Source organism: Mixophyes fleayi, chromosome 7 (assembly GCF_038048845.1).
Source record: "Mixophyes fleayi isolate aMixFle1 chromosome 7, aMixFle1.hap1, whole genome shotgun sequence".
NCBI lineage: Eukaryota > Metazoa > Chordata > Amphibia > Anura > Limnodynastidae > Mixophyes > Mixophyes fleayi.
In genome coordinates, this window is record NC_134408.1 from 73,077,956 (window position 1) to 73,150,044 (window position 72,089).

The 72,089-nt window shown below is 44.3% G+C and overlaps 1 protein-coding gene across 1 annotated transcript; it reads left to right on the top strand.

The window, feature by feature from the left end:
- The first annotated feature begins 19,795 nt into the window (after positions 1-19,795).
- LOC142098509 (uncharacterized) lies at positions 19,796-53,617 on the top strand. Its single transcript, XM_075181349.1, has 4 exons — positions 19,796-20,627; positions 20,935-21,018; positions 21,497-21,846; positions 53,600-53,617. Exons 1-4 carry the CDS (start codon positions 20,123-20,125, stop codon positions 53,615-53,617), a joined length of 957 nt encoding a protein of 318 aa, XP_075037450.1. The 5' UTR covers positions 19,796-20,122.
- The last annotated feature ends 18,472 nt before the right edge of the window (positions 53,618-72,089 follow it).

Genomic DNA, 72,089 nt, shown 5'->3' on the forward strand with positions numbered 1-72,089 from the left:
TTCGAAGTGTGTTCGATGAACCAGGTCGTGTGACCTCCGCCGCTTCCAGCATCCTCCGTCTGCGACAAGGATCTCATACAGTAGGACAGTACGTCATTCAATTTAGGATCTTAGCCTCTGAACTTCAGTGGAACACTGAAGCTCTAGTTGCCGCCTTCTGGCAGGGGCTCTCCGATAAAATTAAAGATGCACTGACTACCCAGGAGCTTCCTTCGTCACTTGAAGATCTGATCTCTCTTTGCCATCGTGTTGATATGAGATTTCGTGAAAGAGAGGCTGAGAAAACAACTTCTGCTAAAGCACCTCTTCGTTCTAACCCTCAATTTCGTCCAGTTTCACCCTCTGTGATTCCCATGGAGATAGGACGTTCCAAATTATCTTCAGAGGAGAGGAAACGAAGAGTAAAGAATAGACTCTGTATCTATTGTGCTGATTCCACTCATATGCTCAGCTCTTGCCCTAAGAGATCGGGAAATGCCAGGCCCTAACTAGTTCTGGAGAGGTGAAGTTAGGGTCCCTGGAGTCCTCTCCATCTTCCATGAAATCTAAAGTCTGCGCCTTTGATGTTACGATTTCCTGTGCTACCAAAACCTTTGAGTCACAGGCATTGATTGATTCCGGAGCAGCAGGAAATTTTATTTCCAAATCATTAGTAAATCAATGGTCTCTACCAGTGATTACCTTAAAAACACCCATTACTGTGACGGCTATAGATGGATCACGTCTCATCAACGGTCTCATCACTCAGAGTACGTCTCCAGTAACCCTTCAGATTGGTGCCCTGCATCATGAAGAAATATCGTTTTTAATCCTTCCTGTTACGACAAGTCCAATTGTCTTAGGCCTTCCATGGCTTCAGTGTCACTCTCCCCAGATTGACTGGCGTACCCCTCAAGTCACGTCTTGGGGGTCTGAATGTCACCATCGTTGCCTTTCCCAAGTCATTCCTCTCAAAGTACAGCAATCTTCCATCTCATCTACCTCACCGGGACTCCCTCCTCAATATGCTTCATTTACTGATGTTTTTGATAAAGCTCAGTCTGAACGTCTCCCTCCTCATCGTTCTTGGGATTGTCCGATCGACCTTCTACCTGGCAAGACTCCCCCCAGGGGCCGGGTCTATCCACTCTCGTTACCTGAAACTCAAGCTACATCTGAGTATATACAGGAGAACCTCCAGCGTGGGTTTATTCGACCTTCCACCTCTCCCGCTGGAGCTGGGTTCTTCTTCGTTAAAAAGAAGGATGGATCTTTACGCCCTTGCATAGATTTTCGTGGACTCAATGCCATTACTATCAAGAATCGGTACCCCATTCCGCTGATCACTGAGCTATTCGATCGCATCAAGGGAGCCCGTATCTTTACTAAGTTGGATCTTCGGGGTGCCTACAATTTAATCAGAATCCGTTCCGGTGACGAATGGAAGACAGCGTTTAACACCAGAGACGGGCATTACGAATATCTGGTAATGCCTTTCGGGCTGTGTAATGCCCCCGCTGTTTTTCAAGGTTTCATTAATGAGATCTTCCGGGACTTATTATATGTATGTGTCGTCGTCTACCTGGACGACATATTGATCTTTTCACAGGACCTGCCTTCTCACCACCAACATGTGGCAGAAGTCCTTTCCAGGCTACGGAAAAATTCATTGTTCTGTAAATTAGAAAAATGTTCATTCGAATTACCCCAGATTCCATTCTTGGGGTATATAGTTTCCGGAGTTGGCCTGAAGATGGATCCCGACAAGGTGAATGCTGTACTACATTGGCCCCAGCCAACTACTCTTCGTGCTATCCAGCGTTTTTTAGGTTTTGCCAATTACTATAGACGCTTCATTCAAGACTTTTCTTCCATTGCATCTCCTATTGTGGCCCTGACTAGGAAGGGGGCTAATCCTAAGCAATGGTCACCTGAGGCTCTTCAAGCCTTTCAAACACTAAAAGAGTCCTTCTCTTCGGCTCCAATCCTTCGACAGCCTGATGTGACACTCCCCTTCTTCCTGGAAGTAGATGCCTCTAATGTGGGCTTAGGAGCTATTCTTTCCCAACGCTCGGAACAGCAAAAATTTCATCCTTGTGCCTTCTATTCTCGGGGTCTCCTGCCCGCAGAGAAGAATTATACTATCGGGGACAAGGAGTTACTGGCTATCAAAGCTGCATTAGAGGAATGGAGCTCGCCATCCGGTGACGATCTTCACAGATCATAAGAACTTGTCATATCTCCAGTCTGCCCAATGCTTGAACCCTCGTCAAGCAAGATGGTCTCTTTTCTTTTCCCGTTTTGAATTAATAATAACCTTCAAACCAGCTGCCAAGAACAAAAAAGCTGACGCTTTATCTAGAGCTTTTATGACGTCCTCTGATATAGAAGAGGTTTCCAACCATACCATTCTAGACCCCAAATGTATCTCACTGGCTGCTTCATCCACCAAAACGCTACCATTTGGGAAGACCCTCGTGCCTCCTACTCTAAGGAGGAAAATCCTTTCGTGGTTCCATGCCTCTCGTTTTTCTGGACACGCCGGTGAACACAAGACCTTTGAGATTCTCTCTCGAAGTTACTGGTGGCCTTCAATGAGGAGAGACGTCAAAGAGTTCATTGCTTCCTGTGAGCTATGTTCCCAGTTTAAATCCTCCCGCAGAACTCCAGCAGGGTTGCTGCGACCACTACCCATTCCGTCCAAACCGTGGACCCATATTAGTATGGATTTCGTTACTGACTTACCACCTAGTAAGAATCATAACACTATTTGGGTGGTGGTGGACAGATTTTCGAAGATGGCTCATTTCATTCCTCTGGCTGGTTTGCCTTCCTCGTCCATTCTGGCTGAACATTTCATTAAAGAGATCTTCCGTATCCATGGATGTCCGTCTGAGATTGTGTCGGATAGAGGAGTACAGTTCGTTTCCAGATTCTGGCGAGCCCTTTGTAAAACCTTGGGCATACGATTGGCACTCTCATCTTCTTACCATCCGCAATCTAACGGACAAACTGAACGTGTCAATCAAGATCTTGAGACTTTTATAAGGATGTTCTCATCAGCCAATCAAGACAACTGGGTAGAGTTGCTCCCTTGGGCTGAATTCGCCCATAACAACATGTATCACGAGTCATCATCCAAAACTCCATTTTTTGTGGTCTACGGTCACCATCCGTCTTTTCCGGAATTTCCTGCCCTCCCGCCCACCCAAGTTCCTGCGGTGGAGATTGCTTGTCAGACCTTTAAAAATATCTGGTCCCAGGTCAAAACCTGTTTAAAGAAGACATCTATCAAATATAAATCTTTCGCAGATAAGAAGAGGCGGGCTATTCCACCACTAAAAATTGGAGATCGTGTCTGGTTATCTACTAAAAACATTCGTTTGAAGGTTCCATCTATGAAATTCGCCCCTCGTTTTATTGGTCCATATAGGATCATTCAAGTAATCAATCCAGTATGTGTGAAACTTCTTCTTCCTAAGAATCTTCGGATTTCTAATGCCTTCCATGTGTCTTTACTCAAACCTCTTATTATCAACCGTTTCTCTAATCCTCCCTCAGCTCCGCAGCCAGTTCAAGTTCATCAGGAGGAGGATTTTGAGATTACTGAGGTACTAGACGCAAAAATTTCGCGAGGAGTCCTCCGTTTCCTCGTTCATTGGAAGGGCTTTGGTCCTGAGGAGCGCTCTTGGATCAAAGCTGAAGATCTTAATGCTCCTGCCCTTTTGAAGAAGTTCTCCTCCAAAAATCCGGACAAGCCCGGTTCCAGGCGTTCTGTGCCCACCTTTAAAAGGGGGGGTACTGTCACTCACCGGACCGTGAGTGCCTCTTCCCGGACATTTAGGAACCGTGGCCGTCCTCTATCCTGAGGGTCTGCGCATGCGCAGCCCTTTCCTATACTTCTGTGTATGTCCCTTTAACTTAATTGGCAGATCAGGCAACCTCCCTATATTAAGCACCTGTGGTCAACACCACGTTGCCTGATCTTGGAGTCTCATTCCCTATGAGTCTCTGAAGGTGTTCCTGTATTCCTCGTGTTTTCAGCGCTGCTGATTCCTGTGGTTTCCAAACCACTTCTACCTCTGTGGTTTCCAAACCACTTCTACTACTGTGGTTCCCATACCACTTCTACCATCAACTATATCATCGTGACTGTTAGCTGATTCCTATCCGCTGCCTCCGTGCACTACAGTCTTCCAAACCACTTCAACGCTACTACTTATTATTGTGACTGTTTGCTGATTCCTATCCGCTGCCTCCGTGCACTTCAGTCCTCTAATCCACATCATCGCTATTATATTTCACTGTGACTGTTTGCTGGTTCCTACCCGCTGCCTCTGTGCACTCCAACCGTTACTTTACATCCACTCACCTGTTCCTCATCAAGTCAGTGAGCTGATTCCTATCCGCTGCCTCCGTGCACTACAAGCCTTCAGCCTGCAACTCGCCTGTGTTCATTATCGTGACTGTTAGCTGTTGTCTATCCGCTGCTTCCGTGCACTACAGCCTCCAGCCTACAACTCGCCTGTGTTCATCATCGGGATTGTTAGCTGATGTCTACCCGCTGCTTCCGTGCACTACAGCCTCCAGCCTACAACTCGCCTGTGTTCATCATCGTGACAAGTTAGCTGATTCCTATCCGCTGCTCCTGTGCACTGCAGTCTCTTCTCAGCTCTCCTGTGTTTCCTCGAGACTGCTGCTCTCATTGCCATTTGCTACTCTCCGTGATCAACAGCTCCTGGTCTACTCTGCTATCCCGTGTTCCATCGCTACTGACAACTATTGGTTGCTACTGGTTACCTCCGTGTACCGCAGAGCCCTGCTGCTGCTGACCGCGCTATCATCCATCTACTGCTGATCCGCTCTCCACGACTTCACGGGTCCCGCAGGTCTACCCTCCTGTCTGCATTGGATTTATATTTCATCTACTACTCCTCTGCTGGATCATCTCCACTCTCCTGGGTTCTGCGTGAGTCCAGTTCCACGTGTTATTGATTCCTGTGGATTCGTGTCCCTGTTGGTCTACTTATCTGTGCGCTGCACCTACTGACCGCTGCCTCAGGTATCCTGGGACTTCTCATCCAGTCGGCCTCCTGCCGCTCAGGTATCCCTGCACTCCTATCTGACTACCTGCTTCTGAACCACGGTATGCATACTTCTCATTGACTGTGCTGGTGTATTGCATATCTTGCTGGACTGTGTTGGTTCTCCTCTGGAGTCTGCTATCCACGGAGTTTATTGCCATCATTGACTGTGTTAACTTGTGCTGGACTACTTCAAGAGACTTCCTATATTTGCAGACCTGTTCAGTCATTTATATATATATTGTGCATGTTACTGTGGATCGTATATAAGGTGCCTGTGTATATCCTGTGTTGCAGTCTCTTCCCGTGCACCTCCTCACATATATATTCAGTGGTACAACTTGCTAGTAGCAGACCACTGATCCCTGTTTCCAGTATCACCTGTTCCAGTATCCTCTCACATAGCAGTGGTACAACTTGCTATCGCAGACCACTGACTCCCCGGATACCTCCACTTGGATTCCATTCCTTCACTCAGACAGCGGTACAACTTGCTATCCGCAGACCGCTGACTCTCATCACCTCCTCGTTTCTGTTGGACATTCCTCCTCACTATAGCAGTGGTACAACTTGCTATCGCAGACCACTGACTACCTTCACGTGTCCTTGTCCTACAGTTCCTCGTGTACTATTACCTCCATATTACCAGTGCTGCTAGTCATAGACTTTCCTGAGCATCTCATCATCTGCTGTTTCCTGTTCCGTGATCACCCAGCTACCAGAGTACCCTATTACCATCTACATTGCTCTGGTAAGCCTACCACCTGGTGATCCCTGGGTAAAGACTCCTAGTGCCCGTGACACTGCTACCCTTGAAGCCGTGATGCTGGTAGCCTACACCTGGTACCTGTCTGTCAAATAACCTGAGCCTAAGAAATTACTGTTCCACAACTTACTCTCCCGATCCAACATCCTGACAGTTAGTGTGACTTTTCAGGAAACAGTGTTTTGGACGTTCTCGGTTGCTGTCTCACTATTTACCTTCTCTCAAGGTCTAACCTAGCCTCTCAGTTACAATCTCATCTCAAGGGGGGTCAATAACATTCCAAAATCGTGAAGTTAAGAGGCTACCCAGGAGTGATCTTTTGGTAGCGGGGAAGGACTAGTGGCCGAAGCTATCAGTCACTTCAATCAAGTTCCAACTCTTATTCTATTCAATTCGTTTTACCTAGTACCACTACTTTATGTTCACACTGGTTAGTGGCTAATTGAAAGTATGTGATTTGTTACCACTACTCATACATTATACATCTGTTATTAATAACATGAATACCCCTATCATCTATTATAACTCTAGGACTATCACATTGAATAACAAAAGCTTTGAGTATGACACAGTAATACATTAGACACATTTCAATATACCTTTACCCAGACATATGTCATTGGTACACCAGTGTATACTTGAGGATCCTGCATGGTGGTAATTGGATGACGTGTATTTGTTTTACCTGGAGGAAAACCCATCAGAAGGAGGGATATGGGATGGCTCTATTGGTATAATTTTCCTGACATTCTCTTAATCAAGATAGGACGTTGCCGTCCTACTAGCTTGATACGAAATATCTGGTGCACCCCAATATACTCTTACCAGCTTGCACATACCTTCTGTACCCAGCTAAGCCAGACCATTTGCTGCCTCCTCTGGGACTGGGAGATACACTCTGGGAGCTTCTGGTCTACCTTGTCCATCTTTCCAGAGTCCACCAGACTCCTCACCACATCTCTTCACCTTCCAGACAGTTTATCCCTTAGGTAACACAAATTTTCCTATATTAACCAATATGTGTATGCGTGCATGTGTGTGTGTGTGTTCACATTTTAAAACTAAAACAATACAACGAAAAACAAAACAAAACATAGATTTGTTAGCTGTCACATAAAACCCTGCTGTCTATTTGACAGCTGTGTTCGCCCTGGTGTGACAGCCCTGTATGGTCGTGTGTGTAAGTGTGGACTTTACTAGCAGCTACTTCAGTTGGTAACTGTGTCACTGTATAAAGTCCTCTATGTAGTGTCCTACTCATGTGCTGGTATTGCTATAACAGAGTTTTCAGTCACCTCAACATCGCCCCCTAGACTAGAAAAATGCTGAAGACCAATGTATATCAATCGATTTCCCCTCTGCCAACTCACATGCCATTCTCAGTAGCTCACATTCAGCTACTTGACTAAGTGGGAAAGGCAAAGGGGTCTACTTCTATAACACTTTCTTCAAATATAACAGTATCCAGTACATGTCTGTCTAACAGTGAAAAAATATAAAACATGAAAATTGTACATTTTCTAGGGTTTCCCATTATGTCGTATCTTGTGGTAAAAATCCTACTCCAATGTTCTATACAGAGATGCATATCTGTATGCCTATCCTCTAGCAATCTCCTGTCTCCACCCTTTGTGCATCCATATAAAGGCACATTTTTTTACAGGAGGCACGAACCAAAACAAAAACAAAAAAAACAAAACAGATATGCAATCTATAAAACATGAATCGTATTTCCACAACAGAACCTTTCTGCTTAAAATCAGCAGTTTCTATACTCATGAAAACAAAACCCCTGACTGTTTCTGTGACTCATGTTAATCTAGTGTGTGTATCCCTGAACTTGTCTTATGTAAAAAAAAAAAATATATGTCTTAGCCCCATTGATGAGACTGTGTCTGGTTTTTTTTTTATCTCTACCAGAGCAGAGAGAGAGAGGGGTAGGGGTACTAGCATAGATGTAAAGAATGAGAAATAAGAAAGCAATGAATAATGGGAATACAAAGATTTGAATACAAACATACATGTAGAAAGGGAGATTTTACAGCAAAAATGACAGCTGGATTGGACTCTATGGGGAAATGGCTGAATTCATTCCACTGCTCCCCTTAGCTATTTGCTAACTATGACCCTTCCCCATACTTGACTAGGGGGTCTTAACCGTGCAATCCAGTGTCGTCCGTCATTTGTTCATTAAGAACTCAGTATCACATTGTCTACATACCTTTTCAACAGACTTTCCTAACTTATGATAGAGAAATGTAAAAATTAACTGTTGATGACTCATCTGAGACACATAAAACGATATTTTTGGAGAAAAGTATGTACATACTTCATTTTTGGATAATGATTCTCAGCCAAACAAATTATCATGAGTCACTGCAGCCTGAAACAAAGAGTGTTCCAATTGTCTATTGTTAATTTGTCTTTTAAGAGTGATTTTTTTTCTATTTCTCTATCCCACCCTTGTAAACACTAAGTCTATATTTCTTTCGTGTACCCTTTATCTGTAAGAGGGAAACAAGATAGTTATCTCAAAACAGCAAACAAAACAAACATTTCCATTCTTTACCATCGGCCAGCGATTAGGAAAACAAGCATTTGACAACATAAAACAAACAAACAAAATCAATAAAGATTACCTTTTAAAGCAGTTTTTTTTCTTTCTAAACCTGCTCACTGATACCTACCACAGATTAAACCCCACCTGGTTGTAGGACTACAGGTCTGACCTAACCTCTAGGGTTGGCTATGGTTCTCCCCCAAGGCATTGGTTGCTATGAGGTGCACAGGAAACTGTTGAGAAGTTTCTGAGACTTGTGTGCGCCGTCTCTGTGGGTGTCTGTGTGATTCCCCTTTAGATGGGCCAAGTCTCTTTGCTTCCGCTCTTGTCATTGTACAGTCCTTTGCTTGGTGTCCCGTTTTAGTGCATCTAAAACACTTCCTCAACTCATGTTGTTTCTTTTCCTTAAACCAGGTGTTATTATGCTGTGGTTGTGTGTGCCGTCCCTCTAGTGCTTGGATACTCACCATCATTAACCTATCACTTAGTGTCTCTTTCTGTTTATTTATATTCTTATCATGTTCTATAGCTTATTCCCTGAGAGCATCTACAGTGATCCCTCTCCAGTTCGGTAATGAAGTTTGCACCCTCGTTTTCAAATTTTCTCTGAGGCCATCTATTAGAACTGAAACAGCAACCTCCCTGTAGTGTACATTATCCTTTATGTCTGACAACCCAGTGTATTTGGCCATCGCTATCAGAGCTCTAGATAAATAGTCCACTGCATTTTCACTATCCTGTTGTTTGATAGTGAAAATTTTACTCCAGTCCACTACCACAGGAAAGTATATGGCCAACTAAGAGATTATGCGTTTAATATTTTCCTGATTATCATCATCTGTTAAGGACTTCTCTTCCTCCAACATACAATCCTTAATAAACTTTTGTATATCAGTACCGGGTGGAAGACACGCCTTAAACACCACTCGCCAATCTTTATTAGTTGGCTCATGTGCATAACCTAAATCGCCAACAAATTTCTGACATCTAAATCTTTCCTAGGGTCTGGGAACCTAGATATAATTGCATGCAGTTCAGATCTAGTCCATGGACAATGCATTTCTACATGTCTTATGGGAACTACGCCATCTCTGTCTGCCTTCCCATTGGGAACTGCTATTGTGCGGACAGGTTGCAAACCTACTAAATCACTACATTCTGAACTAGTTGCTGGAATTGCTGTTGCAGTATAATGGATGTCTCCCCTTCTATTAATCTCTACATTATTCTCACCGATTTCAGCCGCTGCCCCTGCTGGTGGAACCGCTCCCTTTCCTTGTCCATGTGGTGCCTCTTGCATGTAACTAGCATGGGCAGTGGCCGAAATGACGGTGGGTTCACCTTCTTCCCTTGATAACTTATCCTTAACGTAAATTATAGGATACAAGTTACTGGTTACATTCTTAACATTTTTGGTATTGGCTGTACTTATCACATCAATCGCATTTGGCTGCGAGGGCGCACGTGCGCTCAGTTCTCCATGTTTCTCAACGCTCACTTTCGCTGTGCGCGCGTTTTTCGCCACGCCTAAGTCCGCTGTGCACTCGCTGCTCTGTCACGTGTTGCCTTCCATTTGCCACAATTTTAAACAATCCTCATGTTTAATTCTCGTTTTTGTTGATTTAATCAACCGCATTTTATTTCTAACAATATTTAACACCTCTGACTCAAAACTACCCATGTTTGGGAAAGGTCTTTCACAATCCTTGGTCATTTTGACCCACTTGTCCCAATATGCAGTTGCGTATGCACCATATTTATTAAACATGAGAAATCTTGTTGAACTAACCGGCCATTCATTAGGCAGCACAACACGAACTATCTCTAGCGTTTGCTTCGCATCCATTGTGAAAACAACCTATTTCTTAATGCTACGCAAAAAGACTTGTTACCTGTTCTCCTTTCAAACAGAACCTACTAGAGATTTTTATCCATGGATGGTTTCACAGGCTGCGCCCACACACCTCCTAACACAGAAATATCATTGCGGACTAACGGGCTATCAGCTCCTCGATACCCTTGACTCTACCACAAAATCTGTTTTCACCGTATACCCTGTATACTACTTATTCAAATCACGTGCTTCTTCAATACACCGTATGCTACATAAAAAATCCACATACTACCTATTCCCACACCATATACTTTATATACTACTTATAACACCGTATGCTACATAAAAATCCACGTACTACCATATTAAACTGCACCGTATGTTACATAAAAAATCCACATACTACTTATTAAACTGCACCGTATGTTACATAAAAAATCCACATACTACTTATTAAACTGCACCGTATGTTACATAAAAAATCCACATACTACTTATTAAACTGCACCGTATGTTACATAAAAAATCCACATACTACTTATTAAACTGCACCGTATGTTACATAAAAAAATCCACATACTACCTATAATAGTGTTCTTATTTCAAACACAACCTTTCCCATCCAGTTTCCCTGGTCAGGCAGCAACCGATATCTCTGTCTTTTCAATAGTAAATCACCTCTTTGTCTGTCTTCAACAATATGCAAATTCTTCCGTTATCTATCTCTTTTCAACAGTATGCAAACTCTTCTCTTATCTTTATGCATACCATTCACATACAACCTTTTGTTTTTTGCACAGAAAATAGATTTCCAAATCAATGGTAGTTTTACAGAGGTTTTAACAAATGCTTATATAACAAACTATGAACATATTAACACATATGTAGACTATGTTACATATATAACAGACTATGAACATGATTGTTTAAACACGTGGTAACAACACCGGAAGTTCATACACGCTAAACAGGAAGCACACATACACTAGGCAATGCAATACCCTTTAAAACGCAAAACGACAATAAAAAGAAACATTTTTCTTTCTTGTCCCTAGATTCTAGTTAGCGTTCCTTCAGTTTACGCAACTGCGGACATTCGGCTTCTCAACACAAAATGGACAACAGGTTTTGAACACATTGCATTCTTTCAGGTATGAGACGCGTCCGTCACTATCCACTTGTCACGGGCACTAGGAGTTGCTTACCTAAGTTTCACCAGATGGAACTCTGCTAGAGAGGCGGGGTTATGGCACGCACCTCAAAGCAGGCAGGTGAATGATTGGAGCGACACAACAGCAGGAGAGTAGAGATAGTCTGAGGAAGTCAGCGACTTGCAGCTATGGTTAGAGGAAAGTCAGCGACTTGGAGCAGTAAACTGGAGGCTGAAGATAATGTAGACACGAGGAGTGGACGTGGATAGGTGATGGTAGGTAGAGGAGGAGTCAGTGGTCTGCGTACAGCAAGTTGTACCACTGTAGTGATGGGAAGAATAGTACTGGTGCAGGTAGGTAGCAGGGTAGTCGGTGGTTTGCGTTCAGCAAGTTGTACCACCGCTATGGTGAGGAGTCTGGTCCAGGTGTAGGTAGGTAATAGGAGAGTCAGTGGTCTGCGTATAGCAAGTTGTACCACCGCTGTGATAGGAGGACTTGTCCAGGTGCGGGTAGGTAGCAGGGAAGTCAGTGGTCTGCGTGCAGCAAGTTGTACCACTGCTGTGAGAAGGAATGAGGACTTGTCCAGGTGCAGGAGAGTGAAGTTGAAAGGCAAACTGTGGCTGTATGGAAACAGCGTGAGTAGAGCAATGTCTTGTGAGGCAGAGATGGAAGGCACAATGAATAGTCTGTATGGAGTAGATGCCTTGCAGTGAGGAGAAGCTGGTCACAGCAGATATGCACAATAACGCTAAGTAGTAGCGTGAGGAGATATCGTAGCTTGAGTGAAAGCTTGTCCTAAATGAAGCAATGCAGTAACACAGTCTATATGGGTACTTGTACCCTGTGCAGCAAACAACAATGGATACAACTGGTATGCGAGCAATAGGCAATAGTCAATAGTCAGTAGAGCATACCCAGTTGTGTAGATCCGGAATCAGCTGAGAAGTGAAGCGTTGTAGCGGTATGGGAACCGCCGCTGAGTTGAGCAGGGAGCAGGGAGCAGCGTAGAAGCTGAAGCACGAGTAGAACTGGAAGCAGTTTGGAAACTGTACACACGAGTAGAGCTGGAAGCAGTTTGGAAACTGCACACAGGAGTAGAGCTGGAAGCAGTTTGGAAACTGCACACAGGAGTAGAGCTGGAAGCAGTTTGGAAACTGCACACAGGAGTAGAGCTGGAAGCAGTTTGGAAACTGCACACAGGAGTAGAGCTGGAAGCAGTTTGGAAACTGCACACAGGAGTAGAGCTGGAAGCAGTTTGGAAACTGCACACAGGAGTAGAGCTGGAAGCAGTTTGGAAACTGCACACAGGAGTAGAGCTGGAAGCAGCTTGGAAGCTGCACACAGGAGTAGAGCTTGAAGCAGTTTGGAAACTGCACACAGGAGTAGAGCTGGAAGCAATTTGGAAACTGCACACACCTATAGAAGTTCACTGGGAGTGAGACTTCAAGAACAGGCCACTACCTAAGGCTGCAGGTGCCTTAAGTAGGGAGGGGTGATTGATCCATCAATCACATTAGTGGTCAGGTGTAGTTGTTAAAGGGACCTGCGCATGCCCAGTGCGAAAGGATCGCGGACGGCCGCGGTTCCACACAGGTGTGAGCAGGAAAGATGGAGAACCACGTACCAGAGTGGAGGCACTCACACTCCGGTGAGTGACACCACCCTTTGTTGAGCAACCGAAGTCCGCAAGCGTTGCTGACCTTCAGATAACGTAACCTCCTAAACTCACGAGCCCCCAAATTATTAAAGTAATTCTATCGTTTCAAAATAAGCATTGCATAGGCGATTGTATTGTGTTTGTAATGCACAAAGTGATTTATTTTAGCAGATGTAAAAAGTTAACAGTTCAATACAAGATTGTAATATAATACAGTACAGTACAGTACAGCACAGCCAATACCAAAAGTTACATACATACCGCGCTCTTATCGCATTGCGCTCGCTGCGCTAACCACGGGCACCCCTGGACAGTGATTCACCTTTTGAATACTGTGATCAGTGAAGTCTGAGGGCTGGGTGCACAGCTATGATCATATATACACAGTCAGTGTTACAGAGAACAATAGAGATGACGTAGATTGTTTCTATAGGTCCAGACAAAGGGTGGCTCCAGGGTAAACAAGTCATAGGCTGATTCAATCTAAGGAATCCAAAGGTGGAGGTTGTCTCTCCAGGGGGTCTGCTCCTTTCATAGCCAGCATCATACAAAGGTTTATTCCCTAATATCAATAACTAAAGTATGCAATGTGCGATCTCTTTGCCGACTGCACCGGACAGCTGCTGATGAATAGGGGATCAATATGATATCAGGCATGACACCTTTCCTATAACCTAAACCTTTAATAACACTAAAATGTACATATAATCATATTATATAAAGTAATAATAAACCAAATACTATCTGCTCATAAATTACAGTGTAACAGAACCAATGTGAATATGAATTATATAGATAACTAAATGTTGTAATGCGAGTGTGTGCGTGCGTATTTTACCGAGCGATCGCAATATACCAAGTGTAGCGTGGCATACTGAGTGCAATCGACCCATAAACAATATCAACCAATATACTTTCGTTCATCCAATTATACGACTTCGACAGTACACAGACTTCTGTGATGGTGGATTCCAGCAGGGATGGATTAGTATTGTTTGAGGAAGATGAACACATGAGGGGGAATATGATGACAGTGTAGATTGCAGGTGCTGAAATCTAGCTAAGAGAAGGGAGCTACCTGATGCTGGTATGCCTGGTAATATTTTGGGTAGAATGGTATATTGGCAACTTTATGTTTTTCTACAGTAAACTTTCAGCATTTGGTTTTTTTTCTTTAAAAAGGTACCAGCTTTTTATTAACATTTTCCTTTCCCTTACTTAAAACCACTATGCACTTGAACATAGGCTTTAGCACATGTGGTAGAGGGATTAGTATCATCATGACTGACACTGGAGAGTGACAACAACAATGTCAGCCCTCCTGTTTCTGTATGAGCTATGGCACAATACAATGTCACTTGAGACTTTGAAGAGCACTGACAGCCCTATTATTACAATTTCTGTTTCAGCACTGAACCCTGCCACCTCTCCTGTTTCTGAGTGAGCTATGGTACAGTAAAATGTAACTGCAGATTTAGACCAAGACAGTCAGCCCTATAATTTCAATTTCAACAATGACTCTTAGCAATGGAGCACTCCTCTGTTACGACAACCAGTGCGGAATAAACTTATAGAACAGGTGACGAGGTCTTCACATATAGCAGCCGCCTTTCCCGTAAAGACTGGTTACGCTCACAGGTACTCAGATGCCCCCAGGTCTTAAACTCTAAGTAGTATAAGTTTATATTCACAAGGCTGCGCACAGGTACACGGAACGGAGGCAGGCCAGCGATCTTGCAGACTGGATGGAGCACCAGAGGCGATGTCAGGTTCCAGCAGGGTCGGGGTCACAGGCAAAGGTTCATGATCCAGGGACAGGCAAATAGGTTAAGGTCACAGGCAATAGGTCATACACGGAAAATCCAATCAAAGGTACACAGCAGCAAGGTACAGGAGCAGGCTATAAACTGGAACACAGAACTATAACCGGCAGGGAGGCTAAGCCCTCCCTGCCTTATAAACAGGCACTGGCCAATGGGGGCAAAGAACTAATCAGCCCTAAGGGCTGTCATAATAAAATACACATGGAGTAACGCACGCGCCCGGCTGCAGCTAATGCCGGGACGCGGCGCTATCAACTGCAGCGTCCTAGGCAACGGCCGGGACAGGTCCTGGAAGTGACGTCCCGGTCGTCACAGCGACAGCCAGGATGCAGGTGAGTGAGTCGCGGCGGCTGGACACCGCTACGGCTCGTAACAGTACCCCCCCTTGAGGAGGGGGTCAAGGAACCCCGACATCCAGGTTTTCCCAGGAACCGTTTAAAGAATTCCTTGAGGAGTCTGTCAGCGCGCAGGCATCTCTGGGGGACCCAAGAGCGTTCTTCTGGGCCGTAGCCTTTCCAATGGACCGAAAAATGGGTTTGTCCCTGAACCCTCTTGGAGTCGAGAATCTTCTCCACAAAAAATTCATGAGAACCATGCAATTTGACTGGTTGAGGTTTTGATGGTTTATGAATTTGAAATCTGGATGATGAGACAACAGGTTTCAAAAGGGAACAGTGGAATGTATTAGGGATTCTTAACGAGGGTGGAAGCTTGAGCCTGAAGGCAACCGGGTTGACTTTCTTAATAATAGAGAAGGGTCCAATGAACCTAGGTCCCAATTTCTTGCAGGGTTGTTTAATCCTTATATTGCGTGTGGAGAGCCAGACTTCATCTCCTACTTTAAAAGAACATCTCCTGCGATGACGATCTGCAAAAAATTTTGCACGAGAGGAGGCCTGAAGCAGAGCAGAATGGACCTTCTTCCAAATAATTCTAAGACGAGAGGCAGTGGGATGTATACCAGAGGAACCAGATGAATTGATCTCAGAAAGGGAATTAGCCCTAGGATGAAAGCCAAAATTCCAGTAAAATGGAGACATGCGGGTGGAAAAATGTCAGGAATTATTGTAAGCAAATTCAGCCCATGGGAGTAACGAAGACCAGTTGCTATGAAATTTGGAAATGTATAGTCAAAGGAATTGTTCCAGGGACTGGTTGACTCTTTCAGTCTGGCCGTTTGACTGTGGATAATAGGCAGATGATAGACTGATGTTGATGCCCAGGTGGGTGCAGAAGGATCTCCAAAAGGGCAATGAATTGAGACCCACAGTCCGAAACAATATCCTCCGGCAACCCGTGAAGACGAAAGACATGGTGGAGGAATAATGATGCCAGGTTCTGGGCATTAAGTAACCCTGCCAACGGAATAAAGTGGGCCATTTTGCTAAACCGATCAACCACCACCCAAATAGTACTATGACCAGATGAGCAGGGTAGATCCACAATGAAATCCATTGAGAGATGTGACCAAGGTTTAGTTGGAGTAGGCAAGGGCATGAGTTGACCCGATGGACAACCTCTGGCAGGCTTGTTCCTGGCACAATCCTTACATGAGAGGATGAATTCTCTGACGTCAGAAGATAAGGTGGGCCACCAAACAGAACGCAGAAGAATTTCAGTGGTCTTGAAAATGCCTGGATGACCAGCACTTTTATTTTCATGGGCTTCAGACAACACAGCTTTTCTGAGGTGAATAGGCACAAACAACTTGCCCAACGGTGTCTCGGGAGGAGCAATTCTCTGGAACTGGCGGAGAGCAGCCCCTAGATACTGAGTCAGCCCTGCATGGATAGAAGCTGGAGGAATGATAGGAAGCGGAACAACAGGTGGAGCGTGAGAAGAAATGAAACTTCGGGAGAGAGCGTTCACTTCAATATTCTTGGAGCCCGGTCTGTATGAGATCACAAACTTAAAATGAGTAAAAAACAATGCCCACCATGCTTGCCTAGAATTTAAGCGTTTAGCAGGGTCCAATTGGTGGCGTCAGCCCCTTTCCGGGTTAAAGCAGTAATAGGAGCGACTAGATCTGAAAAGGAATGAATGAATCTCCGGTAATAATTTGCGAAGCCCAAAAATCTCTGGATGGCGTTCAGATTCGTTGGGCGCACCCATTCCAAGATTGCTTGAACCTTGTATCCGAGGAAAGAGACTTTCTGGACCTCAAATTCACACTTCTCTAGCTTGGCGAATAATTGATGCTGCCGAAGCTTGAGGAGGACACATGATGGCTGTGTTGAGCCAAGGACAGAGAAAAGATCAAGATGTCATCCAGGTATACCACAACGAAGTGGCCTAGGAATTCCCTGAGAACATCATTAATTAGGTCCTGGAAAACAGTGGGTGCATTGCATAAACCGAAAGGCATGACCAAATATTCATAGTGACCTGAGTGAGTGTTGAACGCGGTCTTCCATTCGTCCCCATCTCTGATACGAATAAGGTTATATGCACCACGTAAGTCGATCTTGGTAAATACTGAAGCACTTCTAAGCTGATCGAAGAGGACTGATATGAGTGGAAGCGGGTACGTGTTTTTAATGGTGATTTTATTCAACCCGCGGTAGTCTATGCAGGGTCGAAGCGTCCCATCTTTTTTTGAGACGAAGAAGAATCCGGCTCCGATTGGAGATTTCGAAGGCCTGATAAAGCCTCTTTTGAGATTCTCCTTAATATATTCTTCCATGGCTTGCGTTTCCGGTACAGAGAGAGAGTATAATCGTCCCTTAGGGAGCTTAAAGCCTGGAACTATGTCGATGGTGCAGTCGTAACTGCGATGTGGAGGCAAGTTATCAGCTGCCTGCTTGGAGAATACATCTCGAAATTCATGATATGGTAGAGGCAGCTGGTCTAATGGAACCTGGAGCAACCGAACAGGCAGAGATAAACAGGATGAGGAGCAGAAGGGACTCCAGTGAATGATATCACCCTTGTTCTAATTGATAATAGGACTATAGAGCTGGAGCCAGGGGTGCCCTAGGATTACAGGAACAGAAGGGCAGTTAATAAGAAAAAACGACAGCTTCTCAGTATGTAGTGCCCCTACGGTGAGCTGCAACAGGTGTCTGTGAACATATTTTCCCACCTGGTAAAGGATCACCATCAAGACCACAGACAGTGATGGGTGACTTGAGCTTAACAGTAGGAATTCCTAGGGAATGGGCAAAGTCCAAATTCAAGAAATTTCCAGCATCACCACTGTCTAAGAAGGCAGTGACAGGGGTAGATTTAGCACCAAAGGAAATCTCCGCAGGAATCAGAAGTGCATTCTTGGAAGAAATAATTTGCAGACCTAGACGAACCTCTTTCATGTTCTCTAGGCCTGTTCTTTTCCCGACTTATCTGATTTATTGGGACAGATTCGGAGGAGGTGACCCCTGTTGCCACAGTATAGGCAGAGGCCTAATGTACGTCTCCGGGTCTTTTCTTCTGACATGAGCCGATAAGCACCTAGCTGCATGGGTTCAGCGGCTTCAAATGGTGCTGCAGGAGGAGAAAGGAAAGAGCACGAAGAAACAGAGGTATCCCTCTCGGCCTTTCTTTCTTTAAACCTGCGGTCAATCTTGATGACCAGTTGCATCAAATTCTCCAGTGTAGTTGGTACAAGGTATTGCACCAGAGAGTCTTTTATCTCTTCAGAAAGACCCAAACGGAACTGGCTCCGGAGTGCTGGGTCATTCCACTCGCTGTCTGTGGACCAGCGTCTGATCTCCGCACAGTATTCCTCAGCAGTGCGACGAACCTGTTTCAGGGCTCTGAGATGTGATTCGGCCGAGGCAACTCTGTCCGGATCATCATAGAGCAGTCCTAGGGCATCAAAGAAGGCATCAACATATTATAAGAAATTCGCTCCAGTACTAGGCCACCATTTGACATCTTTTTTTAACGAGATCTTGGATGGTGCCACGTTTGATGCAGCCACAACCAGAGCTAACATCATTGTCATTCCAAAGCCAGGGAAGGACCCAACTCTCTGCTCTAGCTATAGACCAATTTCCCTCCTCAATGTGGACCTTAAAATTTATGCAAAAATCTTAGCCTCTAGATTGAATCCCCTCCTCCCTTCCCTCATCCATCCCGACCAGGTGGGATTTATCCCGGGGTGTCAAGCCCCGGACAACAGTAGGAGAACAATCGACCTGATCCATACAATTCACAGGGGTAAGCTCCCCTCCCTCCTTATGTCACTAGATGCTGAAAAGGCGTTCGACCGCATCTCCTGGTCATTTATGGTTGGGGTGCTGGGAGCAATGGGTTTCTCTGGCAAATTTATGACTGCCATTTCGGCCTTGTACCGCTCCCCTTCGGCCACAGTCTCTGCAATTGGTCTGACATCGGTCCCCTTCACTATCGCCAATGGCACACGGCAGGGCTGCCCCCTCTCTTCGCTCATTTTTGTCCTTATCATAGAGCCATTAGCAGCTAGAATCCGGGCTAACCAGCAGATATTAGGCATCCCGGTGGGTAGTTCTTCTCATAAGATAGCACTATATGCAGATGACGTCTTGTTAACTATTGCTAACCCAAATCTTTCCGTTCCTCCTCTTATAGACGAATTAAATCTCTATGGCCACTTCTCGGGATATAAAGTTAACACTGACAAGACAGAAGTCTTAGGGCTAGATTTACTATCAGGCGCGATGCATGGCGGCTTCAAACCGCCATGCATCGCGGCGGTTTTCCGGCGTGTTTGCATTGCAAACAGCCGGATTTACTAATGGGCGCATTTCAGCTTCAATTTGAAGCCGCCGGCGATGTAACGGCGGGATGTAATGCTCAAAGCCGCCGGCGGCTTTGAATAGAACATGGCGCTTTTGCTTTAAATGACGGCGCTTTTGTGTAAAGGCGGTTTTTTTGAAAATTACACCTGTCTCCTGGCCTGTTACTATTGGCTATTTTAAAAATCAGGAAATTTGACATCACAAGCCCTATATTAACCACTGGCCTGACACTTTTTCTTTGATAGGGGTTTGAGGAGTTTTGTGAGAGGAGTTTGGAGGATAGTGGTTTGCTGAGAGTTGGTGAGAGTTGGAGTTTGGTGGATTGGTGGAGCGATATCTGTTTGAAGTGTGAGTAGTCCTGTGGTTTTTTCCTGTTTTGTACATTTATTTTCTCATTTATTTTCTGTCTTGTATTTTTTGTATTTGACTTGTCCTTTGTCTGTGTTACTTGTGTGTGACTGTGTGGAGAGTGTGTCTGTAGGTAGTGTAGTTTGTTCTTTGTGTTTGTAAGTCCTTCAGTGTTTTGTGTTTTTCTGTCTTCTGGGTAAAAATGTCCAGAGATAGGAGGGGAGAACAGGCTGAGGAGAGGGAGATGGAGGTTGAGGGGTCAGAGGAGGGAGAGGGAGAGGTTGAGGAGACAGGACAGGGCAGGAAGACCAAGACAGGGAGGAATGTGCGCTTCTCACATGATGAGAATTGTGTGTTGGTGCACAACATCATTCCCTGCTACGAGGTCATCCTAGGGAACCTGGCAGCCCAGACTCCTCTAAGGCGGCGTCACCAACTGTGGGGGAGAGCCTGTGATGCCGTGAACGCGGTGGGCCCACTGAAGCGGACAGTGGCGCACTGCCGCAAGCGCTTCTCAGACATCAAGAGGAGGCTTAAAGAGAAGATGGCCCAGGAAAGGAGGTCGACAAGGCGCACGGGTGGTGGCCCCCCACTTCGTATGGAGTACACCACGTACGAGGAGGAGCTGCGCCAGATAATGCCGGCTGAAATTGTAGAGGGCATAAATGTCCAGGACACCGACTCGCCCTCTTTTGGCCAAGTAGTTGGTGAGTTATTTGTTTTTTTTAACCTAACAGTATTTTAACTGCTTTTCTCTTTTTAAAACTGCTTTTCTCTTTTTAAAACTGCTTTTCTCTTTTTAAAACTGCTTTTCTCTTTGCAAACGTTTTTTCTTCTTATTTTTTTTTTTTTTTGATTTTCAAAGTGTATTTTTGCCTCTAATAGTTTGTAAAGGTTTTTTTTTCTCATAGAAAAAAAAATACAAAAATTGCAAACACATTTGTGCAATAAACAGTATATTTGGAAATTGTTTTTTTCTGGAAATACATTGTATGCTTTTTCTAATACATCCAGAATCGCCAGGACCGCAGTTCAGTCCCAGTGCCAGACCTACACCTCCACCTTCAGCGAGAGATTCGGGCACAGACGAGCAAGCAGGTGCGTGATTTCTGTTTAGGAGAGAAATAATGGAGTTACTTGATTTTCTGTGCAAATGTTGCTGTCAATGTTTTTTTTTTTTTTCTTTTTATTGTTTGCAATGAGAAGTTAGGGCTACATTTTACTAAACTGATATGTTGCCTATAGAAACCCATCAGAATATACCTTTACTTTATTTATTGCATTCAACAAAATGACAGCTAAAATCTGATTGGTTGCTATAGGCAACATCTCCACTTTTGATACCATGCAGTTTAGTCAAAATAACCCAGCATGTACTACACAGTCCAAATGATAATGGGTATTAAAAGGATAATAAGTGCATCCGTAAGCAGGTAGCATAGGACTAGAAATCAGGAATGCAAACATTGTGAAAGAATCTGTAGTTGCTAAAGATTATTATTTCCTATCCAGTGTTCAGAATGCAATATACAAACATATTATATACTATATACTTACCGCCATTTTTCATACACAGGGCCCTCTTCATATCAGCCACCTCAGGCAGAGTCCCTGGAAATGTCCCCTGAGCCAGAGGATCTAACAACCATCACCCTGGTAACAGTGGATGCCCCTGTGTCTGGCCTCCAGGAAGTTTCACCTGGCCCTGCTGAACCATCACACCACCAACCTGCACCTGAAACTATGGACCCAGCCAGAGAAATGGCGCTGTCTATTGGCGCATTCCAGCAGCAACAGACATTATTCATGGACAGGCAAACTCGCCACATGTCCCAAATTGCGGCCCAGTTGAGGCGGATACACCGCTCCAATAGTCAACTCCCTGCTAGAATCAACCGTCTGGCAACAGCTTTAGAACAGACCAATGTGCAGCTGGCCCAAATGACTGGGGCTGTGGAGGCCTTACATTCCACAGTACGTGAGGGGAATGCCAATGTGACCCGGCTGGCAGGGCAACTACATTCAGAAATTGTAGCCCGTTTACCGGCACCTATCTCTTCAGCCACCACCAGTACCGCTAGTACGCCTAGCACATCTGTACAGAGTACTCCTCCAAGGAGAGGTGCTCGCACCAGGGGTGGGCGAGGGAGGGGAGAGAGTGGCACCAAGCATTGTGATATGCCTGCAAAAAGACGTCGCTAGTGCAATAATTATTATTGCTTCATGTTTTCACAAGTTTGCGTAAGCATTATACGTTATTATTTATTGTGTTCTGCAATAAATGCAGTTAAATTTCTATGGTGTCAGTGTTTCTTTTCTGCTAATTAAACAAGAGTATACTGATGTTTTAAAAACTATGCACTAATTTCACTTAAACATTGACCTCTGACTGTCACAATCCAGGGATGTTCATATTTACCACATGAGGAGTACACACTATCCTGTTTTTAAAGGTTCCAATTTACAAAACATTTAAAATAAAATATACAAATTGCACTCACATAAAACACATTTTTGAGCAAAAAATGTTTTTCATACTATGTACTTACACGTAAAGTAGTTTGCAATTAGACGGTCTCTAATCTCCCTTACGCCCTCTGTGCTCTGCACATCACCAGATGTGACACGGACCCCTTCTTCTTCACTGTCTACTGCAATAATCGGTGGGGTAAGTTGATGTATTGCTAGATTATGTATCAAACAGCCAGCCAGGATAATATCAGACCCCTTTTCAGGTGCATACATAGCCACCCAACCAGATTATTCTAGTAACCTGAACCTAGTTTACCAAAGTACAAAAGTACGCTATAACACCCCTCTACTAAATCAGTAAATAAATTGCATGGTGGGAAGACACAAGAGAAAAAGAAACCAAAACAACACTGCAATTACAAGACACTGGCCTTTTAACATATACAATCCCAAAGGAAAAAACTTTGAACATGAAATGGCCCTTTTCCTTCTGTTCTGATTGCCAAAATATCTGAAACAGCACACTGTTTGAACAATCTCGCCGCTCACAAGCAGCGCTTTCATTTTGGTCTATTGAATGGCGGTTTTCCGGCGGCTTTATAAACCCCCTAATAGTAAATCCGGCTGTTTGTATGTTGAACATTGTTGAAACCGTCATGGCGCTTTATACAGAGGCGGGTTTGGAAACATCATTTCTGGCCGTTTGGACGGCGGGTTTAGCCTTAGTAAATCCGGCGATGGCTAAACCGCCGCCAAACCCGCCGAAAGTCGGCGGGTTTACAAACACGCCTGTTAGTAAATCTAGCCCAAGGTGTCTTTAGAAAGTTCTTTCCCATTTAACTGGTGCCTCAATGCGTTCTGTGGTGTAGTTTAACTCCCTCCAGGGTCTGGGTCAAGATTGAGGCTGAGAGTCTGGGTATGCTTTCCCTATCTACTCTCCTATGGCTCCCACGGGCTGGTCGACCAAAACGTGTCTCACTTTATCCGGTCATTACACATTCCCTGGTGGTCTGGGACTCATGCTCCCAGAAATTTGGCCTCTCCCCCCATCCCTCTCCCCTAATTCCTTTGTTTAACTCCTCAGACTTTGCTCCAGGCCTTATTTCTAACGCATTCTCCTCGTGGACCTCACAAAGGGGCCGTTTCTTAAACGATCTCACCTCTACGGCTGCGTTCACCTCGTTTTCTGACATCCAATCGCGAATAAATATTCCCACTAAATTATTCTACCAATTCCTCCAGCTCCGCCATTTTCACCACACTGCCAAAACTCGCCTCTCCTCCCGCCCACTTACTACATTTGAACATCTCTGTCTCTGTCAGTCCTCTGCGAAAGGCCTTATGTCACTCACCGGACTGTGAGTGCTTCTTCCCGGACATTTAGGAACCGTGGCCGTCCTCCATCCTGAGGGACTGCGCATGCGCAGCCCTTTCCAAACCTTCAGTGTATGTTCCTTTAACTTAATTGGCAGATCAGGCAACCTCCCTATATTAAGCACCTGTGGTCAACACCACGTTGCCTGATCTTGGAGTCTCATTCCCCATGAGTCTCTGAAGGTGTTCCTGTGTTTCCTTGTTTATTCAGCCCTGCTGATTCCTGTGGTTTCCAAACCACTTCTACCTCTGTGGTTTCCAAACCACTTCTGCTACTGTGGTTCCCATACCACTTCTACCATCTACTGTATCATCGTGACTGTGAGCTGATTCCTATCCGCTGCCTCCGTGCACTACAGTCTTCTAATCACTTCAACTCTACCATGTATCATTGGGACTGTTAGCTGATGCCTATCCGCTGCCTCCGTGCATTACAGGCTTCAACCACATCCACTCACCTGTTCATGATTGTGACTGCCAGCTGATTCCTATCCGCTGCCTCCGTGCACTACAGGCTTCAACCTGCAACTCGTCTGTGTTTCATCATCGTGACTGTTTGGCTGATTCCTATCCGCTGCCTCCGTGCACTACAGTCTTCAACCTGCAACTCGCCTGTGTTTCATCATCGTGACTGCTAGCTGATTCCTACCCGCTGCCTCTGTGCGCTTCAGTCTTCAGTCCTTGTCAACTCTACCGTGTTTCCTTGAGTCTGCTGCCACTATTGCTACCCGCTACTCTCCGTGATCATCTGTTCCAGTTCAACTCTGCTCCGGTGTCCCATCGTTACTGCACCTGCTGGTTGCTATTGGTTACCTCCGTGTTCCCGCAGAGACCCGCTGCTGTTACTTCTCAGCGCTACTCATCCATCTACTGCTGATCCGCTCTCCACGCCTTCCGGTGTTCCCTGCTGGTCTACCTACCTGTGCGCTGCACCTGCTAGACCCCTGCTTCACCCATCCAGGGACTTGTATCCTGCTGGCCTCCTGCCCTTCAGGTATCTCTGCACTCCTGTCTGACTGCCTTCTCCTGAACCACGGTATGCATACTTCCCATTGACTGTGCTGTGTATTGCATACCTTGCTGGACTGTGTTGGTTCTCCTCTGGAGTGTACTATCCGCTGAGTCTATTGCCATCATTGACTGTGTTGGTTCTCCTCTGGAGTGTACTATCTGCTGACTCTACTGCCATCATTGACTGTGTTATCTCATGCCGGATTACTTCAAGAGACTTTCTATATTGGCAGTGTTGTTCAGTCATTTATACATTTATATTGTGCATATTACTGTGGATCAAAGTCAAGGTGCCCGTGTATATATTGTGTTGCAGTCTCTCCCCGTGCACCTCCTCACATATATATTCAGTAGTACAACTTGCTAGTGGCAGACCACTGACTCCTGTTTACAGTTTCACCTGTTCCAGTATCCTCTCACATAGCAGTGGTACAACTTGCTAACGCAGACCACTGACTCCCCGGATACCTCCACTTGGATTCCATTCCTTCACTCAGACAGCGGTACAACTTGCTATCCGCAGACCGCTGACTCTCATCACCTCCTCGTTCTGTTGGACATTCCTCCTCACTATAGCAGTGGTACAACTTGCTCCCGCAGACCACTGACTACCTTCACGTGTCCTTTGTCCATACAGTTCCTCGTGTATTACTACCTCCATATTGCCAGTGCTGCTAGTCATAGACTTTCCTGAGCATCTCATCATCTGCTATTTCCTGTTCCGTGATCACCCTGCTACCAGAGTACCATATTACCACCTATACTGCTTTGGTAAGCCTATCACCTGGTGATCCCTGGGTAAAGACTCCTAGTGCCCGTGACAGTAAGATCAGGCCATGACAGACCCAGATACGGAACCTACTGCTAAAGAGATGCTGCAGCATCTGGTCAGCCGTGTGGAGCAACAGGATGCTCGCCAACAGCTGTTACTTCAATGTTACCAATCGTTAACCTCCCAAGGAACATCTGGACAGACTGTTACAGCTAGTATTGAAGCTCCTGTGCTTTCCTCCGTTTCCCCAGTGCCATCCCAGGTGTCTACAGCTCCTACGCTTCACCTGCCTACTCCGTCAAAATATGACGGGGACCCCAAAACTTGTAGAGGTTTCCTTAACCAATGTTCAGTCCATTTTGAACTCCAACCTCAAAATTTTTCTACCCATCGTTCCAGAGTGGCCTATCTTATCTCATTGTTTTCTGGACAAGCCCTGGCTTGGGCCTCCCCTCTGTGGGAAAGAAACGATCCAATTCTACAAGATAGTGCCAAATTCATTTCCACGTTCCGAAGTGTGTTCGATGAACCAGGTCGTGTGACCTCCGCTGCTTCCAGCATTCTTCGTTTGCGACAAGGCTCCCATACAGTAGGACAGTATGTCATTCAATTTAGGATCTTAGCCTCTGAACTTCAGTGGAACACTGAAGCATTAGTTGCCGCCTTCTGGCAGGGGCTCTCCGATAAAATTAAAGATGCACTGACTACCCAAGAGCTTCCTTCGTCACTAGAAGATTTGATCTCTCTTTGCCATCGTGTAGACATGAGATTTCGTGAAAGAGAATCTGAGAAAACAACTTCTGCTAAAGCACCTCTTCGTTTAAACCCTCAATTTCGTCCAGTTTCACCTTCTGTGATTCCCATGGAGATAGGACGTTCCAAATTATCTTTAGAAGAGAGGAAACGAAGAGTAAAGAATAGACTCTGTATCTATTGTGCTGATTCCACACATATGCTCAGTTCTTGCCCTAAGAAATCGGGAAATGCCAGGCCCTAACTAGTTCTGGAGAGGTGAAGTTAGGGTCCCTGGAGTCCTCTCCATTGTCTATGAAATCTAAAGTCTGCGCTTTCGATGTTACGATTTCCTTTGCTACCAAATCCTTTGAGTCACAGGCATTGATTGATTCCGGAGCAGCAGGAAATTTCATTTCTAAATCACTAGTGAATCAATGGTCCCTACCAGTGATCACTTTAAAAACACCCATTACTGTGACGGCTATAGATGGATCACGTCTCATCAATGGTCTCATCACCCAGAGTACGTCTCCAGTAACCCTTCAGATTGGTGTACTACACCATGAAGAAATTTCGTTTTTAATTCTTCCTGTTACGACAAGTCCGATTGTCTTAGGCCTTCCATGGCTTCAATGTCACTCTCCCCAGATTGACTGGCGCACCCCTCAAGTTACGTCTTGGGGGCCTGAATGTCACCATCGTTGTCTCTCTCAAGTTATTCCTCTTAAAGTACAGCAATCTTCCATCTCATCTTCCTCCCCGGGACTCCCTCCTCAGTATGCTTCATTTGCCGATGTGTTTGATAAAGCTCAGTCTGAACGTCTTCCTCCTCATCGTTCTTGGGATTGTCCGATCGACCTTCTACCTGGCAAGACTCCTCCCAGGGGTCGGGTCTATCCTCTCTCGTTACCTGAAACTCAAGCCACATCTGAGTACATACAGGAGAATCTCCAGCGTGGGTTCATTCGACCTTCCACCTCTCCCGCTGGAGCTGGGTTCTTCTTCGTCAAAAAGAAGGATGGATCATTACGCCCTTGTATAGATTTTCGTGGACTCAACGCCATTACTATTAAGAATCGGTATCCCATTCCGCTGATCACTGAGCTATTTGATCGCATCAAGGGAGCTCGGATATTTACTAAGTTGGATCTTCGTGGTGCCTACAATTTAATTAGAATCCGTTCCGGTGACGAATGGAAGACCGCGTTTAACACCAGAGATGGGCATTACGAATATTTAGTAATGCCCTTCGGGCTGTGTAATGCCCCCGCGGTTTTCCAGGGTTTCATCAATGAGATCTTTCGGGACTTATTATATGTATGTGTCGTTGTCTACCTGGACGACATATTGATCTTCTCACAGGACCTGCCTTCTCATCACCAACATGTGGCAGAGGTCCTCTCCAGACTACGGAAAAACTCGTTGTTCTGTAAATTGGAAAAATGTTCATTCGAGTTACCCCAGATTCCATTCTTGGGGTATATAGTTTCCGGAGTTGGCCTGAAGATGGATCCAGACAAAGTAAATGCTGTACTACATTGGCCTCAGCCAACTACTCTTCGTGCCATCCAGCGTTTTTTAGGTTTTGCCAATTACTATAGACGCTTCATTCAAGACTTCTCATCCATTGCATCTCCCATTGTGGCCTTAACTCGGAAAGGGGCTAATACTAAGCAATGGTCATCTGAGGCTCTCCAAGCCTTTCAAATCCTCAAAGAGTCCTTCTCGTCTGCTCCCATTCTGCGACAACCTGATGTGACACTCCCCTTCTTCCTAGAAGTAGATGCCTCTAATGTGGGCTTAGGAGCTATTCTCTCCCAACGCTCGGAGCAACAAAAATTACATCCTTGTGCCTTCTACTCTCGGGGTCTTCTGCCCGCAGAGAAAAACTATACTATCGGGGACAAGGAGTTGCTGGCCATCAAAGCTGCATTAGAGGAATGGAGATACTTGTTGGAAGGAGCTCGCCATCCGGTGACGATCTTCACGGATCATAAGAACTTGTCATATTTGCAATCTGCTCAATGCTTGAACCCTCGTCAAGCAAGATGGTCTCTTTTCTTTTCCCGTTTTGAATTAATTATAACCTTCAAACCAGCTGCTAAGAACAAGAAAGCTGACGCTCTATCTCGAGCTTTTGTGACGTCCTCTGATGTAGAAGAGGTTCCCAACCATGCTATTCTAGACCCCAAATGTATTTCTCTGGCTGCTTCATCCACCAAAATGCTACCATTTGGGAAGACCCTCGTGCCTCCTACTCTGAGGAGGAAAATCCTTTCGTGGTTCCATGCCTCTCGTTTTTCTGGACACGCCGGTGAACATAAGACCTTTGAGATTCTCTCTCGTAGTTACTGGTGGCCTTCAATGAGGAGAGACGTCAAAGAGTTTATTGCTTCCTGTGATTTATGTTCTCAGTTCAAATCCTCCCGCAGAACTCCAGCAGGGTTGCTGCGACCACTACCCATTCCGTCCAAGCCTTGGACCCATATTAGTATGGATTTCGTTACTGATTTGCCACCAAGTAAGAATCACAATACTATTTGGGTAGTGGTAGACAGATTTTCGAAGATGGCTCATTTCGTCCCTCTGTCCGGTTTACCTTCCTCGTCTACTCTGGCTGAACATTTCATTAAAGAAATCTTCCGCATCCATGGATGTCCGTCTGAGATTGTGTCAGATAGAGGAGTACAATTCGTTTCCAGATTCTGGCGGGCCCTTTGTAAAACCTTGGGCATACGATTAGCACTCTCATCGTCTTACCATCCGCAATCTAACGGACAAACGGAACGAGTCAATCAAGATCTTGAGACTTTTATTAGGATGTTCTCTTCAGCCAACCAAGACAACTGGGTAGGATTGCTCCCTTGGGCTGAATTCGCCCATAACAACATGTACCATGAGTCATCATCCAAAACTCCATTCTTTGTGGTCTACGGTCACCATCCGTCTTTTCCGGAATTTCCTGCCCTCCCGCCCACCCAAGTTCCTGCTGTGGAGACTGCTTGTCAGACCTTCAAAAATATCTGGTCTCAGGTCAAAACCTGTTTAAAGAAGACATCTAACAAATATAAGTCTTTCGCAGATAAGAAGAGGCGGGCTATTCCACCACTAAAAATTGGAGATCGTGTCTGGTTATCTACCAAAAATATTCGTTTGAAGGTTCCATCTATGAAATTCGCCCCTCGTTTTATTGGTCCATATAGGATCATTCAAGTTATCAATCCAGTATGTGTTAAACTTCTTCTTCCTAAGAATCTTCGGATCTCCAATGCCTTCCATGTGTCCTTGCTCAAACCTCTTATCATCAACCGTTTCTCGACTCCTTCCTCAGCACCGCAGCCAGTTCAAGTTCATCAGGAGGAGGATTTCGAGATTACTGAGGTATTGGATGCAAAAATTTCGCGAGGAGTCCTCCGTTTCCTCGTTCATTGGAAGGGCTTTGGTCCTGAAGAGCGTTCATGGATCAAAGCTGAAGATCTTAATGCTCCTGCCCTTCTGAAGAAGTTTTATTCCAAAAATCCGGACAAGCCCGGTTCCAGGCGTTCTGTGCCCACCTTTAAAAGGGGGGGTACTGTCACTCACCGGACTGTGAGTGCTTCTTCCCGGACATTTAGGAACCGTGGCCGTCCTCCATCCTGAGGGACTGCGCATGCGCAGCCCTTTCCAAACCTTCAGTGTATGTTCCTTTAACTTAATTGGCAGATCAGGCAACCTCCCTATATTAAGCACCTGTGGTCAACACCACGTTGCCTGATCTTGGAGTCTCATTCCCCATGAGTCTCTGAAGGTGTTCCTGTGTTTCCTTGTTTATTCAGCCCTGCTGATTCCTGTGGTTTCCAAACCACTTCTACCTCTGTGGTTTCCAAACCACTTCTGCTACTGTGGTTCCCATACCACTTCTACCATCTACTGTATCATCGTGACTGTGAGCTGATTCCTATCCGCTGCCTCCGTGCACTACAGTCTTCTAATCACTTCAACTCTACCATGTATCATTGGGACTGTTAGCTGATGCCTATCCGCTGCCTCCGTGCATTACAGGCTTCAACCACATCCACTCACCTGTTCATGATTGTGACTGCCAGCTGATTCCTATCCGCTGCCTCCGTGCACTACAGGCTTCAACCTGCAACTCGTCTGTGTTTCATCATCGTGACTGTTTGGCTGATTCCTATCCGCTGCCTCCGTGCACTACAGTCTTCAACCTGCAACTCGCCTGTGTTTCATCATCGTGACTGCTAGCTGATTCCTACCCGCTGCCTCTGTGCGCTTCAGTCTTCAGTCCTTGTCAACTCTACCGTGTTTCCTTGAGTCTGCTGCCACTATTGCTACCCGCTACTCTCCGTGATCATCTGTTCCAGTTCAACTCTGCTCCGGTGTCCCATCGTTACTGCACCTGCTGGTTGCTATTGGTTACCTCCGTGTTCCCGCAGAGACCCGCTGCTGTTACTTCTCAGCGCTACTCATCCATCTACTGCTGATCCGCTCTCCACGCCTTCCGGTGTTCCCTGCTGGTCTACCTACCTGTGCGCTGCACCTGCTAGACCCCTGCTTCACCCATCCAGGGACTTGTATCCTGCTGGCCTCCTGCCCTTCAGGTATCTCTGCACTCCTGTCTGACTGCCTTCTCCTGAACCACGGTATGCATACTTCCCATTGACTGTGCTGTGTATTGCATACCTTGCTGGACTGTGTTGGTTCTCCTCTGGAGTGTACTATCCGCTGAGTCTATTGCCATCATTGACTGTGTTGGTTCTCCTCTGGAGTGTACTATCTGCTGACTCTACTGCCATCATTGACTGTGTTATCTCATGCCGGATTACTTCAAGAGACTTTCTATATTGGCAGTGTTGTTCAGTCATTTATACATTTATATTGTGCATATTACTGTGGATCAAAGTCAAGGTGCCCGTGTATATATTGTGTTGCAGTCTCTCCCCGTGCACCTCCTCACATATATATTCAGTAGTACAACTTGCTAGTGGCAGACCACTGACTCCTGTTTACAGTTTCACCTGTTCCAGTATCCTCTCACATAGCAGTGGTACAACTTGCTAACGCAGACCACTGACTCCCCGGATACCTCCACTTGGATTCCATTCCTTCACTCAGACAGCGGTACAACTTGCTATCCGCAGACCGCTGACTCTCATCACCTCCTCGTTCTGTTGGACATTCCTCCTCACTATAGCAGTGGTACAACTTGCTCCCGCAGACCACTGACTACCTTCACGTGTCCTTTGTCCATACAGTTCCTCGTGTATTACTACCTCCATATTGCCAGTGCTGCTAGTCATAGACTTTCCTGAGCATCTCATCATCTGCTATTTCCTGTTCCGTGATCACCCTGCTACCAGAGTACCATATTACCACCTATACTGCTTTGGTAAGCCTATCACCTGGTGATCCCTGGGTAAAGACTCCTAGTGCCCGTGACACCTTATTTCAATGTTTTACTATGAACTTGCCCCACCTTCCTCAGACCTTAGAGTCTCGCACGAACTGGCCTGGGAACATGACATTGGTGAAGTTCTTTTGAGCGAGGAATGGTCGGAGATATATGAGAATGCTGCCTCCAGCTCAATCTGCGTTAAAATAAAAGTGAATGTTTATAAGGTATTGTACCGTTGGTACTACTTTCCCTCCCGGATTCAAAAAATTCTTCCAGACTCTTCTAAACGCTGTTGGCGTGGGTGCTCCCATGAGGGTAACTTTATCCATATATGGTGGACTTGTCCCAAATTATCAAACTTTTAGGCCAAGATTAAACACCTGATCCAATCGATTCTCCAGGTAGCGATACCATTAGAGCCTAAATTTTTTCTCTTGCCCTTGGGAGCGCCCGCGGCAACTCGACATAAGAACAAGCTAGCTAGGCACATCTTATCGGCAGCTACCTGCCAAATTGCAGCAGACTGAAGGCAGCAGTCTCCACCTTCACTTCAGGCTGTTATTAAAAGAGTATGGCAGATTCAGCGCCTGGAATGCATGACCAGCATCATCAATAGGACGTCAAGATCGTTCACTAATGTATGGAGCCCATGGCTCTCGTTTTTTCAGGCCTACTCCCCTTTCACATGACTCTACACCTACATATATCCGTCCTCTTTTCGTGAACCCCTTTTCTTCCTTTTCTTTTTTCTTTCTTTTCCTTTTCTGTTCTGACTAGTCTCCCTTATCTTTTCTTCCTGCGTCATGCCTTTCTCTGTCGCGGCATTTCGCTCTCTCCTTTACATCTTAAAAAATCTATGGTCAATTATTATACATGCAATCTGACCTCGTTGCACTGATTCTTTACGATATTCTGTTGATTTTATATAATGTTTTATGTGATGTGCTTTTTTTTTTTGTTCTGTTGTTGGCATTGCATATCGGTTTTGTTTGTTATTTGACCTCTCAAAAATGAAAACTTAAAAAAAAAAAAAAAAAAAAAAGAAGGCATCAACAGACTTTAACTGAGGACTTGTAGGGGCAAGGCTGAATGCCCAGGATTGAGGGTCTCCCTGCAGAAGGGATATGATGATGCCAACCTTTTGAAGCTCTGATCCAGATGAGCGAGGCCTAAGGCGGAAGTACAGCTTGCATCTTTCCTTAAAATTGCGAAATAAAGTTCTATCTCCGAAGAACCGGTCTGGCAGATTCAATTAAGGTTCTGCAGAAAAGGCCAAGGGAGCTTGCTGGGCTTGTGAGGCTCTGGCAGTTTCCTCTTGCGCAGACAACCGCTGCGACAGGCCTTGGACTATTTGGGATAGTGTTTGAATTTGGCCGGCCAAAACTTGAGCAGGAGAAAGATTTGTCCCGCTTTCATCCGTGGGAGCAGTACCACTCTTCACTGGCCGGTTATAATGTTACGACAACCAGTGCGGTATAAACTTGTAGAACAGGTGACGAGGTCTTCACCTATAGCAGCCGCCTTTGCCGTAGAGACTGTTATGCTCACAGGTACTCAGATGCCCCCAGGTCTTAAACTCTAAGTAGTATAAGTTTATACTCACAAGGCTGTGCACAGGTACACGGAACGGAGGCAGGCCAGCGATCTTGCAGACCGGGCGGAGCACCAGAGGCGATGTCAGGTTCCAGCAGGGTCGGGGTCACAGGAAAAGGTTCAGATCCAGGGACAGGCGATAAGTCAAGGTCACAGGCAAAGGTTCACGATCCAGGTACAGGCAAATAGGTCAAGGTCACAGGCAAAGGTTCAAGATCCAGGGACAGGCAATAGGTCATACATGGAAAATCCAATCAAAGGTACACAGCAGCAAGGTACAGGAGCAGGCTATAAACTAGAACACAGAACTATAACCGGCAGGGAGGCTAATCCAATGGCACTGGCCAATGGGGGAAAAGAACTAACCAGCCCTAAGGGCTGTCATAATAAAATACACATGGAGTAGCGTGCGCGCCCGGCTGCACCTAATGCCGGGACGCTATCAACTGCAACGTCCCGACCGTTGCGTAGGCCGAGACGGGACCCGGAAGTGACGTCCCGGTCGTCATAGCAACGGCCGGGACGCAGGTGAGTGAGTTGCGACTGCTGGGCACCGCCGCGGCTCGTAACATCCTCTTTGTGTGTTACCTATAAAACACAGTAGAATTTGCCTGCAAATTCAGAAGAAAAGCCTGCAAGGACTAGTATTTGCATTTTAACACTGACAACTAGCAACGCAGCTCTCCTTTTTGTGTTACCTATATAACACACTTTTTGAGTCAGAATGACAAGGTCTTGCATCATCATGACTGACCTTACAAGAAGACCCACTGACAGTTGCAGAACTAGCACGCATAGAGAAAGGCGAAGGCCTGATTCTTTCTTTGCCACTGCGTTTGTAGAATGGCATGTTGGCAATTTTATTTTTTTCAGCACTTAACTATGCCTTGTTTACAGCTGTTTTTTCTTGGCCAAAAAACACTATGTACTTTTACATAGGCTTTACCAGATGACGTACAGGGATTACTATAATTATGACTGGTGGCAGCAGCTGCTTGCTCTTCTTTGTACTGCTGTGAATCTATTTTGATAACACCTTACACTTTTTGGTGCAAATTCAGAAGAAAAGCCTTGAAGGACTAGTATTTGTATTTCAGCAATGACAATTAGCAATGAAGCAATGGAGCTCTTGTCTTTGGGTGTATATAACACCGTACACTTTTTGGTGCAAATTCAGAAAAAAAGCCTGCAAGGACTAGTTTATTATATTTGTATTTCAGCAATGACAAATTCAGCAATGGAGCTCTTGTCTTTGGGTGTATATAACACCCTACACTTTTTAGTGCGTATTCAGAAAAAAAGCCTGCAAGGACTTGTATATTTGGATTTCAGCAATGACAATTAGCAATGGAGCTTTGTTGAACACTGCTACCACCCTCCTCTTTCACTTCTGTAACTTTGCCTGCCCAACTGCTCTACACTCTATCCTACCTCTTCTGTATCCCTCTCTCAAATGGCGCTAGATCGCCTTGGAGGGCAGTATTTATAGATTCCAAAACTCGCGAGATCCGACGACGTCACAATGATGTTTTGCCTCGTTTTGGAATCCGAAAAAGCTCGAAGGTACAAAGCCGACTCGGTACTCGGATCCCCTAAATTCGGGTGGGCTCGGTTTTTGGGAAACAGAGCCCGCCCATCTCTAGTTTACACATGTTTGACATCAGCACTTATAACACCTAAGAGCAATATATTAGTGAATAACATTACACAGTTGCCTTGGTGAATCTCTCACAATGTATTATAATGGTATGGAACTTTCACCTTGAAAAGAACGGCCGGGGGCCTGGGGGGTAATATCCTCAGCACTATTTTCTAGTAATTTATATTGTTGTACATTTATTATATTGTTATAGATTTTTCAAGTTACTCCTGTATGTTTTGAACTATATATCTATCTCTATATACCACTTGTGAGGCTGGCTGTAAGGCTATATTTGCAGTATGTATCGATATTGTATGGTGTCAATTATGTACACGTTAATTCAATGTTGGAGATTAGCAACAATATAGTCTGTGAAAAACATGTGCATGGTAATGACTAAAATCATCATACATTTGGGTATATCCCTTGTTTTTATTATTATTCCTACTACAATCTAAGTGTATTTTGTCTGTAAGAAGTAAATATTCTATAATGCTGGTAGTAATATACTATGAATTAAGGGCTCGTTCTGCGTGTGCACCCAACTAATAGAGACTTCAGTTGGGAAACACAGTTGTTACATACTCAAACACTTAGGAATGTTAGCTACAAATCTAGGTAGCACTGTATATGGCTCGGTTTATTACTCTGTGTTAGTTATTTTAGGGTAATTTTACCTCTCCTTTATCAAGTCCCTTCAGATATCAGTGAGATAAGATGCTGGTTAACCAGGAGACCAGTAATCAAGACACAGACATGCCAATGTCAAGATAGAACTGAGCTGTGCTCGTTTATTTCTGGCATACATTTATACAAGAAAAAGTGTTTGATCTGGTTATAGAACAGAAACACATGATTGATATTTTCCTGAGTAAATATAAATCTTCTGACAAAGCTAGTTAGTTCTCTTCATGTCACTTTTATGGGTTCTTATCAACTTTCACTGGATCCAGTACTCCCAATGTCCTCATCCATTATCCCCTGTCCTAGGGGTCTTTGAGATAGTTCAAGGCTGGAGCTGGTGATTAAGCTGAATGTACTTTTAAGGCAAATACCAAGATTTTTAACTCCTTCACATATCATTATCACCATCATCATTGAGGACCTAGAAATGCTCTCACAATCTCCCTCCTTTTAATAATATATATAAAAGGTTAAAAATGTTAAGGCCTGAAATGGTGACATCTAACGCTGCCCAGACTAATTTTGTACAGTCTCTTGTGAGAAAGTAAGGGTCTTTCACCATTCACCCGGGACCGAGTAGAGATATCAGCACTTCTTCCCCTGTTTATTCAAAAAGTATCTTTTCTTCATGCCTCTGCTGTAATCTCTGTATATCTTTTCTGAACGTACATGACATATACCAGTTCCCTCCTATCAATATGATCAATACCACAGTGATTATGAGTAGTGGGTGTAATGCCCGTACACAAACACTAGTGTTATGCTGCAACATACATGGTTCAAATACTGCAGTTTGTTGTGGGCAAACAGGTCCCATGTCTGTGTTATCACAGAGATCTAGGTTATGCGTCCAGTGTGACCAGCGTCTTCTTGCAGTGTGATGCGTGCACCCAGGAGTCTCAGTTCTGGAGTTTCACTGATGTTGGGGTGGTCAGCAAGACCTGATACGGACCCTTGAACCTTGGTTCAAAAGTTCTCCTCACGTGTTTCTTTAAGTACACCCAATCGCCAGGTTTCAGCTTATGCGGCTGTAGGTCTGAATCAGACTCTGGAAGTGAAGAAAATGCTAGAACATACAAATAGTTCAAATGGTCAGTTAAACTTCTCATATATCTAGTCAAATCTCCATGTTTATGTTGTAATTGCTGTGGATAATAACACCCTGTCTTTGGTAGTGTTCCAAAAAGTATTTCATAAGGAGACAGCTTGCTATTCCTATTTGGCACAGTTCTTACACTGAACAAGGCTATGGGCAGGCATTCTGGGCATGTTTTTTTTTTAATTTCAGCTATGAATATTCAGTTTCAGTTTCAATGTCCCATTCAACCTTTCTACTCGCCCACTAGCCTGTGGTCTGTACGGCACATGAAAAGCATGTTATGTGTTGTATTATTTCCCCTGTGAAGTGTGTACCTCTATCTGATTCAATTACCTCAGGGACACCATACCTGCACACAATCTCACCAATCAGTTTTTTCGCAGTTGCTTTTGCTGTTGCTTTGGCTACTGGCCAAGTCTCCGGCCATTTACTGAAAAGATCTGTACAGACTAGAACATATTCATATATTCCAGATTTAGGCAGTGGTATATAGTCTATCTGTAGTCTTTGAAAAGGATAAAAGGCTTTTGGAGTGGTACCTTGTGACGTTTTTACCTTTTTTCCTGGATTTGAAGTTCCACAGATCCATCAGGCCTGAACATAGTCTGTAGCAGCTTTTTGAATCCTGGAGCTATCCAATGGTGATGGACCACGCTAGTCATCTGTTCCTTCACCAGGTGTGACTGTCCATGAGCTATCTGTAACATGTGAGGGAACAAAACCTGTGGAAGACAAAGTTTATCATTCAGTTTCCACATACCAGCGCAATCTTCTTGTGCTCCTAATCATTTCCATCTTTCTTTCTCCAATGGTCCTGTTTGTTGAAACTTTTTTAGATCAGTGTAGTCAGACATTTCTTTCTGTACTGTGTATACTTCTCTTTCAGGCTTTCTCTTAGCCGCCTTTTTTTGCTTCTGCATCTGCGCAACGTGTTCCCTTTTGAAACAAAAGTCTCATTCCTTGTATGTGCTTCTATTTTAATTACGGAAACCTTGTGTGGCAATTGCAATGCACTAAACAAGTTTCTTATTAGACTGGCATGCTGTATGACTGTCACGGGCACTAGGAGTCTTGCCCAGGAATTCACCAGATGACTGGGCTTACCAGAGTAGTGAAGTTCACACAACGGTCCTCTGGTAGCAGGGTGACTAGCGGAACATATATCACAGCAGATGGAGAGAGAATGCCAATAAATAATAGAAAAGTCAGTGACTTGCAGCAATCTTTGGTCAATGAATCAGCGACTAGCTGATATAGTGGAAAGGCAGATTTGAACACGGAGATCAGGATGGAAGTGAGTAGATGCAGGGAGGTAGCAGGGAAGTCAGTGGTCTGCGTACAGCAAGTTGTACCACTGCTTATGGTGAAGAGACTTGTCCAGGTGCAGGTAGGTAGCGGGGAAGTCAGTGGTCTGCGTACAGCAAGTTGTACCACTGCTTATGGTGAAGAGACTTGTCCAGGTCTAGGTAGGTAGCAGGGAAGTCAGTGGTCTGCGTACAGCAAGTTGTACCACTGCTTATGGTGAGAAGACTTGTCCAGGTGCAGGTAGGTAGCGGGGAAGTCAGTGGTCTGCGTACAGCAAGTTGTGCCACAGCTTATGGTGAGAAGACTTATCCAAGTGCAGGTAGGTAGCGGGGAAGTCAGTGGTCTGTGTACAGCAAGTTGTACCACTGCTTTTTAGGTGAGGATGTGTACAGGTGTTGATGACTGGAAGCATACAAAGATAATAGGATGCAGACACTGAGAGCACAGAGGAACTTGATCCCAATAGATATGCAGCGTATCCAACAAAGTCTATATAACGGTATGTGTGGCGCTGCTTGGTAGAGACTTGCTCAGCACAGATATGCAGGCCAATAACGGATAGTTAATCACACTTGTGCATATAACGACTGAGTAGTATGGTTAATCCCAAACAGGTATGCAGCGTAACAATAACAGTCTATAGCGGGTATGGAAACCACTGCTGAGAGTGGAAACTTGTCCTAGCGGATATGCAGAGTAAACGTAGAAAGTCAATAACAGATAGGCATATTCAGTAGAACAGTCTGTCCACAGGGAGATGCAGGAACTGCAGAGACGTTGGACGGCAGAGACGAGTGTAGGAACCACAGGTGAGTAGATCCGGTAATAAGAGTCCAGCTGAAGACACAGGCAGGAAACAGGAGACTGTAGCAGGTATGGAAACCAGTGTTGAGTAACACAGGGAATCAGCAGGCAGCTGGAGACACTAGTAGAACACAGGAGACTGTAGCAGGTTTGGAAACCAGCGATGAGTAACACAGGGAATCAGCAGGAGGCTGGAGACACTAGTAGAACACAGGAGACTGTAGCAGGTCTGGAAACCAGCGATGAGTAACACCTTCAGAGACTCACAGGGAATGAGACTCCAAGATCAGGCAATGACATAATGAGCACAGGTGCCTTAAATAGGGAGTTGCCTGATCAACCAATTTAGATTAAAAGCAACAGTCACAAGAATTCTTGGAAGCTGCGCATGCGCAGACCATCAGGATGGCGGACGGCCGAGGTTCAGGATAGGTGCCGGCAGGAATGCTAGGGAGCCACGCACCAGCGCAGAGGCACTCACGGTCCGGTGAGTGACAATGTCCTTACCACTAGAGGTTTTGAAATCTCTGCTCTTTCATATTGGACCAAAGTCCTGCATCACTCCCCAAGCATACCTGGAATCCGTTTAGATATTGGCAATGGTTCCTTCTGCATATTACAATTCCTTGTTGAGTGCTATCAGTTCAGCAGCTTGTGCTGATAGTATCAATGATAGTGGTCCTGAGTCAACTACTTCATTTTCTGTAGTCACCGCGTATCCTGGTGTTATGTGCGTATTGTCGCTAACCAATAACGATTGTCGAACCTCGATTTGTGTTTCCAACGCACAAAGATTTATTCGCAATAAGTAGAATAATATGCTCAAGCGAAGTAATAATAAATACAGCCGTTACTTATCGCAGGCGCTCTGGATCCAGTGCAGTCATTCAATCCTGATGTCTGGGGACAAGATGTCTGAACACTGGATCACAAGCTGCTGCTTATATACACACAGAAATACAGTAATACAATGAAGGTGGTATAGCTTGCATCTATTGGTCCAGGTTTCAGGAAGGTCTCAGGGGTCGTCATCCTTGGCTAGTTCATACAAAAGAATCCAAAGGAGGGGGTCATCTCTGCAGGGGGTATGCTCTGCTCTTCCCGCCAAGATTCCTTAGTCTTAAGTAGTTCATAATTCCCTATCATTCATAACTTGTGTATGCACTCTGCGATTCCCTCGCAGAGTGAACCAAACAGTAGGATATGGAACGAGGTTCATTATGATACCACTTATGATGTGATTCCTTCAACCTGTTCCGTGTATTTCATTAATATGCATGTAACTCTGATATAACATATAAATACTAATATATTTCGACATAACTGACTATGTGTTGCAACTACAATTAATGTGTACTATTTTATTAGTATGCGTGTTTGTGCGAATGTATGGTAAAAGACGAATTAGTGTTGCTGCCACGTGTAGTGGATGCGTACGCCCTTTCACGCCGTAGCGTGCCCATGTACGTCGTAGTGTACCGTACGCATCTTTTCAGACAAAGACAACCAAGTTTGCTCGACTTTAATTGAAATGACTTTATCCAATTTGCTGACTTCGACAGCTCCACCCTTTGATAGTGTAATAAACTATCACCCAATCACCGTTTCAAGTTCAGGATTGTACAATACTTCTTCACAGACCATGATCTTGGTATCTGGTACCACCCTTTCAGTCTCTTTCTCAGTGTTACTCCTATGAGACCATTTTCCACACTTCAACACAGTAGGAACACATTTGACAACTAAACCAATTACTAAGATGACACCCAGTATAAGGAGAAGGAGCTTACCTACACTAGCAACCATTTCCTGTACCCACTCCCCCAGACCGGAGAACCATTTCACAGGGTTCAACCACGACAACCAAGCCGCCACCTTCTCCCCGACCTCATATAACGAAGAATTGTGACTCTTTCGAAATTCCCATTTCAGCTGCAAAATTTCATCCATCTTCCGGTCTATAACCTCTTTAGGGTCATCCGTATTATTAGTGATGTACGTGCAACATTTGACACCGAACTGGGTGGCCAGTGTCACACAGTATCCACCAGTAATAGAGGTGAGATAGTTTAGTACCAGTCTATGTTGCACCAACTCCTTCTTGTACGCTTGTAGCTCCCTTCCAGTATACCTGAAAGTGTCATCATACATCTCGGTGATATTATCTATTAATTTAGCTAGGTCTTGGATATATTTAAAGTTTAATGTTCCCCGAGCGGTCCTGGTGAGGTCTAGAGCAACCATAACTTGAAAACCAGCAGTTTCACTAATCAATTTTGTAGCTATGGGTTCCTCACCAGGAATCATATTTCTCTTGCCATACTGTGTGTGTATGTATGGTGGTGATGTAGTCTTGTGAATACCAACCATTTCTTCATGAGTAATAGTCATGATTTCAAGAACCAGTTTAGCTAAGAAACACAAGCCCTTGGAACTCGGAGTCACCCAGGAATAAGCTTTCCTTCCGCAGACAAAATACACATCATCAGGGAGAACATAAGGAACAGTATGTCCATGAATTATATCACACAGAGTTTTGATAAAACTACCCATGCCTAGTGTCTCCATTTGTTCTAGACATGTGTTGGCATTAATGACATTTTTACATTTATCTGTAGAGACTTTTCCAATGGATACCTTCTTATGTTTGGTTATACGCCCTAATTTGTGACTTCCATCAACATTCCTGCCTATTGGTGACCTTGTGAGTCTCCCTCTAAAATGAGTGTGGCGAGCCATTGTCTGATCTGATGGGTCAGCCTCCCAATTCTCCAGGCGCTTTGCATGAGATATATTTAGGCACAGCAAAGATCTGCCTATGGAGTATTGTTGAAGCGTTAGACTAGGGGACCTAGTGTTATTGTACCTCCCGTCTATGGGCCTCCCACCCCTCAATTCGAGTACTTCAGATATGTTTAGAGGGAATGGCACTAGTCCTATATTATGCTGGCCTTGCGGCACGTGAGAACACACCCAACACTCGGTTTGATTTAGCACCTTACCCACCAGGGAGTGATAATCCTCCAAAAGATGCCCGCCTATATTCAGAGTACTGGGGGACTGGCATCGTTAGATGCATCTCTCTTCAACTAGGAGGTCGCAAAACTTGCAGATACAATACTCATCAGACAAAAGCCCCTCACACTGCCTCCGAGTTCCTGAGCTAGCAGACCTTTTCATAACCCCCGGACCAAGTTTGATAATGGGCTGCTCTGAGTATCCTAATAACTTTTCTTCTGCCTCCATCTCATCCGTATCACTCCCAGAACCTTCCTCCGTCTTCCATCCTCCTTCACAAAATTAGAATGTCCTAGAAAGAGTAAAAACAAGGAAAATTCTGGAACAAAAGAAAAACAAAAACTGCCACTCCATCGCTGGAAAGATAGTTCTGGGGCAACGTCTCTGGTTCAGGTGTCTCGACTGCAGGCTTTAGGTCTCCCGGAACAGGCTCACAAGTGACAGCTCTATGTCGTCGGTCTTAGTTTTATCTTGCACTTTCTCCGGATTATGGACTCTCCTGCAGTGGGTGGAATGGACCCAAGTGTCTCTCTCTGCAACCTTCAGTGATGTAGTACTGGTCAGCAGCACTTGGTACGGGCCTTCCCAACGGTCTGTTAAACAACCTGAACGTAAGAAATTGCGGATCATAACATAGTCTCCAGGTTCAACATCATGACAGTTCGTTTCTGGCATACCAAGTGAAAGCATTTTTAGTTTTTGTTGTTGTTGCTTTAGCTGTCTACTCATTCTTATAAGATATTGTACAGTCACTTCATTATTACACTTCAAGTCGTCTTGTGGACTCACGATCAAATGAGGTTGTCGTCCGAACAGTATCTCAAAGGGGGACAGATTAAGAGGAGGTCTAGGAGTGGTTCGAATGCTATGAAGGACCAATGGCAAAGCCTCAGGCCATGCCAACCCAGTTTCAGCCATTATCTTACCAAGCTTGTTCTTTATAGTACCGTTTACTCTTTCCACCTTACCACTGGCTTGTGGTCGGTAAGGGGTGTGAAGTCTGCTACTGATTCCCATGAGTTTACACATATTTTGGAAGATATCACCAGTAAAATGGGTACCCCTATCACTTTCAAGGATTCTAGGGATACCGAACCTACACACAAAGTCTTGTACAATTTTCTTTGCAGTGAACACAGCAGTATTAGTGGCTGCCGGATATGCTTCTACCCAACCGGAAAACACATCAATACACACTGACACATACTTTAGATTCCTGCACAGTGGTAATTGGATATAGTCAAATTGTATTACCTGAAAAGGTCCGTCTGTAGGAGGGATGTGGAATGGCTCAGTTGGAATAGTTTTCCCAACATTTTTCCTCAAACAAGTAAGACATGACATTGCTTTCTTACCAGCCTGAGAGGAAAATCTGGGAGCACACCAGTATGCTCTCACCAGTTTGCACATACCTTCTTTACCCAGGTGAGTCAGACCGTGTGCTGCTTCAGCCAGGCTTAGATAGTATGTTCGGGGAGCTACATGCTTACCTTGTCCATCCCTCCAGAGTCCTGAGGACTTTTGGCCACATCCCTTCGCCTTCCAGACCGCCTTTTCCTGCAGGGAACACAAATCTTGCATTTCAATTAATTTCTGCATGTCTAATGTCTGAAAAACCATCATAGTCTTGGTCGATACAGTCATAGGTTGCCCTGCTGCCCATTTAGCAGCTCCGTCTGCCCTGTTGTTGCCCAATGACACTGGGTCTTCTTCAAAGGTATGGGCTTTGCACTTTATGATGGCTACTGTTCTGGGTAACTGTATCGCTGTCAGAAGTTCTTTTATGTGTTGTGAGTGTGCCACTGGTGTACCTGCTGCTGTCGTAAAGTTTCTAAGACGCCAAAGGGCCCCAAAATCGTGCACTACCCCAAAGGCGTACCTAGAGTCAGTATATATATTGGCTGATTTACCCTCTGCCAATTCACACGCTCTCCTTAGTGCTACTAGTTCCGCCACCTGGGCTGAGTGAGGTGGACCAAGGGGTTCAGCTTCTACCACATCCTGATCGTCTACAACAGCGTAACCAGTACATAGCTCTCCTGTCTCTGTCTGTCTATGGCAACTTCCGTCTGTATAAAACGTAAAATCTACATTTTCTAAGGGGGTGTCACGTATGTCGGGCATTGCAGTAAAGGTCTGATTCAGGTGTTCCATACAATCATGCGTGTCTTGCCTAACTCATCATTAACCAGGGTCTCCTCACCTCCCACCCTTTGTGTCTCTAGAGACACATACAGAAGGTATGTAGCTGGATTTAAGGTGCTACATCGTTTGATGGTGATGTTTGAGGGTGCCATCAGGGCTAGTTCCCACTTTGTGAATCTAGCTGAAGAAACATGTCTGGTTTGGGCTGAATTTAACAGAGCTGATACAGCATGGGGTGTATAGATAGTTGAATTATGTCCTAATACTACGTCCTCGCTCTTACTTACCAGAAGGGCCGTTGCTGCTACACTTCTGAGACATGTTGGGAGTGATCTTGCCACATTGTCTAATTGTGCACTGTAGTATGCTACTGGTCTGCTAGCGTCACCATGTTTCTGTGCGAGGACACCTGCTGCACAACCATCAGCTTCTGTACAGAATAGCTCAAAAGGCTTTTCATAATCAGGTATTCCCAATGCAGGTGCTTTAGTCAGACTGTCTTTAAGATTAAAGAACGCTTGCTCTGACTCTTCTGTGTGTACAACACGTTCTGGTTTTGAGGAAGAGACTAGCTCCTGCAATGGTAATGCCAGAATAGAAAAACCTGGGATCCAGGATCTACAGTATCCACACATCCCCAGGAAAGTACGAATTTGCTTCTGGCTCTACGGCAGAGTCATGTGTTGCATAGCCTCAATACTGTCGGTTGTCAGGTGTCTTAGCCCCTTAGTGAGGCAGTGTCCTAAGTATTTGATCTTAGTCTGACATGACTGTAATTTATCCTTTGCCACCTTGTGCCCTGTTTGTGAAAGATGAAGCAACAGCAATTTTGTATCATGTAAACATGACATAAAAGAATCAGAGCACAACAACAAATCGTCCACATATTGAATTAGAACAGACCCATTGTGGGGTTAAAAGGATTGCAAACAGTCATGTAAGGCTTGGGAGAAAATACTGAGGCTGTCAATGAACCCCTGGGGAAGTCTTGTCCATGTGTATTGCACTCCACTGTAGGAAAATGCAAAAAGGTATTGGCAGTCAGGGTGAAGAGGGACTGAGAAGAAAGCAGAACATAGATCAATGACAGTAAAATGACTGGCAGACGGTGGAATCTGCATGAGGATGACAGCTGGATTCGGCACTACGGGGAATTGGCTCTCAACAACTTTATTAATTCCTCTTAAGTCCTGGACTAATCTATAGCCCCTCCCCCCATTCTTCTTCACAGGGAAAATGGGACTATTTGCTGTACTGGCTGTACGAATTAAAATCCCTTGTTGTAACAGCCTCTCAATAACAAGATATACCCCTAGTTCCACCTCCGGTTTCAATGGATACTGTGGGATTTTTGGAGCTATCCTACCACTTTTTAGATTGACCATAACAGGGGCTACGTTTGCCATCAGTCCAGTGTCCTGTCCATCTCTGTTCCATAGGGAACCTGGTATTTCCAGCAACATCCCCTTTACTTGAGATGGACTGTGTTCTATAACAGTAGAGTGTAACATTAACCTTTGAGGGGTGTCCAATATATCCTGTACCTCATGTGCGACCTTCTCGGGTATATCTAGGAACAGGGCCGCCATCAGAAATCGTGGGGCCCAGTACAATAAAGCAGGCAGGGCCCCCCCCTGATGACCCCCCCTTTGGACCAGGGCCATATTTCCGACTGGGCACGATGGGCAGGTGCCTGGGGGCCCAGGGGGAAAGGGGGCCCAAGGCAATGGAAAAAAAAAATCCTGTAGAAAAAAAACAAAAAACTTACCTTTTGTGGTCACGATCCGGCTTCCTCCCTGGTCCTCTCTTCCATGAAGGGGGTCAGACATAGACGATTGAAAGGTAAGTTAAGGGGGGCCCTAATATATATATATATATATATATATATATATATATCCGACTATATCTCCAAAAGATGGATAGTTGCATCTACTATATGGGACATACTCTTTTGTTCAGCTTTCAATATCCTTATAGCATATAATTATAGATCCTTGTGAAAGTTAGTATCAATAGACTAAAGGTATCCTTGTTGTTTTCTATGATGGTTGTTTGCTCACAGCACACACTGCTTACTGCATTAGTTTTACAGGAAATAGTTGGGGGTTACTATTGCTAGCTAAGTGCAAGATGCTTGGATGAACTAACTTATTTTTGTACTATGTATTTTAAATTTACTTGCCAACATGGTTTTCCAGTTCTATATATGTCTAATAACATATCTGATTGCCTCTATTTAAAATTAGCTCATGTGTCCATCTGGAAGGACATCTCACATTTAGCATAAATAATGGCAAAAATAATCAGAAATTTATTTGGTTATATAAATAATCCATATCAGATGTGGGGATATTTTTTACACAATTAAGGGAACATTAAAAGTGATAAGCCAATAAACAATATCCAAAACTATTATGTATAATAATGTGAATTATGAAGGTATTTAATGATGCAACATATTCATTTAAACTATTTGTTTACACAGCTTAAAAATAAACTGCATTTTATAAAAGTTTTGGTTGACATTTTAAAATTTATATCTGTTTAAATTAATGTGTGTGTGCATATATATATATATATATATATATATATATATATATATATATATATATATTAGTATTAAGGGAGAGGGAGGGAGAGAGACACTTCTGGCCTTACCTCCTGCAGTGGAATGCATATGTGTTCCACCAACAGGAAGTTCAAAACGTACTTCCTGTTGGTGGAACACATATGCATTCCACCAACAGGAAGTTCGGCATTTGGAACGCACATGCCCGGGCCCGGTACACGGGTACCCCCTGTACCCCCCTGATGGCGGCCCTGTCTAGGAACACACCATCTGAAGTACAGTATATGACACATCCCATTTTACATAGCAAGTCTCTCCCTAGCAAGTTAGTAGGAGCCGCTGCAGCCAAGAGAAACGAATGCTTAGTATGCAGAGGGCCGATAGTAACTTCAGCGGGTTTAGTTAGAGGATATTGTAACACTTTTCCCGTTACCCCCATAGCTGGAATGGTTTTACTGGTCACCTGTAGATTGAAAGGAGAGGTTATCACAGATCGGGCCGCCCCTGTATCTACAAGAAAGGTGTGTTTCCTACCAGCTATGTCAACTATCATTGTTGGTTCTTCACTCTGACTCTCAGTTAACCTCACTGGCTGTAGACTACAGGTATGACCTGACCCCTAGCGCTGACTATTGATTTCAGAACTTGCTGCTGTAATATGCGCGGGTAGATGTGAGTCTTCTAGTCTATGTGAATCCCTCCTTGGAGGATATCTATGTGACCCACCCTTCTGTGTATTGAGTCTTTCCTTTTTACAATCTCTCATGTAATGTCCTTCCTCGTTACAGTTGAAACACCTGATCACTTTAGGTTTCTTGTTATATGGGTTGTATGCTGGTGGTCGTGTATGCACCCCTTCTAGAGCCTGTATACTTACCGTCATTAACCTATCACTTTTCTCTTCCCTTTGTCACGGGCACTAGGAGTTGCTTACCCGAGTTTCACCAGATGGAACTCTACTAGAGAGGCGGGGTTATGGCACGCACCTCAAAGCAGGCAGGTGAATGATTGGAGCGACACAACAGCAGGAGAGTAGAGATAGTCTGAGGAAGTCAGCGACTTGCAGCTATGGTTAGAGGAAAGTCAGCGACTTGGAGCAGTAAACTGGAGGCTGAAGATAATGTAGACACGAGGAGTGGACGTGGATAGGTGATGGTAGGTAGAGGAGGAGTCAGTGGTCTGCGTACAGCAAGTTGTACCACTGTAGTGATGGGAAGAATAGTACTGGTGCAGGTAGGTAGCAGGGTAGTCGGTGGTCTGCGTTCAGCAAGTTGTACCACCGCTATGGTGAGGAGTCTGGTCCAGGTGTAGGTAGGTAATAGGGGAGTCAGTGGTCTGCATATAGCAAGTTGTACCACCGCTGTGATAGGAGGACTTGTCCAGGTGCGGGTAGGTAGCAGGGAAGTCAGTAGTCTGCGTGCAGCAAGTTGTACCACTGCTGTCAGAAGGAATGAGGACTTGACCAGGTGCAGGAGAGTGAAGTTGAAAGGCAAACTGTGGCTTTATGGAAACAGCGCGAGTAGAGCAATGTCTTGTGAGGCAGGGATGGAAGGCACAATGAATAGTCTGTATGGAGTAGATGCCTTGCAGTGAGGAGAAGCTGGTCACAGGAGATATGCACAATAACGCTAAGTAGTAGCGTGGGGAGATATCGTAGCTTGAGTGAAAGCTTGTCCTAAATGAAGCAATGCAGTAACACAGTCTATATGGGTACTTGTACCCTGTGCAGCAAACAACAATGGATACAACTGGTATGTGAGCAATAGGCAATAGTCAATAATCAGTAGAGCATACCCAGTTGTTTAGATCCGGAATCAGCTGAGAAGTGAAGCGTTGTAGCGGTATGGGAACCGCCGCTGAGTTGAGCAGGGAGCAGCGTGGAAGCTGAAACACGAGTAGAGCTGGAAGCAGTTTGGAAACTGTACACACGAGTAGAGCTGGAAGCAGTTTGGAAACTGCACACAGGAGTAGAGCTGGAAGCAGTTTGGAAACTGCACACAGGAGTAGAGCTGGAAGCAGTTTGGAAACTGCACACAGGAGTAGAACTGGAAGCAGTTTGGAAACTGCACACAGGAGTAGAGCTGGAAGCAGTTTGGAAACTGCACACAGGAGTAGAGCTGGAAGCAGCTTGGAAACTGCACACAGGAGTAGAGCTGGAAGCAGTTTGGAAACTGCACACAGGAGTAGAGCTGGAAGCAGTTTGGAAACTGCACACAGGAGTAGAGCTGGAAGCAGCTTGGAAACTGCACACAGGAGTAGAGCTGGAACCAGTTTGGAAACTGCACACAGGAGTAGAGCTGGACGCAGTTTGGAAACTGCACACACCTATAGAAGTTCACTGGGAGTGAGACTTCAAGATCAGGCAACTACCTAAGGCTGCAGGTGCCTTAAGTAGGGAGGGGTGATTGATCCATCAATCACATTAGTGGTCAGGTGTAGTTGTTAAAGGGACCTGCGCATGCGCAGTGCGACAGGATGGCGGACGGCCTCGGATCCACACAGGTGTGAGGGGGAAAGATGGAGAACCACGTACCAGAGTGGAGGCACTCACACTCCAGTGAGAGACACCCTTTTTCTAAAAAGGTTTTTGTCATGCTCCACAGCAGACTCCCTGAGAGAATCTACCGTGACGCCTCTCCAATTAGGTAATGTGGTTTGTACTCTCGTCTTTAAATTTTCTCTAAGGCCATCCATCAGTACTCCTACAGCTACCTCTCTGTGATGTGGGTCCTCACTTATGTTGGATATCCCAGTAAACCGTGTTATCGCTGCTATAGCTCTAGTGAAGTAATCTGCTGCTGTTTCACTATCCTTTTGTTTAATGGTGAAAATCTTACTCCAATTTACTACTACTGGAAAATAAATGGCTAAGTGTTTGACAATTTGTTCTATATTCTTTAGGTTAATCTCATCAGTCAAGGTGTCATCTTCCTCCAACAAACAATCTTCAATGAATTTTTGTATGTTAGTATTGGGAGGAAGACACGCCCTCAACACTACACGCCAATCCTTATTGGTTGGTTCGTGGGCATTTCCTAAGTCTTTAACAAATTTCTGACACTTTGCCAACTCTTTTCTAGGATCTGGGAATTCAGTCATAATGGAATGTAATTCTGATCTAGTCCAGGGACAATGCATTGTAACATTTCTTAAAGGAACTACACCATCCTTATCCGGTTTCCCATTGGGAACTGATATTGTGCGGACTGGGTACGCACCCTCTGGTACACTGACTTCAGGGGACACTACAGGATTTGCTGGTTCTAGATTTAGAACGCTTTCACTCCTAGTGATCACGCTACTCTCACCTATCTCAGCCATTTTCTCATACTTGCGCTGAGCCTCTAGTACACTAACAGCATGGGCAATGGCCGAAATCACAGTGGGTTCATCTTCATTTTCAGATACACTTGATTTAAACTGGCTTAAAACAGGATACAACTTAGCAATTTTTCTATTTTCAGTTTTAACAACGGCTGTACTTACCCCTCCCGCCACATAAGGTGGCGGGGGCGCGCTTGCACTGAGTTCACCACGCTTCTCAACGGTTACATCCGCCTTGCGCGTGCTTTTCGCCACGCCTACTTCCACTGTGCATTCGCTGCTCTGCCACGTGTTACCTTCCATTTGCCACAATTTTAAACAATCATTATGTCTATTTCTCTTTTTCATTGACTTGATCAACCATACTTTATCTTTTACAGTATTTTGTACCTCTGCATTAAAACTTCCTATTGTTGGGAAAGGCCTATCACAATCTTTGGTCATCTTGACCCACTTCACAATACACAGTTGCGTATGCACCATATTTTCTTACACATGAGAAACCTCGCTGAACCAATTGGGCCTTCCTTAGGCTGTACACTGACCATCTCTAGCGTATGCTTAGCACCCATGTTGAACAATATACCTTCTACCCGGAACACAGACACACCGCAATGCTCTGTTCCTTCCGGCTAACAATTCCAACTCTGTTGCTACAATCACAGCTAGAGATCTCTAATGCTCGGTGAACGTATTTCCTTTAGCCGCGTTCACTCGCTTTTCTCGCGCCAGGCGAGGATCCCTAATACAGAAATATCACTGTGGGCCCCAAGGGCTATCAGCTGCTTGATACCCTGGCTCAACCACAACAATCTGTTGAGTTTATTATAACTGGGAGAACAAAGTCGATACAATCAACCAGCCTTTCCAATATAATTCCTCCTAGCTGCTTCACCAATTCGCACTAAAGATGCGGTTAGATCGCACTGCCTACCAATACTAATTATTAGCAAATCTTGCGATCTATTGGTAGCGCTTTGCGAAAACCCAGTTTTCGCATTCGGTATACCTGCCCTGTATACCGTCCTTCGGTTGGGCAATCCGCCTCGTCAGACAGCAACTGAGCACAATGAATAATAAACAGTGTATCTACGTTACAACATCACACACTATACACCTTTTCTGCGCAGAAAATCAAAAGTTCCCAACAACAGTAATAATATCTCAGAGGCTTTCACAAGTAATTATACTATGCATGTATAATAACTATCAAAACGATTGTTTAACAACGTGGCAAATCTACCGGAAGTTCGTGTACGCACAGCAGGAAATACACATACGCTAAGCAATGCAATACAGTTAAAATGCACAATGACAGAAAAAAGAAACAGTTTTCTCTTTTGTCCCTAGGTTCTAGTTAGCGTGCCCTAGATAATGCAAAACGGACATTCGGTTTCACAACACAGAGTAAAATTCAGGTTTTGAACACAATGCGTTCTTACCTGTTTATGACGCATCTCCACCCTTTGTTGAGGAACCGAAATCCGTTGGTCTTGCGTATCGTCGGCAACAAAACCTCCAAAGCTCACAAGCCCCCAAATAGTTATGTGCGTATTGTCGCTAACCAATAACGATTGTTGAACCTCGATTTGTGTTTCCAACACACAAAGATTTATTCGCGATAAGTAGAATAATATGCTCAAGCGAAGTAATAATATATACAGCCGTTACTTATCGCAGGCGCTCTGGATCCAGTGCAGTCATTCAATCCTGAAGTCTGGGGACAAGATGTCTGAACACTGGATCACAAGCTGCTGCTTATATACACACAGAAATACAGTAATACAATGAAGGTGGTATAGCTTGCATCTATTGGTCCAGGTTTCAGGAAGGTCTCAGGGGTCGTCATCATTGGCTAGTTCATACAAAAGAATCCAAAGGAGGGGGTCATCTCTGCAGGGGGTATGCTCTGCTCTTCCCGCCAAGATTCCTTAGTCTTAAGTAGTTCATAATTCCCTATCATTCATAACTTGTGTATGCACTCTGCGATTCCCTCGCAGAGTGAACCAAACAGTAGGATATGTAACGAGGTTCATTATGATACCACTCATGATGTGATTCCTTCAACCTGTTCTGTGTATTTCATTAATATGCATGTAACTCTGATATAACATATAAATACTAATATATTTCAACATAACTGACTATGTGTTGCAACTACAATTAATGTGTACTATTTTATTAGTATGCGTGTTTGTGCGAATGTATGGTAAAAGACCAATAATTGTTGCTGCCACGTGTAGTGGATGCGTACGCCTTTTCACGCCGTAGTGTGCCCATGTACGTCGTAGTGTACCGTACGCATCTTTTCAGACAAAGACAACCAAGTTTGCTCGACTTTAATTTAAATTACTTTATCCAATTTGCTGACTTCGACAGCTCCACCCTTTGATAGTGTAATAAACTATCACCCAATCACCGTTTCAAGTTCAGGATTGTACAATACTTCTTCACAGACCATGATCTCGGTATCTGGTACCACCCTTTCAGTCTCTTTCTCAGTGTTACTCCTATGAGACCATTTTCCACACTTCAACACAGTAGGAACATATTTGACAACTAAACCAATTACTAAGATGACACCCAGTATAAGGAGAAGGAGCTTACCTACACTAGCAACCATTTCCTGTACCCACTCCCCCAGACCAGAGAACCATTTCACAGGGTTCAACCACGAGAACCAACCCGGCACCTTCTCCCCGACCTCATATAACGAAGAATTGTGACTCTTTCGAAATTCCCATTTCAGCTGCAAAATTTCATCCATCTTCCGGTCTATAACCTCTTTAGGGTCATCCGTATTATTAGTGATGTACGTGCAACATTTGACACCGAACTGGGTGGCCAGTGTCACACAGTATCCACCAGTAATAGAGGTGAGATAGTTTAGTACCAGTCTATGTTGCACCAACTCCTTCTTGTACGCTTGTAGCTCCCTTCCAGTATACCTGAAAGTGTCATCATACATCTCGGTGATATTATCTATTAATTTAGCTAGGTCTTGGATATATTTAAAGTTTAATGTTCCCCGAGCGGTCCTGGTGAGGTCTAAAGCAACCATAACTTGAAAACCAGCAGTTTCACTAATCAATTTTGTAGCTATGGGTTCCTCACCAGGAATCATATTTCTCTTGCCACGGTGTTCATACTGTGTGTGTATGTATGCCCTGGGGACCGCCGGTTTCTCTTTGCTGCTGCTGCCATTTCTTGTATTTCCTGCAGTCCTTCTTCATGTGACCTGGTAATTTACACCAAAAACATCTGCCAGTCATGTCCTCACCTTGATTACTTTGTCTTGCACTTACTGTTTCTTTTCCTTTTGGCTGCTGCCTTACTTGCCATGTTCCTTTTCCCTGTACCAGGTGTACAGTTACCTGAGGAGTCTTTTGAGCATTCTTTTCCCTTTTTTTCTGCTTCCTGGTCCTCCAGTCCTTTAAGTTCCTGTAGCAATGATTACATTTTCATAGACAATGCCTCAGGTCTGAGTAAAGAGTTGGTTCTTACCTCATTCTTTAAACCATTCAAAAACTTTGTTTTCAACATTCTTTGACCATCTGCGGTTTCTGTAGCAAAACCATCAATTTGTCTGGTAGTTAATTTATCCAAATATATCCTTACTGAATCATTTCTCTGTGTTATGTCTGGTGCTGCTGGTGCTTTTAATTTTTGTTTATGACACCACCATTGTACTCTGGCTAGAAATTCAAGACCACTGTTATACGTATTTCTTTCTTCTACAGGGGGTGCAGGATGAGTAATAGCCCCCCTGTCATGTTCTGGTGCTCTTGCTGTTAACCCCATTATTTGAGTCATCACTCCTATTATTAGCACCTTCGGCAGTATTGGCATCAAAGTTTGGGTTAGGTTAGGCACCCTTTGTATTCTGACTGGATACATATTAGTGTGAGAATGCATTACCTGCTTTTCCGATGTTATTCTCCTTCTCACCCTCTGATTTGTTGTTTCTCTTTAATGGACTGATGTTTTGATCCTTCAACCGGCTTACCATCATTGGTATCTTGTAAACATTTTCCTGTAAGAATTATCTGTACAAGGAGGTGCATTAGATTCCACATTGCATACACTGTCTCTCAGGATAATCATTTATTTCATTATTAGCAGACTGAGAATGGATTTGACTTGGGGTTTGAAACGTGATTGATGGAGTGTTACCTGCGTCCACTGGGGTCATTGAATGAGTTTCTAACCCTTTTGTGCTGCTAACTGTACTATGTGACCTGCCTGTTGAGGTACTAGTGGTGTATCTGGTCTATTGTCTGGTTTCTGCGGTGGAGCTGTAGGGTCCATATAAGGCGGTTGCATGTCTAATAGACCTGTACCTATGTGTGCATTCTCTCTTCTTTTCTTTTTTCTCATCTCTAATGATACTGTATACCACATGATTAACCACATCTGCTTGTCCTTTTCTGCTTATCCATGCTTTATTGGTGTTTTGAAACCTTTTCCATTTTTCTGGATCTAGTGTGCCCTCTAATGGGAAACCTGCTCTGTCAAATATTGGTTTTTAAATATTTGTTGTTGATATTTTTTTTTTTTAGAAATTTCTTTACTTCTCTGTATTCCTGTACCTTTTTTTTTTTTTTTATATTTCTTTATTGAAGAATGTCAAACATGTACACATCAGTAAATAAATTAGAACAAAGATATGTTTATACTTAATAATCATGAACCATGACACATAGTATGAGGAAAAACGTCACCTGTGAGTCACTGAAGTAAACTATAAATATGATATCACACATAAGGTACAAAAGCCTGGAGAGACCGGGGCAACACAAGCACTCTCCTAGTCCAGAAAGATAGGTGGGTCTTGCATGAATATTCTAGTTTCATACCAAAGGGTATGTTGAAAACATTTTTGTATTTGTTCTCTCAGGGGGACTGACAAAGTGCCAACAAAGCTCTCCCAAGTGTCAAAAAATCTCCCTGTGTATTTTGTTTTTTGGAGGGAGGCTTCCAACCAGTCCATTTTCATGGCAAAGAACATTTTTTCTTTAAAGAGGTCCAGTGTGGGGGATGTGCTCTGGATCCACATGTGGAGGATGCATTTTCTTGCCACTGCCGAAATAATCAGCAGCAGACGTCTGCCACCTCTGGATGTGCGGGCATTTGGTGGGAGAATGCCCAATATAGCCCAGTCTGGTGTGAAAGGGAGATAATTTACAAGATCAGCAGTAGCAAACCTCCACACACGTATCCAGAACCCTCTAATAACCGAACATCCCCAGAAACAATGAAACAAGTCCGCCCCTCCCATCCCACATTTAGGACACCTATCATTATCTGACAGACCCATAGCCAATCTGCGATGTGGAGATATATATCCCCTGTGAAATATGTTGAGGAACATTTCTACATATGTAGAGGCTGGGAGTAATCTGATCAAGATGTTTAAGTTTTTAAGCAAAATTTCATTAGTTAAGTGCGGGAATGTCAATAACCATTGAGCAAGGCCCGAGCGTATGGTAGAATAGTCTATGTTGTTTCTCAGGAGTCTATAATGAATTGAAATAGCTTTTTGTTTGGGGGATTTAGAGAGTAGTATATTGTCTAATGGGTTATCCCAATCTATGTCTGAGAAAAAAACAATTAGGCTCTTGACATAATGTTGGGCTTGGAGAAATGTCATCCCGCAGGGGCCTAGAAATGGAAATTTTTCACTAGCTTGGGCATAACGCAATGGTTTCTTGGTTGATTTATTCATCAATTGACCCGCAGAGTATAGACCCTGTTGTTCCCATGTCTTAAAGGGACGAGCCGCAATGCCATCCTGAAAATCAGGATTACCAACAAAAGGAAGGTGTACAGATTTGTAAGGATTTAAATGAAATTTATGTCGAAGAATGTGCCAAATCTTTCTCACAGACATCACCAGTGGGTTATCTAATAATTCTATTGATATTTCCTGGTCATGAATGTGAAGAAAGGACTTTATATGCATAGAAGGTATAAATTGTTTTTCCAATGCCAAATTGGTATATATACTAGTTTGTGATATCCAATCTCTCAAGTACCGTAAATGTGCAGCGTAACTATACAGAACTATATTGGGAAAGTTGATGCCTCCATTGGAAGATGACTGTTGTAGTTTGATAAACGGGATACGGGGACGTTTTTTCCTCCAAATGAACGTGCGGAATAGGCAATTCAATAAATGTTCATCTGATTTTGTGAGAAGTAAGGGTAATGTTTGTAGAGGATATAGCAATTTGGGGAAGGACACCATCTTCAAGAGATTCGCTCTACCCAGATATGAAATATTGAGATTCTCCCACCCTTTTATCTCTATCTTTATAGATTCGATTATACGTCTTATGTTGAGTGTATAAAGAGTGGCTAGATTACGAGGAAGGAAGACCCCCAAGTAGGATATATAATTCATCTCCCACTTCAAGGGAGTGTTAGATGCCCAATTGGGTTTATGTCTATCCATGCCCAGAGAGAAAACAGTTGATTTATTGAAATTGACCCTGAATCCAGAGACAGATCCAAACTCCTCAATCTTCGACATCAGGGGAATCAGAGCGGCCTCAGGGTTGGACACGTATAATAAAAGATCATCTGCAAATGCCGTAATACGGATACTCTCATCACCAATTTGGATCCCTTGCATGACTGGCCAATTTTGAAGAACCCTTAACATTGGATCTAATGATAAATTAAACAATAATGGGGATAAAGGGCAACCCTGTCTGGTCCCTCTGTGCATTTCTATGGGAGCCCCTTGAAGTGTGTTAATTAGAAGGGAAGTTATTGGTTTATTATAGAAGTATTTGATCAAATCAATAAAGTCCCTTCCAAACCCACGCCTCTGCAAAATTGTATACATAAAGGGCCAAGATACAGTGTCGAAGGCTTTATGGGCGTCTAGGCTGACCAGCACATTATTGGTAATACTCATACCTTTGGAAGCCACTATGACAGCAATAGCTGAGCGAATTCCCTTAACCGAGTGCCTGCCATGAACAAAGCCTAATTGATGTTCCGTCAGTAACGAGGGTATAATGCTTTGAAGTCTGTTTGCCATGATTTTTGACAAAATTTTGAAATCTAAATTCAACAATGTGATGGGGCGATATGAGGCTAATAGTTTGGGGTCAGTGTCCGGCTTAGGAATGAGGGATGTAAATGCCCTATTAAATGTAGAATAGGTGGGATGTGAACGATGAATCGTTTTGTATAAATCAAGGAGGATGGGCGTGAATTCAATTTTTAATAATTTGTAATATTCTCCTGTAAATCCATCTGGCCCAGGAGCCTTGTGAAGTTTAAGCTTTGATATTACCTCAAACACTTCTTGAGGGCTTATATCCGCATCCAAGAGTTCCCTCTGAGAGTCAGATAGAACAGGTAAGTTTGCCTCGTCTAGTAGTCTGTCTATCAGGTTGTTATCTGGTGGAATGTCAGAGTAAAGATCTCTGTAGTAATCAACAAAAGCTTCTGCAATTTCAGCAGATGTTCGTAGTAAGGGGGTATTAGTAGATGTTTGTATAGCTACTATATGGTTTCTACGTTTGGTCATTTTAGACATATTAGCTAAAAGTTTTCCAGTTTTATTGCCCCAACGGTAGTACTTATTTTTAGTGTAGTCGAGCTTTGATTGAGCTTGAACCGAGAGGAAACCATCCAAGGCTTGCTTTGCTAATTTGTAATTGGCCTGAGAAACTTCTTGAGGGTTAGATGTAAATGCGTCAAAGCATAATCTCACCTGTTGGGCTAGAGAGTGGTAACGAGTAGCGGCCTCTTTTCTTTTATTTGCTGTATAAGACATAATAATGCCTCTTAAAACTGCCTTAGACGTCTCCCAGAATAGGACAGGATTATCTAAATGTTCAATATTGTTGTCAACATATTCCAACCACTGGCTGCGAAGATACTGATTAAAATGTTCAGAAGTATATAAATATGAGGGGAATTTCCACGAGGCAGTTCCAGGGCCCACCACCGGGAGACGCAAAGACAAATGTACTGGTGCATGATCAGAGACTACAATATTGCCTAAGTCTGTCTTCATGACCTCAGCTACAAGATGGTCCGCTATCAGGACATAGTCTAATCGAGAAAAAGAGTTATGAACCCCAGAGTGAAAGGTAAATGATCTATCTGTAGGATTTAAAAGTCTCCAGGGGTCTGTTAGGCTATGTGTGATCTTAAACCTAGGTAAGACATGTAGATTCACTCGATTAGTGTCGGAGAGGGACGGTTGTCTATCTAAGGAAGGATCATCAATAACATTAAAATCCCCTCCAACTATCAAGCTATGTGTTTCACGTGAGGCTAATATTTGTGATATATTTTGGAAGAATTCTCTTTGGTGATCGTTTGGAGCGTATATATTAAGGAGTGTATATTTATGGTCACAAATTTGGATGTCCAATAGGATGTAACGACCGTCAGGGTCAATAACTGTGTCCAAGATACTATATGGCAACTTCCTTCCCAACAAAACAGCCACCCCTCTAGATTTGTTTTTGTATGGTGCAGAGATACAATCATGCAACCATGAATCCCGTAGGGTCGAATCATCCCCCATCCTCCAATGAGTCTCTTGTAAGAAGATGATGTCTGGTCCAAAGCGCTTCATATGTAAGAGAACTTTCTTCCTCTTAACAGGAGGTGGTGTAGATGGAGCGGGTGTGTTAATATGTTGTGGGTGTGACATGGCTAGCTCGTCCCCCCAACCAGGGGCAGGGTACTCACAATTGGCCGCGGTCTAGTGGAATGGAGTTTCCACATCCAGATTAAGGGTGAGCGCAAAGTAGAAAGTTGACCCCGGCCTCTCCAGTGTCGGTTCGGATTCATTCTTGAGTTTGACCTCGGATGAAACAATAATAAAATAAGCAAACATGTCCAAACATTCCTCAAACCACATTTTCTTTTTTCCTTATCCAACCATAAACAAAGGTAGATCCCAGACCAAGAGTCGGGATGTACCAAGAAAACAATTAACAAGTAAATTTTGAACTTATTGAATGTCGGGAAGACATAATAAACTGTGGATATATATTATAACATGAAATACCTGAGCAAATCAGGAATATATCCTGAACATAGTTAAATAAAATATCAAAATCTCATAGAGCGATAATGTCAACGAGTTGGTGACCGTCTTTCCCTACCCGGTGAGTTATGCGAGGACGGGGCTGGGATAAAGTAGCGTGTTGCTTCAACCGGGTCATCAAAAAACATAGTTTGGCCGTTCTCGGTCACCTTAAGTTTGGCCGGGTATAAAAGGGCAAAACGTTTGTTGTTATCAATCAAGTGTTTACATACTGATGCAAATTCTTTGCGCTTTTGGGAAACAAGTACTGAAAAATCTTGAAAGATAAGTATCTTATGGCCCTCCACTACCAACCCCCGGCTCTTTTTGTATGCTCCCAAGATGGTGTCTTTGGCACGGTAGTCCAAAAACCGAGCAATAACTGGCCTAGGCCTAGATTGTTCCCCTTCACGTTCTTGCCCTATCCTGTGAGCCCTCTCAATCTGAGGTTTATCCATGGATTGCTCCAGTGCTAGAGCCATTGGAAGGGCAACACTAAGGAATTGGACCAGGTGTGGTCCTTTGACAGATTCCGGTATGCCTATGAAGCGAAGATTATTACGCCGGTTTCTGTTCTCCAAATCATCTACTTTATCAGTTAAAATTTGTAGGGATTTGGCCTGCTTCTCTATTGTGCTTTGAACAGTAATCATATTATCCTCCACACCACCAACTCTCTGTTCAACCTCAGCAATACGATTAGTATTTGCAGCAATCGCAGTCATAGTATTGTCAATCAAATTATGCAGGTCCTCAAACCTTTTCTCTAATTGGGGCATAAACATAGCAGAGAATTCGACTGCAGAGATAGAGGGTGAGGTGTGAATAGAATCTGCCATCGGCGTGTCAATAGGTGGATCGCCAGATTTTTTAGGTGGAGATGAGGGGGGGGCAGTGCGAGTAATCTGTACTTTAGGTTTACCCATGTTTGATTGAGAATTGGAGACCACCAGCTTTTGCTTATGTAAAAATCTGTCCATCAGGCATACAAACTGCCAGTGTAAGGGTAAAACGGAAGGGGGGGAGGAGCCTAGTAGATTTTGAATATCAGGCTATCATATTGAAAAGGTACAATATCTTCCCAAAGGAGAAAAATAAGTACAGCAACTACATTCTATTTAGCATAAGACTGAGCATCCACTAGGCACAAGAGTGTATACTACCACAAGGTTAGTATGAGTGAGCAATAGTGAGTGACGGATACGTGAGCAGGCTCAAGTTATACAAAACACGTGTCTATTAGGGTGAATTAAGGTAAGAGTCTAAGGCGACAATTCCTATTAGGGATATGAAATATTGAATACAAATACAATGTGTTATAGAGATCAGTTATTAGGTAATAATATAATCAGGCTACTAGACGGCGGCACTAAGACAACACACCAAGTGAAAAGTAAAATAGTTGCAATCTAGTGAGTAATACTGATCTATTCAGAGAAGGGTGTACAATTTTTTTTTGTTTTGTTTTTGTTTTTTGTTTTTCAATGTGAGTGCTGAGGTTATGTAATAGCCGCAAATACAATCAAATAAATGAAATAATTGGTTCTCAGTCACGACGTGTTATCCCAGTATGACTTGCAAAATATGTTGTCAGGCTGATCAGCAAGACAGGGTATCAAATGTAAATGGTCTGACAACCAGCGTTTAATGGTAAATTTTTCACTTTGGATTATTCATCTGTATTTAAGTCCAACCAGGTATACAGTTGACTGTAGAAATGTAAAGGTTCCTCCAAGTGGCTATGTTGCACAGACAACTTTTCCAAAGATATTTTGTTGTTCAGTATATGTCTCCCAAAGTTATACTATCAGGTGTGGACACTGCAGGACTGCAATGAATACAATCAATTCCAGTAGTGCCAGATAGCTGTCAAAAGAGAAAAAACTGATCCTTGTAGGTGTTTTAAGTGTCTTGTATAAATGGTTATCTAGAATGCACTTGAGATTGGTCAGTCAGTGATGCAGTGCAAATAGCAAAGATATTCCTTTGGAGTGTGCCTCTTACAGTCTCGCTAGTGGGATCAAAGGTGACATTCCTAAAGATAGGATTAGAAACCCAGCATACCCTGTAACAGGGCTCCCAGCACATCAACTATACAGAGGATCTTATATTATAGAAAGCTGTCAACACTCTGAAGATAGCAAGACAGTTCACATCTCAAATTCCCTCCTTGCAGCGTGTCCCTGGGTCATCAATTAGGCAAGGGAGATAACACAAAGTAAATACTTGCCGGCAGTGCCGTAACTAGAAGTTTTGGTGCCCTGGGCGAGACAGGGCACCGGCGCCCCCCCATGTAAGTGGGAGTGTCATTTGACAAGTGGGTGTGGCCAAACCACTTTACTGAAATAATTCATATATATATATATATATATATATATATATATATATATGTATAGTGTGTCATTTGATAGATGTGGACATAGAAGGAGACAGCTGGACTGGATGTACACAATATGTTTTTCTCATATAGCTCAGTAAATAAATTTTATTTTCTCATAAATTTTACCATAGCTGATGTATTGAAAAAAGTATATTTTTTTTGCCATAAAACTGCAATATGTACATATTTTTCTTTTTTCTTTCACCAAACCATGCATCATGTCAGGTATATCGTGTTTTGTACATGACTCACTGCATGTCACTTAGCTGTCATAGCTTCATCACTCAAAATCAGTTGTACCACAATTATTTTGCAGTGTGTGGTACAATCATTTATCTATATGTAAATAACATAACAGATTGAACAGTAATAACCTGTGTCTCCATGATCTAAGCAGCCCTGTCACAAGCTGCCCCAGAAGAAAGATGGCGGTCTCCAAGTGTACACGCCTGTCAGGGGAGCTGTCCCGGCGTTTCCTGGCCTCGGTGGACACGGTGCTTGACTGCGATGGGGTGCTGTGGCGGGGGGACGAGGCCGTGCCCGGTGCACCCGAACTGGTTAACGGGCTAAAGCATGCCGGGAAGCGGGTGTTCTACCTGACCAATAACAGCACGAAGACCTGCTCCATGTACGCGGAGAAGCTCGGCCGCCTGGGCTTCAGGGCACAGGCCGGGGAGGTGTTCGGCACAGCCCTCTTCCTACGGGACACTGCTCGGCTGCGGGGCAAGGTGTACCTGACCGGGGGCGAATCCCTGAGCCAGGAGCTGGGGGCGGTGGGCATCGCCCACCTGGGCAACGGGCCGGACCAGGTCACCGGAGGAATGAAGGACTGGGCAGCGGAGAAGGGGGACCACGAGGTGAAGGCATTTGGAACGCAAACTGCGTTCCAAATGCCGAACTTCCTGTCAGTGGAACGCACATGCGTTCCACTGCGGGACTTAAGGGTTGAAGCTTGTAAGTAAATGTCTCTCTCTGGAGGCAGGTAGCGGGTGGCTGCTGCGCCCCCTTGACCTTGCGCCCTGGGCGACGGCACCGCCCGCACCACCCTCGTTACGGCTCTGCTTGCCGGGCTGCTGTTAGACGGAGACTCGTTTACACAGGATCAGTAATAAATTAAGAGGTGACAGGCTGCTGTTGGTCGCGTCTCCTCAGTTCTATCTTAGCTGCCTGCTTGAGAAACAGTACCTGGAAAGTGTGCACAGTAAAGACTCCACACAAGGGTTTGCTGTCCTACAAGTGTGCTCCCACACACAGGCTCCCGGGCGTACAGATCAATCAGCAGCACCCCTGGCTCTCGCACAGAAACTCCACTGTTGCCAAACCAAAGTTTGCAGAGAGAGAAGCAATTTCAGCTGCAAGAGTGACCGCAGAGACAGCCAGTTAAGTGTAGGCTTCCACGCCAGGTGCAGTATATCTGCAATTTCGGCTGATTGCTTTCAAGTAGTGTGGCGGGAAAACCCGCTTAGCTCACAGATGGAGCTGGACTCCGGGGAAAATAAGGGTGTCTGTGTAGGATATTAATCCTATATTTGATCCTCACGTTTTCTAGCCCCAGCAGGTCCAGGGGATAATAATTTTATGCTATGAAACACCACAGATGGTCCTGGATAAAAAATCCTCACACAGAGCAGGGTTAAGATGCGGCCATGCTAGATGCCCCGCCCACCGGAAGTCTCCTGTACCTTTTTTGGGTTTTATAAACCCAACAACCCTGCTAGCCCTGTGCACACTAGTATTCAGAATTGATCAATTTCTGAATATACTGTACTGTTGGGTTGCTTTACCGCATGCACTCTTATAGCAGTTATCTGTATTTTACAGAGAATTATACCTCAATACCACCGTTCAAAAACCTCTTAATTCCTTCTATACTGGCTGAAAAATATTTGCATACTATGCAAAGAAATATAATAAAAAAACAAACAATAATAACAATTGTGCAAATCTCTATTGCAGCTGTAACCATTTTTGCTTTCTTATTTCATAATCACCAGAATATCCTTTTAAAATGTCATTACGTGGCCCAGGTGGTAATTTCTTTATACTGTACATACAGATAGGCTTCCCTTCAAAAGGTATGTGATTAACTTGCCAATATAGTAACACTTGAGACCAATAATACACTATATTTTGCTGCAATATTTATCATTATTTAAATGCACATTTAACATACAATAATATTGCTTTGCATCCACATTCAAAAACAGTTCTATCAATTACAGCTTCCAGTGTAGAACAGTATCATCAGAATGCTTTCTAAGTATAACAGCACATGAACAGTCTGAGCAATAACCAAATGAATTATTAAAATGCAATCGTGAGTACTTTTGACATATATTAAATTCAACCATATAGGTAGCGCTTTTTATGCTCTCAAACAGATATCTGGGTTCAGGAAATCTCTCTTACCATATACAGATGAACAGCTTTTAGACACACAACAAGAATGCTGGACAGAGAGTAAATCAATGGAAAAAAATCACAGCTGAATTTACTCACCGTACGGGTTTGAGCTGTCCGTGATTCTAGCTGATGCTGCAAGCGTTATTTGTCATCTGTATAGGTTGTCCTAGATCCCGGCTATTCGAGCCCCCACGTAATGTTAGGGTAATTTTACCTCTCCTTTATCAAGTCCCTTCAGATATCAGTGAGATAAGATGCTGGTTAACCAGGAGACCAGTAATCAAGACACAGACATGCCAATGTCAAGATAGAACTGAGCTGTGCTCATTTATTTCTGACATACATTTATACATGAAAAAGCGTTTGATCTGGTTATAGAACAGAAACACATGATTGATATTTTCCTGAGTAAATATAAATCTTCTGACAAAGCTAGTTAGTTCTCTTCATGTCACTTTTATGGGTTCTTATCAACTTTCACAGGGGCCAGTACTCCCAATGTCCTTATCCATTATCCCCTGTCCTAGGGGTCTTTGAGATAGTTCAAGGCTGGAGCTGGTGATTACGCTGAATGTATTTTTAAGGCAAATACCAAGATTTTTAACTCCTTCACATATCATTATCACCATCATCATTGAGAACCTAGAAAAGCTTTCACAGTTACTATGTGTGACAGTTCCAAACAGCTAAATCAGCTAAACATATGAGCTGATCAGAGACAGGCACACAATATCAGCCTGTCTTTCCCTGTATGAGGTACGCTCCTAAGAATCTCAGTGTGTAGCCAGATCAGTTGCAGACACAGATAAGAGCATGTCATTAATTATACATGTAGCGCTCGAGAAATTAAGAGCCGGTGAGTAGATCAGTGACAAACACCCTAGATAATGATCTAAATAGCTGCACATCCAACTTTGTTCAATACTCTATATTTATTGCTCTATGTAACGGCTCCTGTGAACTTATCAGTGACAGACCTACGATGCTAGACGGGGCTGAAGTTAGCTTCTGATTCGTTTCTAATTGATGCTCCAGCTTCTTATTGAGAAAAGCTTATTTTTAAAGGATTAAATCAATTTGGATCACAGATTTCACATCAAATTAACACTACAGGGGGTCCTTTATACAAAATGCATTAGTATTTCGCTTGACCCAACAATGTTATGGGTATGAAATCAGGGGGCAAAGTCACCATATTTTATCATTTTGAAAGTAGCTGCAGTTTTTCAAGGGTTAAATGCAATTTGACAGTGGGAATCAACACAGGGTGGTCAGTTACATATAAAACATCTGTCTTTTGCCTGGCCCAACGCTGTTTTGGGCATGCAATCAGGTGGCAATGTGGGCACAGATAGCATTTTGAATAAGTAGCTGCAGTTTTTCAAGGGTTAAATGCTGTTGGGCCAGCAATTTGACAGTGGGAATCAACACAGGGTGGTCACTTACATATAAAACATCTGTCTTTTGCCTGGCCCAACGCTGTTTTGGGTATGTAATCTAGTGTCAAAGTAGGCACAGATAGCCTTTTGAGCATTTTGAATAAGTAGCTGAAGTTTTTGAAGGGTTAAATACCGTTGGGCCAGTGGGAATCAACACAGGGTGGTCAGTTACATATAAAACATCTGTCTTTTGCCTGGCCCAACGCTGTTTTGGACATGCAATCTGGTGTCAAAGTGGGCACAGATAGCATTTTGAATAAGTAGCTGCAGTAAGAAAGGTGGGGAGGAGAATATGGTAAAACTTGGAAGATGGAAGGTGGTAAGAAAGCGGAAAGGGGGTAGGGCGAGTCCAAATTCTCCTGAATCAGTTGTATTGGGCAACAGATTTCTTTCCCTGTCAAGTGATGAAGAGGATGGGGAAATTGTGTGCACTGCTGGTGCAGAGATGGTCCTGAGGCCCAAAGTGCAGAGAACTAGGGAAAAGGTTAGGGTTAGGCAGGTTGATCCCTTTGTTCAAAAGGTGGTGGGTGCTGAGGTCGGAACAGGTGGAGTAGCAGGGGTTGAGAATTGTGGGGAGATCAATATTGTGGGTGTAAAATTTCCTCGCAAGTGTGTAACTCAAGTAGGTGGGGAGCCTACTAAGGTTTCTGAGGATACTGACACTATGATTGAGGTAGTTCGTAGTTCAGGTGGAGGGAATCGGGTGGATAGGGAGGAGGATAGGAGGGAGGTGGGTGGGATAGAACCAGGGGGGGAGGGGGAGAAAATATATCCTGGGATTGACAGTGTGATTCGGTCAGAAGATTCTCTGGCCAGAAGTGATTGTGTACAGGAACCCGGAGATAGGGTCAAAGGTCTTATAGGTGTTAGGTAATATAATGCTGAGAGGAAATGAAGGCAATGCCCATGCCTATAATCTTTAATGATGGCTCCCCAACCCATACAGTTTGCCACCATTAATGTGGCATCTGTGCGTTCTGATCGAGCTCCACAAATGCAAATTGGAATGGAGGCGAGGTCCCTCCTATTGGTCTCTTGCAGCCAAGCCGTACGGTGGAGTGGCAGTCCTTTCTACTGGCATGGTAACCATTCAGCAAATTATAGAAATAACCTGGGCAGATGTATGGTTATGGATGTTTCCCTAAAGGGGCAGGTCCCGAGGTTGATAAATATTTATGGTCCTCAGACCCAACGGGCAGGAAATGCCTTTTCAGGAAAATTAAACCTTACCTTTTTAGGGCCCGACAGATTGTCTTCGGGGCTGATGTTAACACCATTGTTAGGCCAGAGGATAGGGAAAGCTTGTGGACATCGCTGGGCTATGATGCATGTTTTTTAGTTAATATGGTAAGTCAGGCTGGCTGGTAGATGTGCATATTCATTACTCTCCAGACCTCAAGGGGTTCACCTTTTTTTATAGCTAGAAGTAGGTCAAGAATAGATAGTTTTTTTGTTAAAGAGAGCGCTGTCACATCAACTCCAAAGTTGATGGCGGTAGAGTTCTCGGATCACGTTTGTCTTTGCGTGTCTTTGAACACTTCAGACACCCCTCAGAAAGGCAGAGGCCTGTGGCATCTGATGAGGAGGTTATACAATCCTTTAGGGACTTCCTTGAAACCCAAGAAACACTTTTGGATGCAGGTTGGGTTAGGCCAGAGTGGTGGGAGGAATTCAAAAGAAGAACTCGGAAGTTCTTTAGGGAACTAGTAGTTCAAAGGAATTGGATAAAAAAGAACGTCTGCTATGTCTTGAGATGGAAATTCGATTTCCTGATTTCTGAGTGTGGAGATTGTCGAAGTCAGCAAATTGGATAAAGTCATTTCAGTTAAAGTCTAGCAAACTTGGTTGTCGCTGTCTGAAAAGATGCATATGGTACGCATCTACGTACAAGGGCACGCTATGGCGTGAAAGGGCGTACGCATCCACTACACGTGGCAGCAACAGTAATTGGTCTTTTACCATACATTCGCACAAACACGCATACTTATAAAATAGTACACATTAATGGTAGTTGTAACACATAGTCAGTTATGTCGAAATATAGTAGTATTTATATGTTATATCAGAGTTACATGCATATTAGTGAAATACACGGAACAGGTTGAAGGAATCACATCATGAGTGGTATCATAATGAACCTCGTTACATATCCTACTGTTTGGTTCACTCTGCGAGGGAATCGCAGAGTGCATACACAAGTTATGAATGATAGGGAATTATGAACTACTTAAGACTAAGGAATCCTGGCGGGAAGAGCAGAGCATACCCCCTGCAGAGATGACCCCCTCCTTTGGATTCCTTAGGATGAACCAGCCAATGATTGACAACCCCTTGGACATTCCTGAGACCTGGACCAATAGATGCAAGCTATACCATCTTCATTGTATTACTGTATTTGATTGTGTATATAAGCAGCAGCTTGTGATCCAGAGTGCAGACATCTTGTCCCCAGACTTCAGGATTGAATGACTGCACTGGATCCAGAGCGCCTGCGATAAGTAATGGCTGTATTTACTATTACTTCGCTTGAGCATATTATTCTACTTATTGCGAATAAATCTTTGTGCTTTGGAAACACAAATCGAGGTTCGACAATCATTATTGGTTAGCGACAATACGCACATAACAAGATAGTGGGGAAATCTCCTGGGTAAAATCCCAGATAAAAGAGTGCCAGAATGACCTTTATGCCTCTTTGGTTTTGGAAAGGGACTATGCTAAGTACCACTCTCCGGATCCCTACCTTAACTGTAAGAGTTCCGTTGATGCGAAGGAGGTGAGGGAACTGCGCGATGACAGAGGTGTCCTCCGGAAAGACCAATTGTGCACTCCTTCTACTCTTTTGTCTGGGAAGGTACTTATCAGAGAGAAGATGGAACGGTTTCTGAGGGGGGTGTCTGGGCTTGGTGGCCATCAGGCTTTTCTTGATCCCTTGGATTCTGAGATAATGGTGGATGAGGTCAGGAGGGCGATTAATAGTTTATCAAATAAGAAATCCCCAGACCTGGATGGTTTAACCTCCAAGTTTTATAAAGCCTTTGTGGACCTCCTGGCCCCACACCTAGTGCCGGTTTTTAACAAGAGTTTGGGTAGAGGGTTACTCCCTCCCTCCATGAGGCAGTCCGCCCTTATTTTGCTATCCAAGGGAAAAGACCCATCCAGGATTGAGAATTAGCGCCCCATCACTCTTATCAATTCAAATAGAAAGATTCTGGCAAAGGCCAGATTATGGAAGTATCAGGCCTGTTGCTTTCCACTTCTCAGCACTGTACGGTGAAGGGTCAAAGCATCTTTAATGCTGTCCTTGGTGTCTGGGAGTCCGTGGAGCGGTGCAGGGCTGAGAAGTGGGGTAAGTAATTTCTGGAGCTGGATCAATCTAAGGCGTTTGATCGTGTCAATCATGAATATCTGTGGGCACTTCTTGAGAGGTATAGTCTGCCAGTGAGGTTGGTTGATTGAGTACGTACCATTTATAGGCTGTAACAGATTCTGGATACTACTACTACTAATCTTGATTAGCGCTGGCTTACCTGAGGTGCGGAGTCTAACGATCTCCCCGGTGTTCGCCAAGAACCGCCGCAAGGCGGGGTGGGCTTCGCTGCCAGGAGTCGCAGGTCGCGGTCCTCAGGTTCGCCCCAAGATGTAGTACAGCGGAGTGGAGCGGAGGTAGCGGAGTCAGACAAGCCGGTTTGGTACACAGGAATGGAGTCAGGCAGAATCAGAAGGCAACTCGGAGTCAACAAGCCAGGTTCGGTACACGGGTCACAAGAACAGAAGAATGGTCAGCAAGCCGGGTCGGTACACAGGGATAGGAGAGCCAGGGTAGTCAAACAGGCAGAGATCAGCACACAGGAAGACACTGGAGACTGGAAGACACAGCAATCCACGAAGCACAGGAGCCAGGAACAGGTAAGTGTTGCTCTGACACCCAGCGAGTGTCAGAGTGAGGTTTTTATCCTGACAGGGATTCAAAATCCCCGCCTCTAGGTTGAGGTCATGTGACCGCCTCCGAGTTCCTTGAAACGCAAATCAACTTTGACACAGAGAGAGATAATATCATCCAAAGACGTAGGGAGTTCCTGAGATACCAGCTCATCTTTGATTTGGTCTGAAAGGCCCTGCCAGAACGTAGCTACTAGAGCCTCATCGTTCCAGCAAAGTTCAGAGGCCATAGTTCTGAAGTGGACCGCATACTGTCCCACAGACTGGTTTCCCTGGCGGAGACGTAATAAGCCGGAAGCGGCATTGGACACCCTTCCTGGCTCATCAAATATTTTCTTGAAAGTGGACAAAAAGACGCTGAAGTTATGTAGAATGGGGTCATCCCTCTCCCATAAGGGGGAAGCCCATGCTAAGGCTTGACCGGACAATAAAGAAATCACATAGGCCACTTTCGTTTTTTCGGAAGGGAAGTTCCCTGGTAAAAGCTCGAATTGTATGGAGCATTGATTTAAAAATCCTCTGCAATACTTCTCCATCAAACTTGGGTGGGTTAGGTAACCGTAACTGTGAGGAAGAAGCTGCTGCTGCCGCCTGAGGTACGGGAGCCACTGCCGGCCCAGGTGGTCCACCAGCCACTAGGGTGTTCTGGACAACATTCAACCGAGTAGATAGACTATTGAGGAATTTTAAAAGTTGCTCTTGGTTAGCTTCTTGCTTATCCATCCTCCCCACTAAATGCTCCAACAGATCTTTAGCTGCGGCATCCATGGTCAGCGGAGTGGAGCGGAGGTAGCGGAGTCAACAAGCCAGGTTCTGTACACGGGTCACAAGAACAGAAGAATGGTCAGCAAGCCGGGTCGGTACACAGGGATAGGAGAGCCAGGGTAGTCAAACAGGCAGAGATCAGCACACAGGAAGACACTGGAGACTGGAAGACACAGCAATCCACGAAGCACAGAAGCCAGGAACAGGTAAGTGTTGCTCTGACACCCAGCGAGTGTCAGAGTGAGGTTTTTATCCTGACAGGGATTCAAAATCCCCGCCTCTAGGTTGAGGTCATGTGACCGCCTCCGGGTGCGGTCATGTGGTCCTGGATGCGGAAGTGCGGCTTCCGGACGGAGCGGCGGGTAACAGGTAAGTCCGTTACATAGGCAGGACGAGAGCTTCCCTCTTGTAAATGGTTGGGTGGGTCCTACTTTTGTGGTGTCATCGGGAGTCAGACAAGATTCTCCCTTGAGCCCTCTCCTCTATGTATTTGCGATTGATCCTTTTATCAGGAGGATTGAGAACGGTGCAGTGAGGGGAGTGCAGCTGGCTGTGGATGTTCCCTTGAAGGTAACGGCCTACACTGATGATGTCACAGTCGTCTTGTCAGACATGGCCGAGACGCGTGGCATTGAAAATCTAATCTGCGACCCCCTATGGGGGTCTCCTTGTCTTCCACGCCCTCTTTTTGGGTCCCGTCATTTGCAGATACTCCCCCCGCCCTCACTAGCTGTGCATTGAGCTTACTGAGTTACTGTGCTTTATGTTTACTGTACTGTGCTGTCTCACCTTGTATTGTAATTCGTTTTTGTGCCTGTACGGCGCCACAGACACCTTATGGCGCCCTATAAATAAAAATTAATAAATAAATTTTTTTTTTTAATAATAAATAATTAATAATCTGCGAATATTCTGAGGCTTCGGGCTCAGAGATAAACCAAGAAAAGAGTGAAGTTCTCTGGTTAGGGAAGGAAGGTTGGCAGTTTGTCCTTCCGGATGCGCTTCATCAGGCCAGTCGAGAGATTAAAATCTTAGGTATTCGATTTGGATCGGGTGATTATGCCCAGCGAAATTGGGAATTGAAACAGGCAGATGCCGCCTCTAAGGTGGATAACTGGAAGCTGCCCTACAGAGAATGGATTGATTTGATCAAGGCTTACTTGATCCCAATTTTTTTGTACGTCAGTTATATATGTCTGTTGCCAGAATCATTAAGGGTCAAGGTCAGTTCCTTGTTCTTTCAGTTGTTATGGGGGAACAAGTTGAAATCCATCAAGAGGAGTGTGACCTACAAACCGAAGGATGAAGGTGGCCTGGAAATGGTAAACCCAGTGCTGTTCTTTAGTACTGCCTTCTCGGGAGTCTCTTTCTGGAGTCTCCCCCTCGGTGAGTAGCTAGCTTTTGTGTTTGGGTGTACCCCTTTCTCCTCGCATGGTTGGATGGGGGTCCCGTAAAAAATCTTCGAGTTAAGCATGGATAGCTCCTGGCCTATGTAGTTCAGGGTTTAAAGTTGACAAGGAAATGGCAGATTGAGGTGGGTGAGGCAAAAAACTCCTCTAGAAGGAGGTTGGAGAGGAGGATTTTGCGTACTCACTTTGATGTGTCCCTGTTACTAAAAGATTGCCCAGGTGATATGTGCTGGAAGGGTCTGTCTTTGGTGAATTCCAAGCGGATTACTCGAAGATTAGAGATCTCACTTGGCTTGCATTTCACGGGAGGCTCTTCGTTAAGGGGAACTTGAAGCATAGGGGTGTCGATGATCATGGTTGTCCATGAGAGGAATGTCACGGGGAGGTGGAGACAATGGACCACTTCTTGCTTGTGTCCTTTTAATAAAAAGGTTTACAAGGGAGTATCCCACACCTTAGGCCTTCCATGTCTTTCGGGGCTTAGTTAGCCTGAGTGGGTGTATGGAGCATTCAAAAGGTGTGGGGTTTTGATTTAAGCACTCGTTTTTTAGTTAGCGTAGTTGTTAGGTTTTACACATGCAGTGCACAGTGTTTTGTGTCCATTAGGGGCAAAATCCTTCCCTGTAGTGAGGTGATGGATAGTATTCTGCACAAGGTTTGGAAAATAAGGGAAATGGAGAGGGGCCGGATGGATGCTGCGAGCTGGGGTAGAATCGGGCAGGGGCTGAGACCTCCCTAAGTGGTAGCTAACATCTGGCAGTCTCTCCATTCTTGGCTATCTATTCTGTTTTATTACTATTAGATTTTGTGGAAACCCCTTTTTTTTATAGT

What these genes read in the sequence shown, in the direction of transcription:
- LOC142098509 (XM_075181349.1), top strand. Translation starts at nt 20,123, where the DNA reads ATGTCCAGAGATAGGAGGGGAGAACAGGCTGAGGAGAGGGAGATGGAG. An exon ending in CTCTTTTGGCCAAGTAGTTG is followed by an intron (nt 20,628 to 20,934) that starts GTGAGTTATTTG and finishes TAATACATCCAG; the next exon opens with AATCGCCAGGACCGCAGTTC. An exon ending in GGGCACAGACGAGCAAGCAG is followed by an intron (nt 21,019 to 21,496) that starts GTGCGTGATTTC and finishes TTTCATACACAG; the next exon opens with GGCCCTCTTCATATCAGCCA.